We start from the raw sequence: 72,089 nt of genomic DNA, 5'->3' as shown, positions 1-72,089 counted from the left end.
TTCAGAAGGGCCATGGGGTTGTGAGTAAACAACACCTGCCTTCAAGAAATGTTCTCGGAGTGTTCATCGAAACACCAGGCAGATGTTCAAGAGTCAACTGCAAGATGTTTCACTCATATCCTTTAAAAAAAAAATCACAGGAAATAATGTCAACCTTGCCAAATATTAGAGAAATCCAAAACTACAATGAGGTATCACCTCACACCAGTCAGAATAGCCATTGTCAAACACTCTACAAAGAACCAAGACTGGAGAGGGTGTGGAGAAATGAGAACCCTCCTCCATCGATCACTAATGGTCAGTTTTCATTCCAATCCCAAAGAAAGGCAATGCCAAAGAATGCTTAAACTAAACTATTGCACAATTGCACTCATCTCACATGCTAGCAAAGTAATGCTCAAAATTCTCCAAGCCAGACTTCAACAGTACATGAACCGTGAACTTCCAGATGTTCAAGCTGGTTTTAGAAAAGGCAGAGGAACCAGAGATCAAATTGCCAACAACTGTTGGGTCATCGAAAAAGCAAGAGAGTTCCAGAAAAACATCTACTTCTGCTTTATTGACTATGCCAAAGCCTTTGACTGTGTGGATCACAACAAACTAAGGAAAATTCTTCAAGAGATGGAAATACCAGACCACCTGACGTGCCTCCTGAGAAATCTGTATGCAGGTCAAGAAGCAAGAGTTAGAACTGGACATGGAACTGAAGGAGGAAACAGACAGAACAGGCTCCATCTTGAAAGCAGGACTCCATCTTGGGCCGGACTGTGGACTTTGAGCTATATGCCCAGTATCTATGGAAATAACATACCAACTGGAAAACCAAAGCCCTCAGATGGAAGAGCCCCAGGGCTTGTACCTACTCTCCATTGCCTAAAAGAATACCCTAATTATCTGTGTAACCGAATAGAATCATAAATTCTATTATGCTTATTGGGGTATGACCACAGGCCTACTGATAATTGTCCACTGTTAACTATCTAGGCTTAAGGCATACAAATCACAGGTTTAAGGCATATGAATCACGGATTAACTTTGATTGTATCCTTCTTGTCCTTTGTTCAGACTAGTTTCAGAGAATCTGGGGAGATGGGTTTGAGCACGTACATTTAGGATATATACGGCTAAGTCACTTCAGTCGTGTCTGACTCTGTGTGACCCCATAGATGGCAGCCCACCAGGCCCCACCGTCCCTGGGATTCTCTAGGCAAGGACACTGGAGTGGGTTGCCATTTCCTCCTCCAATGCATGAAAGTAAAAAGTGAAAGTGAAAGTGAAGTCGTGTCCAACTCTTAGTGACCCCATGGACTGCAGCCTACCAGGCTCCTCCGTCCATGGGATTTTCCAGGCAAGAGTACTGGAGTGGGGTGCCATTGCCTTCTCCTAGGATATATAAGGTTTTCACAAAAACTGGTCGGGGTCCTTGGCTAAGAGGAGACTGCCTTGGGCCCACTGGTGTAATAAACTGCACTCCACTATCTGCATTGTCCTTCTGAGTGAGTTTTTTCCCGGAATGCATGGCTACAGTAGAAAAACAGACTGGTTCCAAATTAGGAAAGGAGTACATCAAGGCTGTATATTGTCACCCTGCTTATTTAACTTATACGCAGAGTACATCATGAGAAATGCCGGGCTGGATGAAGCACAAGCTGAATCAAGATTGCTGAGAGAAATATCAATAATCTCAGATATGCAGATGGTACCACTTTTATAGCAGAAAGCGAAGAAGAAATAAAGAGCCTCTTGATGAAAGTGAAAGAGGAGAGTGAAAAAGTTGGCTTAAAGCTCAACATTCAGAAAACGAAGATCATGGCATCTGGTCCCATCACTTCGTGGCAAACAGATGGGGAAACAGTGACAGACTTTATTTCTTTGAGCTCCAAAATCACTGCAGATGGTGACTGCAGCCATGAAATTAAAAGACACTTGCTCCTTGGAAGAAAAGTTCTGACCAACCTAGACAGCTTATTAAAAAGCAGAGACATTACTTTGTCAACAAAGGTCTGTCTAGTCAAAACTATGGTTTTTCCAGTAGTCATGTATTGATGTGAGAGTTGGACTGTGAAGAAAGCTGAGAGCTGAAGAATTGATGCTTTTGAACTGTGGTGTTGGAGAAGACTCTTAAGAGTCCCTAGGACTGCAAGGAGATCCAACCAGTCCATCCTAAAGGAGATCAGTCCTGACTGTTCATTGGAAGGACTGATGTTGAAGTTGAAACTCCAATACTTCGGCCTACCTGATGTGAAGAACTGACTCATTTCAAAAGACCCTGATGCTGGGAAAGGTTGAAGATGAGAGGAGAAAGGGATGACAGAGGATGAGATGGTTGGATGGCATCACTGACTCAATGGACATGAGTTTGAGTAAGGTCCAGAAGTTGTTGATGGACAGGGAGGCCTGGTGTGCTGCAGTCCATGGGATAGCAAAGAGTCGGACACAACTGAGCGACTGAACTGAACTGAACTGATCACTAATGGTTAGAGGAAGGCAAATCAAAAGTCCAATGAGCTGTCACCTCACACTAGTCAGAATGCCCATCTCAGAGAATCTCCAACAATACATGTTGCAGAGGATGCAGAGAGAAGGGAACTCCCCTGCACTCTTGGTGGGAATGTAAATCGGTCCATCCATTAGGCAAAGAGTATGAAGTTTGTTTTAAAAACTAAACATAAAAGTACCTTAAGATGCAGCAATTTCACACCTGGGTGTAGATATGGAGAAAACCAAAATTTGAAAAGACCCTACAGCCCTATGTTCACAGCTGCACTAGGACCATTAACAAGCTGTTGCTAAGTCACTTCAGTCGTGTCCGACTCTGTGCGACCCCAGAGACAGCAGCCCACCAGGCTTCCCCATCCCTGGGATTCTCCAGGCAAGAACACTGGAGTGGGTTGCCATTTCCTTCTCCAAAGCATGAAAGTGAAAAGTGAAAGTGAAGTCGCTCAGTCATATCCGACTCTTAGCGACCCCATGGACTGCAGCCCACTAGGCTCCTCCATCCAAGGGGTTTTCCAGATGGATTGGATTGCCTTTTCCGAGGACCATAAACAAGACACGGCAGCAATCAAAGTGCAAAACACAGATGAACAGATAAAGAAGATGGTGGACCTAGACATAATACAATATTCCATTCAGTTCAGTCGCTCAGTCTTGTTCAACCCTTTGCAACCCCATGAATCGCAGCACGCCAGGCCTCCCTGTACATCAACAACTCCCGGAGTTCACTCGAACTCATGTCCATCGAGTTGGTGATGCCATCCAGTTATCTCATCCTCTGTCATCCCCTTCTCCTCCTGCCCCTAACCCCTCCCAGCATCAGGGTCTTTTCCAATGAGTCAACTCTTCACATGAGGTTTATTGGAGCTTCAGCTTTAGCATCAGTCCTTCCAATGAACACCCAGGACTGATCTCCTTTAGGATGGACTGGTTGGACCTCCTTGCAATCCAAGGGACTCTCAAGAGTCTTCTCCAACACCACAGTTCAAAAGCATCAATTCTTCGGCGCTCAGATTTCTTCACAGTCCAACTCTCACATCCATACATGACCACAGGAAAAACCATAGCCTAGACTAGATGGACCTTTGTTGGCAAAGTAATGTCTCTGCTTTTGAATATGCTATATAGGTTGGTCATTACTGTCCTTCCAAGGAGTAAGCGTCTTTTAATTTCATGGCCGCAATCACCATCTGCAGTGATTTTGGAGCCCAAAAAAATAAAGTCTGACACTGTTTCCACTGTTTCCCCATCCATTTGCCATGAAGTGATGGGACCAGATGCCATGATCTTCGTTTTCTGAATGTTGAGCTTTAAGCCAACTTTTTCACTCTCCTCTTTCACTTTCATCAAGAGGCTCTTTAGTTCTTTTTCACTTTCTGCCATAAGGGTGGTGTCATCTGCATATCTGAGGTTATTGATATTTCTCCCGGCAATCTTGATTCCAGCTTGTGATTCTTCTAGCCCAGCATTTCTCATAATGTACTCTGCATATAAGTTAAATAAGCAGGGTGACAATATACAGCCTTGATGTACTCCTTTTCCTATTTGGAACCAGTCTGCTGTTTCATGTCCAGTTCTAATTGTTGCTTCTTGACCTGCATGTAGGTTTCTCAAGAGGCAAGTCAGGTGGTCTGGTATTCCTATCTCTTTCAGAATTTTCCACAGTTTATTGTGATCCACATAGTCAAAGGCTTTGGCATAGTCAATAAAGAAGAAGTAGATGTTTTTCTGGAACTCTCTTGCTTTTTCCATGATCCAGAGGATGTTGGCAATTTGATCTCGGGTTCCTCTGCCTTTTCTAAATCCAGCTTGAACATCTGAAAGTTCACAGTTCACGTATTGCTGAAGCCTGGCTTGGAGAATTTTGAGCATTACTTTACTAGCATGTGAGATGAGTGCAATTGTGCAGTAGTGTGAGCATTCTTTGGCATTGCCTTTCTTTGGGATTGGAATGAAAACTGACCTTTTCCAGTCCTGTGGCCACTGCTGAGTTTTCCAAATTTGTTGGCATACTGAGTGCAGCAGTTTCACAGCATCATCTTTCAGTATTTGAAATAGCTCAACTGGAATTCCATCACCCCCACTAGCTTTGCTCATAGTGATGCTTCCTAAGGCCCACTTGACTTCACATTCCAGGATGTCTGGCTGTAGGTGAGTGATCACACCATCGTGATTATCTCAGTCATGATGATCTTTTTTGTACAGTTCTTCTGTGTATTCTTGCCACCTCTTCTTAATATCTTCTGCTTCTGTTAGGCCCATACCATTTCTGTCCTTTATTTAGCCCATCTTTGCATGAAATTTTCCCTTGGTATCTCTAATTTTCATGAAGAGATCTCTGTCTTTCCCATTCTGTTGTTTTCCTCTATTTCTTTGCATTGATCGCTGAGGAAGGCTTTCTTATCCCTCCTTGCTATTCTTTGGAACTCTACATTCAGATGCTTATATCTTTCCTTTTGTCCTTTGCTTTTCACTTCTCTTCTTTTCACAGCTATTTGTAAGGCCTCCTCAGACAGCCATTTTGCTTTTGCGCATTTTTGTTTCATGGGGATGGTCTTGATCCCTGTCTCCTGTACAATGTCACAAACCTCCGTCCATAGTTCATCAGGTACTCTGTCTATCAGATCTAGTCCCTTAAATCTATTTCTCACTTCCATTGTATAATCAATCATAAAGGATTTGATTTAGGTCATACCTGCATGGTCTATTCAGCCATTGCTGCTGCTGCTAAGTCACTTCAGTTGTGTCTGACTCTGTGGGACCCCACAGACCGCAGCCCACCAGGCTCCCCCGTCCCTGGGATTCTCCAGGCAAGAACACTGGAGTGGGTTGCCATTTCCTTCTCCAATGCATGAAAGTGAAAAGTGAAAGGGAAGTCACTCAGTCGTGTCCAACCCTCAGCAACCCCGTGGACTGCAGCCTTCCAGGTTCCTCCATCCATGGGATTTTCCAGGCAAGAGTACTGGAGTGGGGTGCCATTGCCGTCTCTGATTCAGCCATTAAAAAGGATCAAATAATGACTGGAATCCCTTCCAGCCACAGGGAGGAAAGTAGAGGTGATCATTCTAAGTGAAGTAGGGGCGACAGGGCAAGACAAGAATCATATGGTATCACTTCTAGGTAGAATCGAAAAATGGAGACACATGAACTTCTTTACCAGAAGGAAACAGCCTCACAGACTTATGGTTGCCAAGAAGAAACTTATAGTTCCCAAGGAGGAAAAGATGAGGGCAGGGAGAAATGAGCTGGTTCAGATTAACATACACACACTACTCTTTATAAAATCATCCACAAGGACCCACTGCAAAGCCTAAGGAACCTCCTCAGCACTCTGTAATAACCTATATGGGAAGAAAACCTTTAAAAACCAAGTATAGGTCTGCTGCTGCTGCTGCTGCTGAGTCGCTTCAGTCGTGTCCGACTCTGTGCGACCCCATAGACGGCAGCCCACCAGGCTCCCCCGTCCCTGGGATTCTCCAGGCAAGGACACTGGAGTGGGTTGCCATTTCCTTCTCCAATGCATGAAAGTGAAAAGTGAAAGTGAAGTCACTCAGTCGTGTCCAGACTCTTAGTGACCCCATGGACTGCAGCCTACCAGGCTCCTCGTCCATGGGATTTTCCAGGCAAGAGTACTGGAGTGGGGTGCCATTGCCTTCTCCGAGTGTATGTCTAGGTATTCATGAATCAAGCACCTGGAAGGACATCCCCTTCCCTCATTACTGTGCTCAGTCACTCAGTTGTGTCGGACTCTTTGCAACTCCATGGACTCTAACCTGCCAGGCTCCTCTGTCCATGGGATTCTCCAGGCAAGAATACTGGAATGGGTTGCCATTTCCTTCTCCAGGGGATCTTCCCCACTCAAGGATCAAATCTAAATCTCTTGCATCTCCTGCACTGCAGGCAGATTCTTTAGTGCTGAGCCACACAAGGGAAGACACACTCATTATTAAATCGACGCAAATAAAATCTACACTGAGGAATCCCCTCCCACTGGTCAGAATGGCCATGACCAGAAAAATCTCCAAAGAGTAAATGCTGCAGAGGATGTGGGGAATATGGAGTCCTCCTACACCCTGAGTAGGGATGCACAGGGTGCAGCCACAATGGAAAACTGCATGGAGGTTCCTGAAAAAAGTAAACGCGGAGGAGCCATGGGATCCGGCAACCTCATTCTGGGCTCAGATCTGGAGAACACCACAATTTGAAATGACACATGCACCCCTGTTTACAGGGAAGCAGTGTTTATAATGGCCAGGACATAGAGTCCACCAAAATGTTCAGCAACAGGAACATGAAGACTGAGTGGTGCATCTATACACTGACTACTCCTCAGGCTCTGGGGGTGGAATCAGGATGGGGGAGCATGGGCCTCTAACCAGTAGCTGGTTGGAAGAAGAGAGACAAATCCTGGAGGCAGGGGTTCCCTGAAGTCTGTGGGCCCCAGTGCCCTGATGGGCTTCATCCCCAGTGGGGATGTGGGCAGGGCCTGAGCCCCTTTGATGAAGCCACAGCAGCACTGGACTGAGAAGTCTCCTGAGGGTGCCTCAAACTCTGACAGTGTTTTACAAAAGAGCAAGAGGATGAAGCTGAGCTTCTGTGGGTCAGTCCTTCCAGCTCTGAATTGCTTCCAACAGGACCACCATCACCTGCACGTAGGTGCTATAGCCCACCTGCCCCCTCCTGACCTTTCCTCTTCCTCTCAATGATTCCAGTGACATTTCTAGCCTGGATCCCTCCCCCAGCTCAGATACATCTGTTCATCCACTGCCTCCCCGTCACATCTTGGGGACTAACAGGCCCCTCAGAGGACTGTGATCCTGTTGCTCCCCACGCCCAGGAGGCAGCCCCACCTTCCTCGGCTGCTGAGCCCAGACACCTGGTGTAACCGAGCAGGAGCCTATGGGGCCTTCTCAGAAGAGACCCAGTCCCATATCCTCTGCTGTAGCTCCTCTCTGAAGTATGGAGATAACAGTATCTGAGGCACACTCCTTGAGTTGTTTTACAAATGCTAAAACCCCCACTGAGTGGAAGAAGTTAACTATTTGATGAGCATGAACACATAACCAGAGCTTCCAGTGCCTGAGAATTTGTGAGTTTAGCCACCTGTTACCTCAGCAATCAGAGAACCATGCACCAGAGGGTCACATACTCTATGACCCCCTCCCTCATGTGGCCTGTACAACTGCTTTGCTGAAACACTTCAGGGAGTTCAGGGTTTAGAGCACAAGCCACCTTTCCTCTTTGTATTGGTACTTTTAGAATTATCACTTCACTTTCCTTCACCACGGGCTTCCCTTGTGGCTCAGCTGGTAAAGAATCTGCCTGCAATATGGGAGACCTGGATTCAATCCCTGGGTTGGGAAGACCCCCTGGAAAAGGGAAAGGCTACCCACTCTAGTATTCTGGCCTGGAGAACTGCATGGACTGTATAGTCCATGGGGTCACAAAGAGTCGGACACGACTGAGTGACTTTCACTTCCCTTCACCACAACCTGACATCAGTAGACTGGCTCTATTGCACTCAGGAGTGTGGACCCAAGTCTGGTCAGTAACACTGGGGCCTCCCAGGCTCCCAATTCCTTGTGCCCCAGTGACTGTCAGCATCTCCTCCAGAGCCCATGGCCAGTCCCCACACTAATTCCTCCCTACCTCTAAGCCCGCAGTTACTGGTTATATGATGGTATTGATGATGACATTCAGAAAAGCCAGCTTTGCAAGGTAGACACTTCTGGGCTTGACACTGGGACCCTTTCCATGGGTAGGATGGAGTGACTGCTCTCACAGGCCCTATGGAGGAAGAGCTCACCTTCTGATGAAGCCAGGACTTGATCCTGTCCAGGGGATTCCATGGTCTTCGTTCTCCCCAGACCCCCACCCACATGGCTGCTGTCTGTGCCAGTCTATATGGGACCTTGGTAATCTCCTAAAATGAGGGTGATTTTGTACACAGCTAATGGGTTGAACAGTGGCGTCAAAAGATGTACAAGACCGCATCTGGGAAAAGAGCTTTTGTAGATGCATTTAAAGATGTCAAGGCGAGGTCATCTTGGGTGTGGGTGGCCCTCAATCCAATTGGCTTACAGGTTCCTTGTAAGAGACAAAAGAAGGGAGATACAGACACAGAGGACAAGCTGCAGGAAGACAGAGGCAGAGATGGGAGGGAGGAAGCCACAAGCCCAGGGACCCCTGGAGCCCCCGAAGCTGGAAAAAGCAGGAAGGACCCTATCCTGGAGCTTCTGGAAGGACCTCAGCCCTGCACCACCTTGATCTCAGGTGTCTGGTCTCCAAGACTGGGGGAGGATGAACTCCTGTTGTTTTAAATCACCCTGCTTGTGGTCATTTGTTAGAGAAGCCACAGGGCAGCCACACAGACCCTGCTCTGTAGGATCCTAGAAGTGTGGGTCTCACCAAAGGCAGATGGAGGCTGGATTACAGAACCCTTAGAGTCAGCATTGGTCCCCCCCCAAAAAAATCCTAAAGCAGTGGCTGGACACCAGAATGTTGAAGGGTCAAGTCTGAAGCCCGTCCCTTGGGGTACCAGCTGCACACGCTTCCCCAGGTTCTTACACTATACACATGGTGTAGTAAGTATTTAGTCCTGACTGAGGACATTTAATGTCACCGTTCACGTTGCTCATTAAGAAGTCACGAGTTACACAGGTGAAAACCCAATTAGGATGCTTGCTACACCAATGAACAATTCTTAAGATGGTCAGGGGTGGGGACTTAGGTGCAACCAGCAGTGCTTCCTCCCTCCCCACCCCTCCTCCACCCCTGTATCCCCTTCACCCCACCTACTCCCCTAAGAAGAGTCCTCAGTGGGAAGCTGGGATAACAAACAGAGGCATCTCTAAGAAAACCTTGGCTGACCCCCAGGCTAGCTGTTCCTGAACCTCACCCACCCTTCCCAGGTAAAACACCCGAATATGAGTAAAGACTTCACAGGCGGGAGCCACCCCAGCAAGAGCACACTTGCTGAGTGGGCTCGTGCAGGCCAGGCAGGATGGTCCTGGCCCCAGGGGCTCTTCTGGAAGCTTTCCATTTCCCTGCCTGAGTTATCCTTCCCATGCTGGTTCCCACTGCCTTTTCTCTTGTTTCCTCACCCCCACCTGGGGAGGTCCGACAGCAGGCACAGGTGACACATCCCTTTCTTATCTGGTCTACAAAAGACCTGATCACAAACAGCAATCCACACAGCCCTCTTGCCAGCCCAGCTCCACACATTCAACAGAGTATGGCATAGAGTATAGCTGCACTCTTACACCCGCTTACATAGACCTCAACCTAGGCACATCTGGGAAGGGCTGGCCAGCCAGGTCAGATTAGCCAAATCCTCACCCATCAGGGGCTCACAGTTGCAGAAAATGGGCCTTGTTGTGCCTGCCAGGCACACAGATGTGGGTCCTGAGGGTCAGGATAGACATTGGGCTGCAGCTCTGGCTTGTTTTCTGGTCATTTTATCTGGCCCACAAGTAGGAGGTAATTTCAAGAAGACCCTCTCCTAAAGAGAGGAACCCAGGACTCAGGGAGAGGAGGGGTGGTGGTGAAGACAGGGTCCCAGTGCCCGGGTGCAGTGGAAGCCTCCGGAAGACCCACTGGAGGGAGGCTGCTTAGTGAAGCCCAAGGCTACTGACCTGTCCAGGAGCAGCTGTTTGTTAGTTCAGGTCCTGCTCTGAGGGGCTCAGGGTCAGGCCTGACCAACAGGTAGGCTGGAAGTGCTCTGCAAAGAGGGCTCTGTGCATGGTTCCTGGGTCCTGAGCCTTGTGGGTACCTGCTCAGGTGAGCCCCATATCCTGGGAGGAGCCTGCCCACCAGAACCCTGTGTTCCTGGGAGGGGCGTATGAATGAGCATCCTATCTGTGCAGCCAGCACAGAGTAGCTTAGTGACTGACTCCTGTGTAGGCAGCGCTGGGATGAGATGAGAACCAGGACACGCAGTGAGGCCCCTGAACCCACCCTGGGCCCATCCAGAGTGACGCAGTCAGTCGGTGGGTGCTGGCCACTGTGCTGTGTATGGGAGGTCCCACAGGTACCTCTTGTTTCTTCCACTTGACACCACAGAGGCCTTCCCAGGACACAGCAGACAGCTTGCCCTGGGTGGTGGGAGCTCCTGGTGACCCTGAAGGGGATGTGAGAGAAGGACCAGGCACGAGGGGAGTGGGTGCCCCAGAGGAGCCACGGAGCTCAGGACCCAAGGGGGCCTTTCTGGTCTGAGCTGGGAGTGGATGAGCAGGTGGTGTGTGTGGGCCAAGAAAGCAACCCTGGTGACATAAGACTGACCCTGCTTCAGATTGACAAGCCTTCTGGATGATCCCAGAGACAGAATGTGAGACAAGAGTCCTGGTAAAAGAAGATGAGTCAACCCCCTAAGAGCAGGCTCTGTGAACTGCCCTGCAAGGGGTCAAGGGAACAGGTGTGAACCTGCTGTGAATAGGCAGTCACCCTGTGCGGGCAGCGGGCACAGACCCCACTCCATGGCCACACGTCTGTCCTTCTGGGTGGGTTACTTGGCTTCTCAGAGCCTCAGCCTCTCATCCTGCTTGTGGAATGATGGTAGCATGGACTGATGAGTCATTTGCTCAGGACAGGGCAGAGAAGGGTCTCATGGAAATTCCACAGAAAACCATCAATATGGGACTCACAGCCCACTTCCTGCAGGTCTGTCTTCGGAATCCAGAGAGCAAATGCGAGCAGACTTGTAGCAGAGCCTGAGATGGGCTTGGTTTTGGTGGTTGGTGGAGTGATGCTCTCATCTCCAGGCCCTGCCAGCATTGGCCCTTCAGGCTTTGGGTTGGGGAGCCCGTGGAGTGTGAGTCCAGCTGTGCCCACCAAGGAAGCTTGGAGGACTTGGCAAGGAAGCACTGGTGTGGTCATCACCTATACAGAAGCTTCCAAGCCAGGGTCTGGTGGGAACTCTTGTCTTGCACATGGGTTTCAAATCCAGAGCATACATCAACTTCTAGCAGCTGTTTGTTCTCTAGAAACAATGTCCTAATATCCAGTATTGCCACTGCCCGTGAAAAGACACATCCGATCTGGCTCCAAGTGCTGCTTCTGGATCCCTCCAGACTGGAGGCCCAGCAGTCAGTGTCAGCGAGTCAGACTGCCAGGTGGTGTCAGGGGTAGGGGGGCAGGAGCACACAGTCCAGGCCCATGGGGGCCATGCTGTCCACAGACCAGGTGCTGCGGTTGAAGGTGTGCCTCCCCCCACTCCACGGGGCAGACCACCGTCCCCTTATAGATTGTTACCAAGTTAAGTCCTGTGGACCCTGCTCGGGCCCTAGCCTGGCCGAGGCTCTCTGCCTCAAAAAGGAAGGTTTCCTTTTTCCAAGCGGGTTCAAGTAGGCGATTATGAAACCAAAGCCAAGACCAACACAGCACAGGCTTTACTCAGAGGTCAAAGAACAGAGAAGAAAGCAAGTTCACAGCTCAGCTTCTCGCCCTCTGCAGAGAGGGATTTAATTCTCCAGAGTAAAGAAAAGGAAGAGGACTGAGGCTAATGCTGGGGAGGCACGTGCATTGGGAAGGGGAGAGGAAGGCTACCTCCTTTTTACTGTTTAGGTTCTGCCTGTCTGGTCACCGGTAGATGTGTCACTGAATACGATAGATCAGTTCAGTTCAGTTCAGTCACTCAGTTGTGTCTGACTCTTTGCAACCCCATGGACTACAGCACGCCAGGCCTTCCTGTCCATCACCAACTCCCAAAATTTACTCAAACTCATGTCCATTGAGTTGGTGATGCCATCCAATCATCTCATCCTCTGTCATCCCCTTCTCCTCCCACCCTCAATCTTTCCCAGCATCAGGGTCCTTTCAAATGTATCAGTTCTTCGTACTAGGTGGCCAAACTATTGGAGTTTCAGCTTCAGCATCAGTCCTTCCAATGAATAGTCAGGACTGATTTCCTTTAGGATGGACTGATTGGATCTCCTTGCAGCCCAAGGAACTTTCAAGAGTCTTCTCCAACACCACAGTTTAAAAGCATCAGTTCTTCAGCGCTCAGATTTCTTTAAAGTCCAACTCTCACATCTGTACATGACCACTGGAAAAACCATAGCCTTGACTAGATGGACCTTTGTTGGCAAAGTAATGTTTCTGCTTTTTAATATACGATAGATAATATAGTAAAATCAACATACAATGAAACTCAGGGTCTGCTGGAGGTCAGAATAGGTTGCCATCTTGGTCCTAGCTGGCTCCATCTGGTTTTCTTTCTTTGTAGCTTCCTTTCTTCTCTCTGGACCCTATGATTTAAAGACTTCTGTTAACTCTTGCTAAAAGAGGTGCTTGGAGGGTTGTGAGCAAGGACACCCCTATTAAAGTGGGTTCACAGGTTTTGACCAAGGGCTGCAGCAGCTCTGACAACACAAGGGAGAGGCTGAGAGGGCAGTCAGTCTTACACCTGCCCTGGGCCCATGGCCAGATGTGGAGGCGGTTAGCACGGGGCGTGAGGTCAGGGGAAGTTCTATGTTTACAGGGAAGAGGTGAACGTGGGTCTGCAGCAGTTTTGCAATGAACAATTCTCACAAACACACAGCATTGTAAGAGACAATGCAGGGAAAGCTCTCAGAGAAGCAACTTCCTGAGAAAATGCTGAGCACATATTTATTGGTAACTTATCTTGTAATCTTTAACTAAGAGCAGTAAAGCAAGACAGACCAGAATGCAGGGATTAAGGAGGCTTCCTTCTGGAGGTCCAGAGGTAATCACACGAGAGTCGTCAAGAAAGGTCTTTGAAGATAAGGGGGCTTGTTCCGCACGCAGAACAGCATCTAACTAAGGCTGACAAGTCAGCCAGAACATCTAACTTAAGGGTGGGGGAAAGAGATCAGGAAGAGGGAATGAGTAAGATTAAATTCCAGGAGACATTTCTGAGAAAACAGTAAAACTTGGGGTTCCCACATGGGTCCAGACGCAGACTGCCTGAAGACCCTGCTACAGAATCCCTGACTTTTCCTGTGGATACTGGGTTGGGGGAGGAGGGATTCAGGCAGCGAAGCAGACATCCAGAGCTCTGGATGCTCGTATGGGGAAATGGGGGCACAGCAACAGGGGCTCAGCCTGCAAAACCCCAGAACCACTCCCATCAGCTCCAGAGCCGCTCCTGGAGTACCAGGGAGAAGCGGGTCTCCCACCTACCAGATGTGGAAGAAGAGGTGGAGTCTGTAGGGCCACCTCACCTAATGGGAGGGAGGCTTTAGATCAGGGCAGGCACTTCCCACCAGCTGTATGAGCTTCCTGGGGCTTGGAACAACAGAAGCCTGTCCTCTCTCAGTCTCGGACACCAGACATCTGAGATCAAGGTGTCCCAGTGCAGTGCTCTCTCCAGAAGCTCCAGTGGAGAGTCCTTCCTGCCTCTTCCAGCTTCTGGGGTCTCCAGGCATCCCTGGGCTTGTGGGCCCCTCCCTCCCATCTTTGCCTTCACCTGGTGTCTCCTCTGTGTCTCTGTCTTGGGGAGGAAAGGAGCCTTGCTCTCATGGTCCTGCCTCAGTGGACTTGGGGATGGTGGTGCAGGTTGGGGTGCAGCAGCCCCAGGATCTGTTCTGACAGATGCTCTCTTTCTGTGGACAAGTCTCCCCTCACTCCTCTATCCTCCCTAGAGACTCAGGAGCCCCAGCATGGGGTACCTCCGGCACCAGGACCCACCCCTAGGGAATTTCTCAGAAGCAGGGACTAGGCCTGGGGGCTGAGGGGAGGAGGGAGCTGGTCTCTTTATGATGCACCAAGGGGGCTAGGATGCCTTGTACCCAGGAGGGTCTTGGACTCAGCTAACTACCACCTGGGATCTCCTGCCCCTCCCTGGTAGAGGGCCCCATGACGCTCCCCCCGACCTGCTTCTGACCCCAGCTACAGAGTCAGGGATCCAGAGACCCCCTCCTCGGCTTCTTTTTACTTGGAGGCTCCCAGAAGTCCCTGAAGCTGTTATACTCAAGGTGAGTTATGGTGAAGGATGAAGATTAAACTCAGTGAGGACAGAGGTGAGCACGGGCTCAGCAGTTGTGGCTCGTGGGCTCCAGAACACGGGCTTCTCTAGTTGTGGCACACGGGCTTAGTTGCCCCAAGGCATGTGGGATCCTACTTCCCCGACCAAGGTGGGAAACCTCATCCCCTGCCTTGGAAGGCAGGTTCTTAACCACTGGGCTACGAGGAAAGTCCCTAAACTGTCATTTTAAAAATTTCTTTCTGTTCAGCTTGAGTGACTCCCACTATGTTCTTCCAGTTCACCATCCATTTTGCTGTGTGATCTGCTACTGTTTTCTTTAAGTGCATTAGTGATTTCATTCTTCAGCTCCATTGGGTTCTTAATATCGTCTCTGTTAAACTTCTGTGTTCACCCAGTCTTCTCCAAAGATCACTGAGCATCTTTATGATCAGGACTTTGAGATCCACTGGGTAGACTGTCATCTCCACTTCACTTAGGTCTTATTTTATCTTGTTCCATTGTTTGGAAGACATTTCTTTGTTGCCTCATCTTGCCTAGATCTCTGTGCTTCTTTGTATGTTATGTAGGTTGCTTATGCCTCCCTGTTATGGAGAAGTGGCCTCATACAGGAGACACTCTATGGGACCCAACAACACTCCCGTCAGGTCACCTGTAATGGAGCTGTATGGTCTATGGGAACTCTATGTGGGCAGACTATTGTGGACACCCCAGCAGGCAGGACTTGGCCTTGGCCTGGGTGGCTACTGGGGATTGAACCCATGCCCTTCACCCTGTGGAGTTCCAACCACTGGATCACCAGTGAATTCCTCACAATACTACTTTTAAGGAAAAAACACAGGGACAAAGATACTGGGTGTATGTGCTGAAGAAGTCTGGGGCGGCAGACAGCAGGGGTACATAGGGATGAAATAACAACAGACCTCAAACCCTCAAAACAAGATCACAGCAAAGTTCACATACGGTCAGGCATCAGGTATCACTGTGAACCTTGATTTTTGGACAAATGGATATATGGATGAGTAAGGGGGCACTTTGGAGAAGAAACAAAATAGCATAGAAATCAGCTACTTCCAGAGACTCAAGTCAATTGATTCCTTGTCTTCTCCTTCAATCCAGGACATTAAAAATGATCTACTAGTACCCTTCCTCTTTAACTTGGAGTCTACATGTAACTTCTCCCTTCAGTCTCTTTGATCCATAATTTCACTCCTCAGTACCTACAGAAATATTTACTCATGTACAAAAACACATCTAAAGGTACTCATTCACTCTGCACTTTAAATAGTGAAAAAATGGAAATGCCCTAATATTTACCAATATGGGAATGGAAAAAATATAGTATATCTATTTATGGAGTAAATGTAACAATTCAAAAGAATGTTTTCCATTTACATACAGACTTGGAAACTTTCCTAAGACACTATTATGAGAAAAAACAATGAGCAGAATAATGTTTCCAGTAGAATTAATGATGTAAAAATTATTCATATCTGTGAATATGCATGCCAATGCCCAGAATAAGGCCTAGAGGGATCAATACATTTTACTACTCTGAATAGGGTCCCCCTAAAATTCCCACCCACCTGGAACCTCACAATGATGAAATAAGCCATGTGAAGGTGAGGTCATGCTACACTGGGATGGCCCCTAACCCATGGCTGGTGTCCTCGACTAACACACGTAGGGAAGACAGCGCGTGAAGATGGAGGTGGAGGCCAGAGGGACTCAGGTCCACGCAGGGGATGAGAGCAGGGCTGGCACGACCAGGCGCCAGAAGAAAGGCAGGACAGACTCTCCTTCACAGCCTCCTGGAGAAACCAACCTTGTGACACCTTGATTTCAGACTCCAGCCTCCAGACTGCAAGAAAGAAACACAGCTTCTGTGGCTTTCAGCCAAGTGCTTTATGACAGCTTGTGACGGTAGAGATAAGAATATACACACACCTGCTTAGCAACGGTTAGCACTGAGGAAGAGGATCTGTCCATGACGACATTGTTTGGCTATTATACAGTGAGAATTTACTCTCACATGGCTAAATTCTTGCCAATAGAAAGAATAAATCACCCTCATTTCAGGTTGGAGGTTTCAGCTCTGCCACTTACAAAATATGAAATCTCGAACAAGTCGTTAAACACGTGAATGACTGAGTCACTTCCTTTGTTGGTGGGGGGTGTCCACACACTTCTTCCCAGGTTGGTGCAGGGTTTCCCTTCCCTGGACACCCCACGATTCACATTCTTCCTCTGACACGGCTCCAGGGACTGTGCACACCTGCCCACCCATACTGCCAACCTGTCTCTAACCCATGTCACCCGCAAATCCATTTTACTGCAACACCACTAAGTGTTCCTTTCCTTTTTGAACACTTTCCAAAAAAAAAAAATCCTCATTACTTATTAAGCTAGACCCAAACTTCTGAGCCTGGATCAAGATCAACGTGCTGAGCCCCACCTCCCTTCCCTCCGGGTGTGTGGAGGGTCCTTGAACCCTGAGCCATGCCACTGGGTGTGCTTCTCCCTGTAAACAAACTGTCCTCATTCTCAGCCCCCTTCCAGCCTTCAGGCTGCTCCTGTGGGTGCACAGCAGAAGCATTTTCATTTATTTTCCTTTGAATTCCTGTAGCACAAACCCTCAGTATCGTGTATTTTAATCAACCCCCATTAAATTAAAAAGTTCTTTTTGAGAGAAAGAATTGTATTCATTACTGTCTGGCATACCATTTCACAAAGTAGGTGATCAATACATATTTATCAAATAAACGAATCACAATTACAAAGCACTTGAGTTTCATGTAATTGATACGCATTTAAAATTTTTAATTTTTGGCTGTGCAGGGTCTTTGTTGCTGCTAGAGCTTTTTCTTGTTGCGGCGAGCAGGGGTTACTATCTAGCTCTGGTGCACAGGCTTCTCATTGCAGTGGCTTCTGTTTCGGAGCACAGGCTCTAGGGCACGTGAGCTCCGTCCTTGTGGCTCCTGGGCTCTAGAGCATAGGATCAGCAGTTGTGGTGCACAGGCTTAGTTGCTCCACAGCATGTGGGATCTTCCCAGATCAGGGATCAAACCCATGTTTCCTGCATTGGCAGGTGGATTCTTTACCACTGAGCCACTAGAGAAGCCCTGAAAGTTTTTAAAATTATAAACAGAAATGATATACAATCAGTACCTATCAGTATAGTCACATTAGCTGTAGAATATTGAAATAATTCCTGACCACAGCCCTTTGTTACCCGACTGCCTCTTGCTACCAGCACTGGCCTGGTCTCTCCTCCCCTGGGAGCACCCGGACTCTGCAGCTCCCAGCTAACAGATCACTGCCTTGTGCAGCAGGAGCAATCCAGACCATGAGTCCACCAGTGGCTCCCATTCTGACCGATCCAGACCTGTGTAGTGTCACTGCTAAATATTTTAAGAATCACCACTTATTATAAATAAAATGTAAACAGCTTGAAAATGGTGCCTCTCCTCACTGCAGAATCTCTTACAATCTGCAGAGACAGGAACAGAAAAGGAAGATGACACTCTGTAGGTCTCTGAAGGTTTAGGGAGCATCCATTAGGACTCAGTCTTCACGTAAAACAGGAGATAGGCAGTCTCCCGCCTAGAAAGAAAAAAAGTGCAAGGGCATCACTGAGACGAAACATTCAGAGTTCATTACTACATCATTACTTCTTGATAGAACACCCATCAGAAAACTTCCCGGTTTACTGGATCAGGTCTTCATCAATCTATCAGCTCAGGGCAGACAAAACTGGGGACCCGGGTAAATAACTATTAGCTAACATCTCAAGCAAGGGTTGACAAACTATGAGCCCATGAACTTAAGTAAATGTAACCGGAACAAAGCCACATATGCTCACTCATGTACCACCAGTGGCTGCTTTTGTGTTGCAGAAGCAGAACCAAGGAGCCGAGACACAGACTGTGTATCCCAGAAACTGAAACATTCACTCTCTGGCCTTTGACAGAAAGTCTGCCAAACCCTGATCTAAATAACGGGGGGTCACTGACAACCAAAAGATGACCAAGTGTATATCTAAGAGTGTATCTAAGGGAGATGCTTAGAAGAAAAGGAGAAGCAGGAGGTAGCAGGGGGCGGTGGGGGGGCAGGATTTCAAGCACAAATTTCACCCAATTTATCAGTTTCCAAGTGAAGACCTACTCGTGCGGCTGGGTCCACGTCCCACACCACGCTTAGTGTGCAATGTCACCTCTAACCCAGAAGCTCTGCAGAAAAAACCTGCAAAGTCTCTGCTTTATCTCTGCCAAGCTTTTTCCTCTCCAGCCTCCCCTCTATGTAGTTACTGATTTTCAACAATATATTTACTGTTATTATTGACTAAATTCAAGCCTCCATACCAGACAACAGAGAAGGACAAGAGTGATCCTTGCTTCCGAAGAGTTCATGGTTAACGTGAAAGAATGTTATGCAGGTGAACAATGACCAAGCAGCGTGGTCCTGGCTGTGAAGAGGTGAGCACATGATGGAAAACACCTGAGAGGCTCCTGCACACCTGCCTGAATGGTGCTGGGAAGGCAGTACAAGGCAGGTGGGCATGAGCAGAAGCACGGAAGCATGAAGGTGGTTTGCCTCAGGGACAAACTAGGAGAAGGGACAGCACGTGCAAAGCCAGGGATGGTGTGATTGTTTGGGAGCCTCAGACACTTTAGCACTGCTGGGTCTAAACTGCAAGAGGAGGACTTCCCTGGCAGTGCAGTGGTTAAGACTCCACCTGCCAGTGCAGGGGACACGGGTTCCATCTCTGGTCTGGGAAGGCTCCGCGTGCCATGGAGCAGCTAAGCCTGTGCACTACAACTGCTGAGTCTGCAAGCTCTGGAGCCTGTCCTCTGCAACAAAAGAAGCCACCACAGTGAGAAGCTTGCACACCTGCAACAAAGAGCCCCCGCTCACCACAACCAGAGAAAGCAACGAAGACACAGCATTGACAAAAATTTTTCTTAATTAACTTAAAAATACATATGTAATTTCAAACCTTTATCTATGAAAAAATTTAAAAAATAAACTAGGAGAGGAGCAGTGCAGTGGATGGGGCTGAAAAACGAGGCTGAGCATATTCTCTGGGCCTCCAAAGGTGAGTGGCAGCCCTTTCCTACAGCAACAGATGCCCTGAGTGAGTTCATGGGACCCACGACCCAGCCTTCCTCACCAGCGGTAGCTGTGATTCCCATAGGTACACTGGACGTCTTCCCAGGACACCTGCAAGGACAGAGACAAACCAGGTTAAGTGGCCAGAGAGTGATGGTGCTGCCAGCTGCCCTCCCTCCCCTAGACAGACCAGTCTGACTACTCCCAGGCCTGGTCACCCAGTGACAGGTGCTCGGCACACCAAGTCCCTCAGGTGCATTGTCTACACTTGGTTATGCTGGGCCCAGATTTTGTAACTCTTTCTAGAGCTTCTTGCCTTCATAGGTTAGTCCAGAGCACAAGGTTGCAGGGCCCTGAGCTGAGAATTCCAGAAATTGGGACGCTAAGCTAAGCAGACCGTAGCAGAGCTGTGAACCAGATGGGGCTCCATGCAGTAAAGGGCTTCAAATTTCACAAAGGCCCCCCTGCCACAGAAAACAGGATCTTAGTGTGTCTGGGTCACAATGGCCTTCCAGTCCTGGCTCAGAACCCATTAGAGATGGAGAACCCACGGCAAGAGGCAGTTTGGGAGGACGCTTCTCACCCAAGAAACATTGGAGTCGTTGAAGCAGAACCATTCTCCATCTTCAGAACTCCGGATGTAGGCACAGTAGTGACCATAGTCAGCGTTCCCCACGTGGGCGATCACAGCAAAGAGCTCATAGTGCCCTCCACACTGAAGGACACAAGGATAAAGGGACCCCCATCACACCTCCTCTTCCGACCCTCTGCTTCTCAGTGCCTCTCTGCCAGGCACTGGTGCGCCCAGGGCCCCAGAAGACCATCTCTGACCACAAGATGCTCATACCTAATTACAGCACAGCTGTGAAGCGAGGTTTCACACCAGGTTTACAGATAAATCTGGGAAGCAGTCTCTACCCCAAAACAAGAAGGAATGGGCAGTTGAGAAAAGCTCCCCAGAGACAATGTGCTTAAACTACCCTGAAGGATCTGTGGAGGGCATGGTGGTGGGGGATGGGGTTGAGGGATGGGGCAGGGGTGCAGGGACCCACTGAGGCCAAGTCAGGAGTCAAAACATCCCAGCAGCGGCAGCCTTGGAAGGCTCTGTGCAGAGGAGCAGCAGCATCAGATTTGTGTTTGAGAACACCAGAGTGAAGGCATATGAAAATGGCTTGAGAGTCCAAGTGAGGCAGAGTCACAGCTGAGAGCGGAAGAAGTGGGGAGAGACTGACCACCAGCAAGAAGCACCACGAAATGACAACAAGCATTATAAACATGATAATTACTAGCTAGCTTCCAGCATTTGACTAAGTCTTCACATACATTACTTTTTTTATCCTAAAAGTGAACTAATATTTTATTTTTCCATGATTTACATACAATATTTCCTGGGAGCTCAGCTGGTAAAGAATCTACCTGCAATGCAGGAGACCCCAGTTTCTGGGTCAGGAAGATCTCCTGGAGAAGGGAACAGCTACCCACTCCAGTATTCTTGCCAGGGTTGCAAAGAGTCAGACATGACTGAGTGACTTTCACTTTCAAATACAATATTCTTCTACATATTACATCATAAAGCACCCTCAAAGAAAAAAATTACTTTGCGTTGTGAATTAAATGTTTCTTATTCCTCCTGACCAATTAAAGAGTCATATCTAGATGCTGAGTCTATAATTTTTTTCTTTAGAAACCTAAGGTTCATATGCTGTAAGAAAAATAATGAGCATAAATATATAATTTATGTGCTACAATATTAACAGCATACTTGAATTGTTATATGATAGGTGATAGACAAATGTATATATAATGTAAAATTTGAAAAGTGATATTTCCATTAGCAACACACTCAAATATTTTATGACATACTTGCTCAAGTGAACTACTTCAAAACAAGCTTAAACATTATTATTCTGGTTCTTTGTTAGATTTGTATTATTTATTGCTTTGCTAAAAGTTACAGCTTTTTATGATTTTACAGTGCTTTTAGCAGTCTTGTGATGACAATTTTATTAACTGCAGACATATTCACACACCTATGCTGTATATAAAAAATATGCCTAAATATGTTTAGCCACTGAGAGAAAACTGTCTTCACATCTTTCATGAGAAGTGTAAGAATTAGAAGCAGGAAATACTTTGCACTTCACTTAATAATACACCTTCAGGGACTTCCCTGGTGGCACAGTGGATAAGAATCCAACTGCCGATGCAAGGGACACAGGTTCGATCCCTGGTCTGGGAAGATTCCACATGCTGCAGATCTAACCTGCGAGCCACAACTGCTGAGCCCGGGTGCTGTAATTACTGAAGCCCACGCATCTAGAGCCTGTGCTCCACAACGAGAGAAGCCACCACAATGAGAAGCCCACTCACCACAATAAAGAGTAGCCCCTGACCTCCACAACTAGAGAGAGCCAGTACAAAGCAACAAAGACCCAGTAAAGCCAAAATAAATAAAATTAAAAAAAAAAATAAGATGCTATGGGAACTTCCCTGGAGGTCCACTGTTTAAAATAATAATAATACATCTTCAGAACAAGACATTCAAGGCTCATAAGACAATATGGTACGTCTTCATATAACATGATGCATTCTGAAATGGATTTTGCATCTGATGAGAGCTAATGACTAAACAGGATTCTATGTTTAGAGATAAATGTGATTCATATGCACTATTTCATTTAATATCCACAACGAACCTGTACACAGGGTGTTGGCATCAATCCCATTTTGCAGACATGGAATCTGAGCTCAAGGAGTAGAGTAACTCACATCAGATTCAGAGCTTATCAAGAGGTGGGACCTCCACCCTAGCCTGCCTGGCTCTGAGGCGCCAGCTTTTGACTCCAGTACTGAGGAAGTGGGGGACAGATTTGTGCAAAGTCAAGGAAAAACAGTAAGTCACTCGGCAACTGATGGATACAGTGGGGAGGAGTAAGTAGGGGGCACTGCAAGGATGAACCCCAGATTCTTGGCTTGGAAATTAGGAAGATGTTGGTGCTATAAAGTTACGCATGGAACAGAGGTGTCTGGGGATGAAGACAGCGAGTTTCTCAGGACTCAGCTGGAGGTGGACACCCTGGTTTGGGGATCAAGAGTGAGACCTGGGTAGGGGACAGCGACTCGAAAGTCCTCAGTTTCAGATGATCGAAACCATAAGAATTAATGAGAAGACATTTGAACAATGGGAAGAAAAAGGAATGCGATGAAAATTAAATACCAATAAAAATGGGCAGGAAAGGACCCAGAAGCAGAGAAAGAAGCCCCAGGAGAGAGGCCTGGAGGAGACAGATTTGAAGCAGAGCAGAATCAGTAAGAGAGCATCATGGTAAGGGAAAGACCAGCATAGTCACCAGGTTTGGGGTAATTAACCCTGCTCCCTTTGGTCTCAGAAAAGCTAGATAAGAGATGATTCTCTGTGAAAAGGGAACAGTGGTGAGAGTCTTCATTTTGAGCAAGATCTCCACAAGAGTCAGGAAAATTGTACTTTTCTTCTCAATACAGTCAAATAATGTCCCTTACCTGAGACTCTGAAATGGGATTATGAAGGGGAGAGGATGAGGGTGGTACAAACTGTGAAATGAAAATATCTTCTGCCTATTAATAAACAAGGAATGTCACAGCCACCAGCGATTTCTGGCCTCCAAATGTGAATGAGGGCTCCCCAAAACTGAGGTCCAGCAGATGCTGCCACCCCACAGTGACTGCTGTGGGGGGGAGGTGATGCAAGAAGCCAGGCAAACGAGGAAACAGGATTGGCTGAGGTGCTCAGGTCGCTGAGCTGCACATGAAAGGAGTGAATCCAAGCCTAGAGGCTTGCACCCATACACAGAATGCCAAACTCCTTAGCTTCATACCTGATCTGTGATGTTCAGACTGCCTGCTCCCTCCATTGCAAACTTGTATGTAGACTGACTCCCTGGTGGCTCAGATGGTAAAGCATCTGCCTGCATTGTAGGAGACCCGGGTTTGATCCCTGGGTTACAAAGATCCCCTGGAGAAGGAAATGGCAACCCACTCCAGTACTCTTGCCTGGAAAATTCCAGGGATGGAGGAGCCTGGTAAGCTACAGTTCATGGGGTTGCAAAGAGGCGGATATGACTGAGCAACCTCACTGGTTCACTGCCCTCCTGCCTCCTTGGAGCAGTTTTCTCAGAGCTACTGAGATACTGTCTCTGGGACTCTGAGTCCTAAACATTCCCACCAAATAAAAAACTCTCTACTTTCAGGTTGTGACTGTATTTTTTAGTCAACAAAACAAAGCTTTGTCCCTAAAAGGGAGGGCTCAAATCATTCTCTGTTCTCACGTGAGGACATTACGCTGGGTTTTTAATATTACTCTGGGGCAAACTCTGGATGGAACTATCAGTTTACAGGAAATACAAGGAGAGAGGAAAGCGCCAAACAAGACCACCAGCCAATTCTGGATGTACATAAAACCCTTCAAACAAATGCATCTCAAGGAAAAGAAAAGGAGAGAGAACAACAAAGAAACAGAACCTATGGAAGAAAGAAAGGCCAAGGGAGGGAGGGAGCAAACCGAGGCAAATGCAAGTGTAGACTTTATGTGGATCTAGATTCAAACACAGCAAACAACTTACAGGACAGTCAGGAGATCCACATACCGACTGGATATTAGAGGATATTACATAATCATGAGATGAAACTGGTCATGTTTGGAAAAAGTGTGCTTCTTCTTTAGAGAGACATGTGCTGTGTGCTTAGGTGCTCAGTCATGTCGAACTCTTAGAGACCTCATGGACTGTAGCCTGCCAGGCTCCTCGGTCCATGGGGATTCTCCAGGCAAGAATACTGCAGTGGGTGGCCATGCCCTCCTCCAGGGGACCTTCCTGACCCAGGGATTGAACCCAGATCTCCAGCATTGAAAGCATTTACCGTCTGAGCCACCAAGGAAGCCCTAGAGAGACATAATGAAATACTGGCAAATGACATGCATGGCATCTGAGATTTGCTTCAAAATAACCCAGTAGAGGTTTGGAGAAGGAAGAGGATGGGGTGCAAATAAAGAAAGACTGGTTGTGAGTCTGCACAACTGTTTAGGCTGTTGGTAGATAGGGAGACATTATATGTCTCACATGTCTTTTCAAGGTAAAAGAATTTTAAGATACTTCATTAGGTAGGCTGTGCAAGTGGAAATAAGGAAACTAGAAGGAAAGAACAGAATCCTATGCCCCAAACAGGGAAGGAAACCCTATTATAATAGGAGCCACTCAAACACATGGTCAGGCCTCAATTTTTCAAAAAAAAAACACAAACCCATAGTTCTAGACCATGGATAGTAAACAGCCCAGGGGAACAAAACAGACAGTCCAAAAACTGACCCATGTATATATGGCAATAAATGTAGGATTTTAAACCTATGGAGAAAAGATATTTATGTCACTTTTCTCAGAATCTCCCGACAACTTACTAGCTCGAGACAACTGGATTCAACTTTACTCTAAATCAATTTGGCCCCAAGTGCTGGCTCCTTTCTTATCCCCAAGGCAAGTGTAATCTGTCGGGAGAAGGAAGCAAGGCTGGTGCTGCTTAGCACCCAGGATGTGGGTCACCTGTGGCACACCCTATGTAAAAGGAAGGTTCTGAAGTATGGTTTCTTCTGTCAGTGCTGGGAGATAGCTGTCCAGTCATTAGAAATAAAGTCTTCTGAGTCTTAACAGAAATGCAGCTGCCAACAGCAACGCTGGTGGGAATGTGAAGCTAACAGCCCCATGGCTGTTATTCGAGAAGAGTCTAAACTCCTTATTGAAAGATCAGTGTTTCTTAAATGTGTGACTATGTTTCCACGAATCACACTAAGCGTTGGTGAGTGTTCCTCCCTGTGCGTCCTGAGCTCGGCCACAGAGGAGAGGATGACGCCCCAAACCCAAAACGCATCTCTGGTGTGTGTGATGCTGGGCAGCTCAGGGGAAGGAGACAGACAAAGGATGTGGTGTCTGATAGGGGTGGGGAGGAAGACAGACAAAAGACATGGGCTCTGATGAGGCCAGGGTGTGTGTGTGTGGGGTGTGTATATGTGTGTGTGTGCGTGTTTGTGTGTAAGGAGCACGAGGGCCCTCACCTGCTCCTCAGCACTGCAGGGCTCTCCCTTTGTCTCAAGGAGCTTGGTTAGATCCAGATTCTGGGGGAAATACAATGAGTGGCAGACTTTTTCTGCCCGCAGGTTTCTGATGGAGAATCTCATGAGGTGGATGGTCAGTGTCTGGGGCAGATGGGTCAGTGTCAAGACCTGGAAAAAACACAGTCACCGTGGAGATGAGTCCCAGGCACTTCAAACAGGTCAATTCCAAGAAGCACCAGGGCCAACAGGATGTTCTTCCTCCCCAAAAAGAAGGGAGTGAAACAGCACCCCTCCTGGAATCTGCTGGGTCTCCCACAGAAGGCTTGAGCAGCCCAGGGTTCCACAGGTGTCTGTAGGGGACTGTGGAGTCTGCTCCCTGAGCCCAGGCGAGGGTGGGCCTGAGTGTGGCTCTTGTGCCCTCCCTACCCCTACAGTGATGGGGCCCCAGGAGCGCATCCACAGCTCTGGGCATCAGAAGCCCCCAGGATCCTGGACCCAGCCTGGCGGATTCCCTCCCTCAGCATGCCCCCTCCCCAAGGGCCCGCCCCCCCCACCCCACAGTCCAGGGAAGCCTCTGATCAGCAGCGAGTACCTGCTTCCAGAGAGTCTTCCTGCCACAGCTCTCACAGAAGCACTTGTCTTTGCTGGACAGCTCCTGGGGCTGGAAGAAACAGTGGAGAGCGTCCTCCTGCCCCAGAGAGCAGGGAAAGCCAGGGTTACTCCACCTGGAGTCACCCTTTTCCCCACAGACAAGGGTTCTCCTCAGGTTCCCCTAACATCAGCCCGCGTGGTGCACCTGCCAGGATCTCAGAGAGGATCTACTTGTTGAGGAGCAGGAAGGACAAGGGGAGCGGGAGGAGAGACTTATTTTTCCTGCAAATCAAAGGAGAACTAAGCAGACCCATGCTTAGGAAATGGACATCAGTTTTTAAAAGCCAAGGGTGCATTAAAGAAGCAAGGGAGCGCTGACAACATTGGGCTGCAGGGAATAGCAAACTCCCCAGGAGGAACCTCACCAGCGTTTTCAGGGGCTTCCAGTGCATATCAAAGACAGACAGGGGGAGAGCCAGCATGCTGCTGTTTCTGCTCATCTCCGAAGTACATTCAAGACAGACAAAGGACTCCTTCAACCGGATGGTGTAGAGGGCTTGCAGCCTTGCCACCTGCAACGTGGGGCGGGGGGTAGGAGGAAGAGGGGCAAAGAGAGCCCGAGTGAACAGGTTAGCCACGTCCAGAGCTGGAGACACCACACAGAGCTCCAGAAATAGCGGCTGCCCCTGCCCCTGCTCACTAAGGTGCAGAGAAGTCACAGCGGCCACACTGCACGACTGTGGTGAGCATTCTACACGTTTCCTCTTGGTTTCCATGTGCACAAGGACAGCATCCTCCCTTTCTGAGCTCTCTGTTCTAGGACTTACCAAGTCCACGTCTGTGATCTGGTTCTTGATCAGGTTCCAGACTGTGAGGTAGAGCTGGGCAGCATCATGCTGGACAAACACTGGCCAAAGAGAAAAGCAACTCCCAGGGTAAGGGCCCATGATGCGGGTCATGCCCTCCTGCCCCAGCTGCCAGACTCAGAATTCATACCTGTTAACACCATTTCCTTCATACCTGTTAACACCATTTCCTTTGTGATACTTATCACAATTTGTACTCAATGTTTGGGGGTTTTATTTTGTTTTGGCCTGTCTCTTCTCTCAATTGTCAGCTCCATGGAGGCAAAGACTCTGTCAGTCTAATTCCCTTACCAACTCAATAACCAGCACATAATCAGTGAGCATTACTTATTAGATCTTCCACCTAGGGATCGAACCCGGGTTCTCCTCCGTTGCAGGCAGATTCTTTACCATCTGAGTCACCCAGAAAGCCCAGATGAATGGTTAATCAATCCAAATTCCAAGCTAATAATCCCAAAACAGGGATTAACAGGCTAGTAGCAGGTTGAACTGATGCTGTCTCCAGAGAATTACTTTCAGCAGGCTGCCTTCCCCAGAGCCAACACAGAACATGAAGAGGGTCAAGTCACTTTGCCAGGCAGAGACGTCCTGCCTCATCTGCCCATTCCAGAACCAGGAGTCCCAATTCATCTGAGAAATACCGGGGCCCTGCCCAACCTATAATTTCCTTCACTCCTGCTACATGCAGGTACTGCACAAGCCTGTTCCCAGGAAACCTACATTCTAGCAGAAGGTGAGTATCCATGTATGGACTCACAATTTAGAGAAGACTTCCCCAGGCATATAAACTGTTAGGAAAACTAGAGAAACATGAGCTATACCTGGGGCAGCAGAGAGAGGGTCTCTCTAAACCCACTCCTCCACACAAGCAACAAAACCAAGAGTTTACAAAAATCTTAGGAATTCAGGAAAAACTGCAGAGCAGGGACTGCAGCTTCCTCAACTTGGCTGGTTCCCACACACTCTTCAATGCTCTGCAGAAGGCTTGAAAACGAGAAGCCTTGCAGTTGCCACAGGCGACAGGCTGGGGCTGGACTGGGCACCTAGGAAAGCCCCTGGCCAGGAGCATTCCCACGATCTGACCTGTTTGCAGCAGCTCCAGGGAAAAGCCCATTTAAAGGAGGTTGCTGTTATTTAACCTGACTCAAAGCTGAAAGCCTGTAATATTCCCAGGGTGTCTGTGGAAAATGCTCAGCGACAATAAACAACTCAGTTACCTAAGGCAACCATGCCAGCCGAGGCAAGAAAAGCCTGGCCAGAAACTCAAAGGAAAGATCTTACAGTAAAAACAACAGCAAGAAGAGACCCCACTGTGGGGCTTTCTGATGTTCAGTGTTGTCACATTATCTAAAATGTCTAGTTTCTAACAAAAAATTCCAAGACACACAAGGAAACAGGAAAATATGGTGCACACACAGGAAGAAGAGCAATCACTAGAAACTCACTGAGATGCCCCATATGTACTAGACAAAGACTTCAGATTAGTTATTACTGTATGTTCAAAGAACTAAAGCATCCAAAAACCCAAAATAACTAAAGAATGAAAACAATGTCTCACCAAATAAAAAGTATCAGTAGAGAAAAGAAACACGTAAAAGACCAAATCGAAATTCCTGACTGGAAGAGTAGAAGGACAGAAGTGCTCACCAGAAGTAGTCAAGAGCAGATCTGAGTTGGCAAAGGAATCATCAAACCTGAAAATAGGTCAACGGAGGTTATCCAGTCTGAGGAATGAAAGGAAAAATGAATGATGAAAAATGAACAGAGCATCCACTGGGTTCACTGATGAATTCAACCAAACATTTATGGGAGGAATTCTTCCAATTCCCCAAAATCTCCTAAGATAGAAGCAGAGGGAATACTTTCCAACTCATTCTATAAGATCACCTTCGCCCTAATACCAAGCCAGACAAAAACATTCCAATAAAAGAAAACTATAGATCAATATCTCACATGAACACAGATTCAAAATCTGTAAGATAATATTAGCAAATAGAATCCAAACAATGTAAAAAGAATTATACACCACAACCAAGACTTATCCCAGGCATGCAAGACTAGTTCAACTGGAAATCAATTTATGAACCTATGACATCAACAGGCTCTAAAGAATATTCACATGAGTACATTAATAGATACAGAAAGTCATCTGCCAAAATCCAAAACCCATTCATGATAAAAACTCTCAGCCAACTAAGAACGGACAGAACCTTCCTAAGATTGATAAGGAACATCTTCAAAAAACCTACAGCTAATATCACATTTAATCGTGAGAAACTAGCAGCGTTTCTTCCAAGATCAGGAAAATAAACAAGAAAGTTCCCTCTCACCACTCCTTTTCAATGTTGTATTGGAAGCCCTAGCTAGTTAGATAAGAAAAGGAAATAAAGGGTATACTGACTGGAAAGGAAGATTTCAGAATGTCCTTCTTTGCAGATGACATGATCATTCACATAGAAAATGCAAAATAACCAAAAACTGCTGGAACTAATAAGTGATTATGGTTAGATTGCAGGCTACAAGGCAAATATATAGAAGTCAATCACTTTCTTATATATCAGCAATGAACAAGTGAGATTTTAAATTTAAAACACAATATAATTTATATTAGAGCACATAAAATGAAATGCTTAGATATAAATCTCACCAAATATGTACAAGATCGATATGAGAAGAGCTACAAACACTGATGAATAAAATCAAAAGACCTACCTAATGGAGAGATATTCCATGTTCATGGATACAAAGACTAAAAATTGTCAACATGCCAGTTCTTCCTCCTAACCTGATCTCTAGACTCAATGCAACTCCATCAAAGTTAAAAAAAATAAAATAAAATAAAATAATTTTTAAAAAAAGATACCAGAAAGTTACTTCATGAATATTGATAAACTTATTCCAAAGTTTACCTGGAGAAGCAGAAGACTCAGAATAGCCAACATAGTACTGAAGGAAAAAATCAAATAAAATCAGACGACTAATATCAAACTACAGAGCCTCAGTTATCAAGACAAAGTGGTATTACAAAAGAATAGAAAAATAGATCAATGGGACAGAAGAGAGAGCCCAAAATACATCAAAATAAACAATGTCAAAAGATTGAAAGGTCTTGGGAAAGACTGAAGACAGGAGGAAAAGGGAAAGACAGAGGATAGGATGGTTGGATGGCATCATCGACTTGATGGACGTGAGCTTAAGCAAGCTCCGAGGGTTGGTGATGGACAGGGAAGCCTGGCATGCTGCAGTCCATGGGGTCACAAAGAGTCAGATGTGACTGAACGACTGAATTGACTGAAACAATTGTCCACTGCTCTTTCACGATGGAAACCAGCGTTTTCACCAAAGGTTGCTCAAATACCTGAACATTCACATGAAAAAAACCAACCTGGACACAGACCTTATATCCTAAAAAAGAAGAAAATGAACAAAATAGATAACAGACCTAAATTTAAAATGCAAAACTGTAAATAAAACTCCTTAAGACAATATAAGACTAAATCTACACGGCCTTGGGTTTGGTGATTATTTTTTAGATATGACAGCAAGGTATAATCAATAAAATAAAGAACTGATAAGCTGGACTTCATTAAAATTAACAATTTCTGCTCTGTCAGGAGCATGAGAAAGCAAACTACAGACTGACAGAAAATATTTACAAAAGAGATATTTTAAGAAGATACAAAATATACAAAAAACTCTTCAAAATCAACACTAAGAAAACAAACAACCTAATTGGAAGGGCTGATGCTGAAGCTGAAGCTCCAATAATGGAGCCACCTGATGCAAAGAGCTGACTCATTGGAAAAGACCCTGATGCTGGGAAAGATTGAGAGGAGGAGAAGGGGGCCACAGAGGATGAGATGGTTGGATGGCATCATCAACTCAATGGACATGAGTTTGAGCAAACTCTGGGAGATACTGAAGGACAGGGAAGCCTGGTATGCTACACTCCATGGGGTCTCAAAAGAATCAGATATGACTGAGTGACTGAATAACAACGAAAAAGGAACCTGAGCAGTCTCCAGTGTGAATCGGAGAGAGGACAGAAATATGTGAGGGAGATTAAGAGGCACAAACTTCCAGTTGCAAAATAAGTGAAGCACAGGTATTAAATGTACAGTGTGGGGAACCGAGTTAATAGTTATGTAATATCTTTGCATGGTAACCCATGGTAATTAGACCTATGGTGTTCATTTTGAAATGTGTAGAAATACTTAATCACTGTGTTGTGTAACAGAAAAAAATGAGAATATTGAGAGACAAATGAAAATAAAAACACAACATACCAAAATTTATGGGCTGCAGTGAAAGCAAAGCTGGAGGAAAAATTCAGACTACAAATGCTTATGTTAAAAAAACAAGAAAGATCTCAAATCCACGACCTAACTTACAATGCATGGAAACAACCTACACTTTGATGGAGTCCCAGAAGATGAGAAGGGAAAGGGTAGAAAACTTATCTCAAGAAACAGTGGCTGGGACATCCCAAATCCGGGGAGACATTCAGACATTGAAGTTCAGGAAGCTTGTTGGTTCCCAAACATATTCCTCTCAACTAACTGTTCTCTAAGAAACATCATAATACTGTCAAAAGTCAGAGACAAGAACTCCTGATGGTGCAGTGGATAGGACTCAGGTTCAATCGCTGGTCTGGGAAGATCTCACAAGTCACAGAGCAACTAAGCCCATGGGCTACAGCATTGAGCCTGTGCGACAGAGCCTGGGAGCTGCAGTTGCCGAGCCCACGTGCCCCAGAGCCAGTGCTCCGCAACAAGAGAAGCCACCACAATGAGAAGCCCACACGCTGCAAGGAAAAGTAGCCTCCACTCCCCCAAACTAGAAAAAAGGCCCACGCAAAGCAACAAAGACCCAGAGCAACCAAAAATAATTTTTTTTTAATCAAAGAGATCTTAAAAGCCATATGAGAAAAGAAGCCTATCACCCCAAGGGAACCCGCTTCATAAGGTATCAGTACATTCTCAGCACAAACCTTACAGACCATGAGAAAGTAGGAAGGTATATACAAAGGGATGAAAGGAGAAACTGCTGATAAACAGAACGTTATCCGGGAACGCTGTCCTTCAGAAATGAAGGAGAGACACAGGCTTTCCCAGACAGAGAAAAGCTAAGAGATCATCACCACCAGGCCTGCCTCACAAGGATGGCTGAGAGGAGTTTGCCAGGCTGAAGTGAGAGGATGCTCACTGGAATAAGGAAAGAAACTAGACCAACTGAGCAAGAGAGGAGTACCTTCAACACGTGGCGCTGAAACAACTGGATACCACGTACAAAAGAACGAAGCTGGACCCCTACCTCACACCATTCACAAAATTTAACTCTAAGAGAAACACAGGTCTAGATCTAAAAGCTAGATGTGGGAAACCTGGAAGAAGACAAAGGAGGATGGTGAGCAATTATTAACAGGTAGAGGATTTCTTTGGGGAGATGATAAAAATTTGCTAAATTTAGACTGTGATGATAATTCCACAGCTTTGTGAAATCCTAAAAACCTCTGAATTGTATACTTTTAAATGACTAAATTTATAGTATGTGATGTATATTTCATTTGAGTCTGTTTAAAAAAAAAAAACTAAGCTATTTAAGAGTTTCCTTTCGTAGAACATGGTTTCTCCTTACGAATCCTGTATTCTATTTCTTTAGGATGCTTTACCTGCAGCTGAACCAGCTTTGAGGAGACTCCTAGGCTGACTTACTCCACTGAGAGGCAGGAAAAGAGTGAGTACGAAAGTAAAACATGAATAACGAAATAAATGCTGTCCCTGCGAGATGAGGGTTGTTTAAGGTATTTCAGATACACACACAGGCGTCCAACACAAGGAGGGTTTCCTTCCTGTGCACTCAAGGGCCATGAGGCCCCTCCTTTCCTCCACTCTCCTCTCTTCTGCTCCCTCCCCCTCACCCCTCCAAGAGCTCCCCTTCCCCTCAGAGCACCAGGCCGGGAGCCAGAGCAGGAGGACCGTCTTACTCGGAATGTTGTACTTCTGCAGACAGTAGGCCAGCTCCGTGGGCTGCACCGCCTTCTTCCGGCTGTCCTGCATCTTCTCCAGCAGCAAGAGCAGCTGGAAGGGGACACTCCTCCTCTGCTCCTCAGCTCTGCCTGGCACCGTTATCCTGCCGGGTGAGAAGAGCCACAAACCTCCCTGTCCCCACTGTTCTCAACGCCAGGGCCACACTAGAGTCACCTGGGAGAACTTTCAAAAATCTCCATGTCCGGGCCACTCCGCAGATGGACCACATCAGGATTTCTGGGGGCGGGGCCCATTTATCAAAATTTTTATTTCCCGGATGACTAAAATGTACAGACAAGGCTGAGGACGGCCATGTCAGCAAATCAGCTATAGAGCATCCTCTCGAGACGGGGCACCCTCTCCCCACCCTGCACGAGAATCACACCAAGATGAAGGGCAAGAGCAGTAGGTCCTCGGTCCTCAGCACACACCCAGCCTGAAGTCCTTCAAAGGGAAACAGCAAGTAACGTCTAGTCCTGGGAAGGACACGGGAAGGAACGTCAGTGTATTCTGGCAATGATTTAATTACAGGCAACCTCCCGTGTCCATGAAACGGGAAAAGGAGAAAGCTCAAGGCAGAAAAGAATGAGCGATAAGGTGTATTATGTGAATATGCACACATTGGCATGGTGTTCCACTCAGTCACTGCTGGCTGAGCCTCAACACTTCTTGGCAGAACCCACTGAAAAGAAGGGTTTTCACAGTGTGTGTACTGTGTGTATATATACTCTGTGTGTGTATGTGTGTGTGTGTGTGTGCTGTTTGAGAAAAGTCAACAGACTCATGGACCCGCCTACTGATACTATCCCAACTTCCTTTTAACCAAATCAGTGGTTCTCAGTCTGGCTGCATTTTAGAATCATCTGGGGAGTTTTCTGGAAAGTACCCATCTTGGGCCCCACCCTAGAAACCCATGCAGATCCCAAGTGAAACCAAATATCTGGAGTGGGATCAGCATTTCACATTTTTTTAAACTTCCTAGATGATTACAATGTATAGTTCAGATTGTACAAAACAAGATCTCTTCTCTGGCAGCTTTTGAAAGAAGACTTCTCAAAGTCCAAATAACTGAATAACAGAATAAACAAAAACAAAAAACAATACACACATTCATCTGCCTTAACAATGGTCTTACCTCTTCAGTATCTTGGCAAATCCCACATTTCTAACAAGCACCTGGATCAGGGAGTTAAGACAGCATGTCTGTCCAATGTTGTGTAAACCGACCGGGCCTGCAAGGAGCAGAGGGAAGACACTGAGAGAAAGGCCCTCCATGGAACTCAACAAACACCAAACATTCTTCTCGGCCCTCATGAGGACGTGAAATCCTACAAAGGACTCCCAGGGGCACAAAGAATTCACTAAGGAGGTTGCAAACAAATTGGAAACGAAAGAGAAACACCAGCCTCTGAAAAGTGAAACAGCAGCCAAAGTCTCCACCGTCCAGGAAAGAGACACGCCACAACGAGGGGCATCATTCGCTGTCAAACTGGTAACAGTGCAGCAGTAAGAGCAGAGGAAGAGAAGACTACAGACAGCATCTGGGGGAGCTCGGAGCCCTGCCCGGCAGCTGCCCCACAGCGCTGGGCCACAGTGGGCATCCACGGGGTCAGGGCCAAGAACACCCTCCCAGACAACCTATTCCAGACCCTGGTGCAAACACCCTACCCAGGCCCTACCACACGGTGGGAGGAAATCAAGAGACAGCTTGGGGGACCCACCTCATCTGAACTTACCTCAAGAGGCTGCAAGCTACAGGGAACTTCCGTGGATGTGGGAAAACCAAGAGAGCATTTCTCTGACCCACTAACCACCAACCTCCCCTCTCCCACCCACCCTGTGCTCAGCAGGCCCTACAAGGTGTGTCATTTAAGAGGAAGGGAGTCCACTTTCTCAGAGTTCCTGGGGAAAGGGCTCTGGTATATATGCTAGGGCAACAAGAACCAGGAATCTGGTCCAGCAGGGCCACAGATGTCCACTCCCCACTCAGCAGAAGCCCCAGGTGTGCGGGATTAAAGTGGTCCCCATTTTTCCCAACAAGCCTATGTGCTCAGGAGCTCAATAGTCCCCACTGCACAGCTGCCAAAGTGGAGGCACAAGAGAGCAGGCCTCATGGACCACACGGCTCCACGGCTTCAGGGTCCAGTGGACAAGCAAAGCGTTTCTATGCAGACAAAAGAGCAGAAGCGGGGTCTTGGCTGGTGGGCTGGGCTTCCTCTGCCTCGTCCTTCTCAATGGGCTCTGCAGAGAAACGTGCAGACAGCCAGGACTGGCAGGGGTCCCGGCACGTACCCATCAGTGGTTGCTCCAAGGTCCCTGGACTGACAGCTGCTGCAGGCGTCTTCAGGACAGCTAGACCTCACTTCCCAGAAGAGCGTTCATGAGCTGGCCTTGGGAGGCCCTCTGTGAAGAGGAAGAACATCTGTGTGACCAGTTTTGACTTCCAACAGTCAGTCTTAGACGGTCAGTGTCTGGGGAGACCAGCCACAAAGCTATAGGGCGAAAATCGACAACTCGGCGAGCACCATCCCTGTGGTCCCTCATCCCCACTGTCTCCTCATCAGGACCCATGGCCACAACCTCTCCCCCTACCTCTGGGCTCTCTATTCAGGCAAACGGCTCCACATTCACCAAGGGTCCAGGCCATACACCTGGGTCTCCCTGTTGCTCAATCCCAGGCCCAAACCATCGCTGGAGGCCATCAGTGCCACTGCCCAAAGGCTGTCTGCATGCTGGACCGGAGGAAGCCTGTCCTGGTTCCTCAGCGGGGAAGCCAGGGTGCTGTTGACGCCCCATGGGTGCGGTACAAGGACCATCCGGATACCTGGCTCATTGTACCCTGATGTGGGAACAGCTATATTGCCTGTGGTGGGAGGTGGCGACACCCAGACTCTGGAAGGGCAGAAGCCCTTCCCCAGGCTGACAGGTGTTGGTGGTCAACAGCCCCCCACTGAGGCCCTGGAGGAATTCATCCCAGTGAAGACAGCTGGCCCAGTCCCTCTCCAGGGGTTCGACAATGAGGGGCATGACGGCCTTACCACCTGCCTGAAGGTGTGATAGCTCTGAAGGGTCACCCAGTCCCGAGTTCCCCTTAGGATCAGCTGAGGCTTCTGTTGCAGAGTCTGGCAGTTCGAGTCCCCTCTTTGCCCACCCTGCTGTGTTCACTTCTCCCTGCCCCCCGCCCTGGTGTCTTCCCAAGGGTGCTCCCCAGCACACCTCTCCCACGATCATCTCAGCTGGGATGACACCATCAACGGAGGAGCAAGTCAATAGCAGGTCCTCAGTCTATTGAGTTTTCTTAGACAACACACACACACACACACACACACACACACACACACACAGTATATACTCTTCTTCTCAACAGGCTCCACCAAGAAATGCCGACACTCAGCCAGCACTGACTGGTAAATGTCCTTGGGAACCCAAACACCACGCCCATGTGTGCACAGTCACATAATAAACTTTATCACACATTCTTTTCTGCCCTGGGCTTTCTCCTTTTCCCCTTCTGTGGTCACGGGTCACTGACAGAGGCCTGTAATTTTGTTGCTATATCAGCACACAAGAAAATTTATAAAGTGCTTAAAATGACTTGGGAAAATTCTTGTAACATGAGATAGAAAAAGCAGTACATTATCAACCATTTCACAATGATTCCTAATATAGCAACAAACACTGTGGAATAATCTGGTTGTTTTCAATTATTTACCATTACTTAAAAAAAAAAAAAATACAGGGAATATCTTTAGGTATAAAACCTTTCTCTACCTATCTGATTTTTCCTCAGTCAAACCAAAGGTCACAGATACAACAAAACCACAGCTGTAAACAAGGTCATGTGAACCACAACCCACTTCCTCCAGACAGCACAGACTTCAGCTACCTGTGCATCCTCTCCAGGTATACTTGGAATCTCAGGAGTCTCAGAACAGGTCCCAAGCACCGTACCCTGTCTGTACCTTCCCAGAGTGCACACAGGTGTCTGCAGGGCACTGTCCAACACAGCGATCCATGCACAAAGGTTCCCTTGTGTCTACAAGCAGACTTGATACGGAAGTGGGATCTACGCCCGGGCCTCCCACTGCCTCCTTCCTTTTCATCTCATGGAGTTCTGCTGATAGGGCTTCAGCTTTGCCGGCAGCTCAGGGCTCAGGCCTGCCCAGAGTCTAAGCTGAGGCCACAACCCATACTGTTTGCTCAATTATTCCCCTTGTTGTCGTTCAGTCACTCAGTCGTGTCCAACTCTTTGTGACACTATGGACTGCAGCACACCAGACTTCCCTGTTCTGTATCTTGCAGAGCTTGCGCAAACTCATGACCATCATTTCCCTATCCTGATGCAAATAAGTCTGTGGCTTTCTAACTTACCTGACCATCAGATACAACCAGTCGCTAAATCAGTATTTGGGAGAGATTCTTAGAAATATAATTACAAGGTCACAGTGTACAAAGTTAAGGGTTTGCTTTTAAACATTTATTTGGCTGTGCTGGATCTTAGCTGTAGCACGAGGGATCTCTTAGTTGCAGTGGACAGGATCTAGTTCCCCGGCCAGGATTGAACCCAGGCCCCTTCATGGGGAACACAGAGTCTTAACCACTGGACCACCATGGAACTCCCCCTAAGGTTATTAATAAACGTAGCTAAACGCCTTGTACCCATCTGCACTTTAGCCACTGGCTGAGAGGCCTATTAGGACTCAGTGTTTAAATGAAGTGACCTAAATTCCCTGATGTTCACAAGGGCAAGTTTTGTGGGAAAAGTGGGTCTGGATCTGAGTTTATTATGAAGGAAAGGGTATGGTTTAAAATAAAGGACACCTTGGGACAAGGCAGGTGATGTGCAAAGAAGCCCAATGGTTGGGGGAGGAGCATGTGGGAAGAGTGTGCAAAGGACTCTGAGCAAATCTGCATAGCTGAATCTAAGTCAGGACTGGAAAAAATGTAGAGTTTCAGAATTTGAAGTTTTATAAAAAGTTAAGTGGTCACTAGTGGTCAGGGAACTGCAAACCTTGACCATAATGAGATACCATTTTACACTGTTAAACTGGCATCGGTTAAGAATTCTGGGGACTTCCCTGGTGGTCCAGTGGTTAAGAATATACCTTCCAATGCAGGGGACACAGGTTCAATCTCTGGTCAGGGAAGACCCCCACGCCACAGGACAACTAAGCCCATATGACACAACTACTGAGCCTGTGCTCTAGAGCCAGCACTCCACAACTAGAGAAAGCCTGTGCACCACAACAAGGGCTCAGTTCAGGCGCTCAGTTGTGTCCGACTCTTTGCGACCCCATGAACCACAGCATGCCTGGCCTCCCTGTCCATCACCAACTCCCGGAGTCCACCCAAACCCACGTCCATCGAGTCGATGATGCCATCCAACCATCTCATCCTCTGTGGGTTCCCTTCTCCTCCTGCCCTCAGTCTTTCCCAGCATCAGGGTCTTTTCAAATGAGTCAGCTTTTCACATTAGGTGGCCAAAGTATTGGAGTTTCAGCTTCAACATCAGTCCTTCCAATGAACACTCAGGACTGACCTCCTTTAGGATGGACTGGTTGGATCTCCTTGCAGTCCAAGGGACTCTCAAGAGTCTTCTCCAACACCACAGTTCAAAAGCATCAATTCTTCGGTGCTCAGCTTTCTTTATAGTCCAACTCTTACATCCATACATGACAAATGGAAAAACCATAGCCTTGACTAGATGGACCTTAGTTGGCAAAGTAATGTCTCTGCTTTTTAATATGCTGTCTAAGTTGGTCATAACTTTTCTTCCAAGGAGTAAGCATCTTTTATTTTACGGCTGTAATCACCATCTGCAATGATTTTGGAGCCCAGAATAATAAAGTCAGCCACTACTTCCACTGTTTCCCCGTCTATTTGCCAAGAAGTGATGAGACTGGATGCCATAATCTTAGTTTTCTGAATGTCGAGCTTTAAGCCAACCTTTTCACTTTCCTCTTTCACTTTCATCAAGAGGCTCTTTAGTTCTTCTTCACTTTCTGCCATAAGGGTGGTGTCATCTGCGTATCTGAGGTTATTGATATTTTTCCTGGCAGTCTTGATTCCAGCTTGTGCTTCCTCCAGCCCAGAGTTTCTCATGATGTACTCTGCATATAAGTTAAATAAGCAGGGTGACAATAGACAGCCTTGACGTACTCCTTTTCCTATTTGGAACCAGTCTGTTGTTCCATGTCCAGATCTAACTGTTGCTTCCTGACCTGCATACAGGTTTCTCAAGAGGCAGGTCAGGTGGTCTGGTATTCCCATCTCTTTCAGAATTTTCCACAGTTTATTGTGATCCACACAGTCAAAGGCTTTGGCAGAGTCAATAAAGCAGAAATAGATGTTTTTCTGGAACTCTCTTGCTTTTTTAATGATCCAGTGGATGTTGGCAATTTGATCTCTGGGTCCTCTCCCTTTTCTAAAATCAGTTTGAACATCTGGAAGTTCACGGTTCAAGTAACAAGGGCTCAGTGCAGCCAAAAAAATTTGTGATTGAACCAAGTGTTGGAAAGAATGTAGATAAATACAATCTCTTACACACCACTTGGGGGGTGTGTAAAATGGTACAATCACTTGGGAAAACAATTTGCCATCATCTAGTTTCACTTAACTTCGACCCAAAAATTTTTAAGAGAAATTCTTACGTGCGTCCCTGGAGACATATACAAGAAAGTTCACATCAGTCCTGTTTGTACAGCAAAAACATGGAAACAATCCAAGCACTTGACCCAAAGGCAGAAGAATGAGTACATGGGCTGTAATAGATGTACACAGTGAAATTATACTCCTTAGCTGCACCTGAGTGAACATGTCCGGAAAGGGTAAATCTTAGAAACAGTGTTGAGTCAAAAGACAATTCTTAGAAGATAATATATAATATTTCTTTTGTAATTCAAACTCAAGGAAAATGAGATATTACATTGTTCAGGCATCAATGGGCACAGGAGATAAAGCTTCTTAAACGGATAACTATGATCAAAAAGGCCATTACCTCTGACAGGGAAGCAGAGGGAAGAGACAAGCAGAAAGCATGTACTTGCCAGTAATGTTCCAGCTAGGGGAAAGGGGTTCATAAACATTTATTTATAATTCACTAGCTAATGAATCGGAGAAGGCAATGGCAACCGACTCCAGTACTCTTGCCTGGAAAATCCCATGGACAGAGGAGCCTGGTAGGCTACAGTCCATGGGGTCGCAAAGAGTAGGAACGGCTGAGCGACTTCATTTTCACTTTTCACTTTCATGCATTGGCGAAGGAAATGGCAACCCACTCCAGTGTTCTTGCCTGGAGAATCCCAGGGACGACGGAGCCTAGTGGGCTGCCGTCTATGGGGTCGCATAGAGTCGGACACGACTGAAGCGACTTAGCAGCAGCAGCAGCAGCAGCTAATGAATTAATTGGAACTTGGAGTCAAGGGCAGTAGTCTGAGGAGACAAGACACAGGCATGAAGACACAGGTCTGACATGGGCATGAAGGAGTCATTCACATTGCATAGCCCAGCAGGGAACATAGAGCTGACCTACTGCTGACAAATCTGAATCACAGATCACTCCCAGGATTTTTCCCAAAGACACTCAGTTTAATTAATTTAATTAAGAAGAACCCTAACCTTAAAGGCAGATTCCCTCAGAGCTCTGTCTCCAGCGAGAAAAGCAGAAGCCGAATCATGTGGGTGTGTCAGCCTTGCCACCTAGTGGGATGCAGGGGAATGACCGTGTAGACAAAGGCTGAAGACAGACTGCAGAGCAGAGTACCAAGTAGGCAGACCAGAGCACACACTGAAGAACAGATAGTAAAAGACAAAATACCAAACCCTAGATCTGACAGAAAGACCAGTCATTCCCATCTACAGACAGAGCTCTGGACGAAAGTGGCACCGTACCCAAACGCACGCTAAACACTGTATGAAGACTTCCATTTTTCAGATGGAGTAGGAAGTACCAGAGCATGGCTTCACTTTATTATTATTCAGCTAAGATCCATCCACTCTTTGGCCTCAGCCTTTGAGAGCCCAACCACCAAACGCCCACCTCAGTGTCCCTCCTGGTGTCCCTGCACTGGCACATGATTGAATGGTCATTGTGGTCACCCCCCAGGTGACCAGTGTAACAAAAAAGGGGGGTCACCTGGATTAACTGTTAATATCTGAAGATCCAGTTGCAAATGATCCACACAGCTTAGGGTAGAGAATCTCATATACTTTCTATGTTGAGACATTAAAGCATAACTTTCACTGCAAAAGAAAGATGCTGCAACAGTGAATGGTTTGGACCACTAATTATATGCATAAAATTATCTTAAAATATTAAAAAAGGAAAAGAAATTGAAAATACATGTAGTAAAGAGAGTGAATAAGTTTGCTAAATAGCTTACAGAGAATATTTTATCTTTTTTGGCTTACAACTTTATGAAAATTTTTTATTGGAATATAGCTGATTTACAAAGCTATGTTAGGCAATTTTATTAAATTTTAAAGTAATTTAGAATAACAGAGTTAGATTGTAACAATTCTACACTTTGCAAAATTGTTCAGTATGTCAGACTTCTCATATTAAAATAATCTCTAAGAATTGTATTTAAATTTTAATTACGTAATTCCAATTAAGTCATGAGTCTTTCAAGAAAAAAAAACATATCTGCAAATTATTTTTTTTGCAAATACTTCAAATCTTGTGTAGATGAATTTAAACCAGAACATCAGTTTTACCAGTTATCATCAGGAGGAAAAACTCCAAAAATATCTACAAAAAAATCAAGAATAAATCATTTTTCAATCCAGGTATAAGAAACAATATTAAAAAATCTGAAAAGAAACCAAATGCCAAAAACACAATTTGTTCACACTTGTCAAACTTCAAAAATCAGACTATACACATGAATCAAGCACTCTTTTTAAGATCTGTTCTACTTGTGGAGGTTAAAAACGCTTGTCTGAATGATGACTTTATATGGTTACTCAATTCAATGGTTGGAAATAAAACGCTTGACTTTTGACAGTTACCTAAACTATGAATCCTAAGGACAACCTGCTCTGGAAAATATGTTTCTAGAAATAAATTTTCTGAATTACATTCTGCTGTACACATCAAATAAACAGTGATCATTTTAAATGTGCTACTTCTGTATCATATACACCAAGCATGTGAACAGGCAGAAACAACCAGAGCCTATTTTAAACAGCATGATGGGTTAATGGTGAGTCCAGTCAGATTCTCTCCTAAAAAGTTTGATTGAAGAATATTTATAGACTGGAAAACCAGTTTTTTAAATGTCAATGTCATACAGTTGTCATCAACAGTGGAGCAAACAAGGTGAAGGCTATGAATGGTTTGGCAGTCACAGACATAGTCAGGGCTGGCTTGATGAGTACACAACCTGTGTAGCTGCAAAGACACACACAGAAGTGCCCGGTTTGGTTTAATGCTCCCTTGTTGCAGTCTTGAAATTCTTCACAACTGTTTAATAAGGAGCCCCATGTTCTTACTTTACTAGGGGACCCACAAATTATATGGCAGGTCTGGCATACAGTGTTTTGTTCACACCCTTCAGTATGTGTCCAGGAGGTAACTATAGCACAGAAGAATGTAACAAGAAATCCTAGTCAGAGAAAGACAGCGAGACAGTTTCACCATCCTTCATCAGAGATTTTGGAATGGTTTTGTCACAAACTTACTGTAAGATGTTCAAACACTACTGAATAGCAGACACTATGTGATTAAAAGGCTACTCAAACAATAACACACACACTCACACAAATACGCCCTAATGCTGTAGTTTGCAGAACTTAGCACCTGCAGTTTGTTCACTGGAAAGCACTGAAGAAGTAGTCACACTAAAAGCCTTGTTGAGAATCCAAACGCTTCTCAGGGGACACCAGCTATAAGATCCTCCCGTTCTTCAACTCCAGCAATGTACTGAAATTGGAGTGCATTTCAGCACAGGCGAGAGGCAGATGGCCTCACCTGTAATCAAACACTGAGTTTAACATTCAGTCCTTTAGTGTTCTGCCAAAAGGTGTAAAAGCTTTTCTGAATATGTAGTAATTTCCAATGTGTTTTCTCAATTAATGGATATTGAGAGTATGATTCTTATCTGAAGGGGAGGTTTTCTTTTGTTTTGCTAAAATACTGGCAACCACTTGTCTAACATCTTGTCACTAGAAAGGCAGGTCTCTGGACCAGTGGCGTAAGTACCACCTGAAGTCTGTTAAAGAGGCAGGACTGGAATCTGCATTTTGACAAGATTCCCGAGTGAATGCACCTAGGGGCGCATTAAGGCTGAGAGGCTATTCTGGACAAGCACTGACCAAGTTCAGGCTTCAGGGGGCTGACCACCGGCACAGAGGTGTGCGTGCAGACCAGCTACCTTCAAGTCATTTCATGAAGACTGTTTTCAGTTCAGTTCCAGTATTGCTCTCCCTAAAGGGGCATGATTTCCCGGCTGCTTTATTTCCATTTAAGGCGTCAGCAGTGAAGATCTCATAGTGTCACCTGGGCAGACACAGACGAGGTGCAGAGCAGCAGCTCCTCATCCACACATGGCCACGGGGAGTGGACAACCACAGTCAGCCTGGGCGCACACTTGGCAATGCGCACCACACCTCAAAAACGACTCCAGTGGACAGCTGTCATTTCTGCAGCCCAGTACCCCACTTTTTGGTAGCAGACTCACTTTTTCTTTACAAAAACTCTCTCAACTTTCAGACTATGAAGACTGGGTGGAGCCCACACCCACTGCCTGGCTCAGAGGCCTGGCCTCACAGGGCTCACGGTGGCTGTTTCTGCAGTGGTCACACAACCCAGTCAGGACTGATAATAATCAGCCTTTAGACTTCTTAGATGAGATTTTAGGCCAGAAGATTGTAAATCAGACCATCTTTCCCACTACAGGAAGAAAAAACCCCAGCCAAGGAAAAGGGCCAATGACAGGTAACAGAACTAAGAGATGGAGAAGAAGACAGAGTCCCAAGACAGCCAGCTGATGCCCTAGACCAACCCAGCCTCCAGATGCCTGCCCCCAGAGGTCTCCACTCAGAATCCCCTCTGCTCTTTTTAAAATTAGCCTGAAATGGGTTCCTGATACTTTTAGCTGAAAGACTACTGGTTAACATGACTCTGCTCCAGGACTCTGGCTTCAAGAAATAGAGATCCATACAAAGATCTATGTGAAGACTGTTCACCAAAATTCATTTTTACAGCCTATTTTCTTTATTTTACAAATTACATAGTATGAACTCAATTTTATAAAACATAACTACACACATAGAGAAAAAAAGACTGAGACAAAATATATCAAAAATGTCATTAAAGGGTAATTCCAATTGGTTACAAACAATTTTTGTCTTTCCCTGGATTATTTCTCTTAATTTCTTACAATTAATATGATTTTAAACAAGCAATAAATCATATAAGGCATAGATTTAAAATCTTTTAAGGGAGTCCTTCTTAGCAATAGTGTTTCTATTCTAAGATCCAAAAAATTAGTGAATTAGGAATGAGAAGTTTTACAATTTTTTCTCAATCCTTTTATAAAAGGTGAAGGGAGGAGAACATAATAAACTCAGAAAATGCTAAATATAAGTGGCATAATTAACAGGCTCATGTTAAATGGCTCAGATAACACTCTCTCTTTTCTTAGTAAATATTTTCAATAGTCATAAACAGTTGTTCCCCTTATGAGGATCAGCCTAGGAAAGTTAAACTGACAGAGAAATGATGGCGGTTGACAATTCCATGAGCAAAACCTAGGACTTTGAGACCACATCGAAGGAAATCTGATGAAACAGTAGGAAGGGATCAGCCTGTTTTCCAGAGACATTACTCTGCAGTCTGCCAGACCTTGAAAATAAGACAGTAAAACCCAGTGGAGGTATCATCTGGAGAGGTGAGAGGCCAGATCCCAAAGAGCAAGAGAGAGAGAAGGGAAACTTCAGACCTAGTCACAGAGGAGACAGGTAGGTGGGGCAAAAGAAAGCGAAACTTAAAGATCTGAGAAGGATGGGGAAAGTGAGCTAAGCAAGTGGTGACGGGGGAAAGGAGAATGGATATATTTTGAGGAATATTTTAACGATGCTGAATTTTCAAACTCAATGCCTGACTAAAAAATGGGCTCCAACACAGGATTCTTAGGGCAGTGAGACTATTCCTATTCTGTCTGACACATGGTGGATACACGCCATTATACATTTGTCAAAATTCATAGAATGCACAGAACAATGAACCCTAATGTAAAGCACAGACTTTGGATGATAACGACCTATGTTCATAAATTGTAACAAACTGTTTACAGTGGAGGAGGCTGGAGGGGCAGGAGGTATATAGGAACTCTGTGTACTCAATTTTGCTGTGAACCTAAAATTGCTCTGAAAAATAGTCTCCTATTTAATAAAATTTTAGGTTCCAAAGAACAAAACTAACTTAACCCACTCTTCCTAAAAGTTTCACGCTTATAAATGGGAGATGTGGAGGACAGAAACAGCTGGCTTAGACTAGGCACCATTGTTGCCACAGAAACAACCGGAGACTTCAGAGAAACAGCGTAAGACCCAATGTAGGAAACCTGGGCTGGCCTGGGGCTCTAACTGGGCTCTTCACTCACTACTAGACTCTCTGCAAGGAAAACCAAATCCGTCCTTAAATGCCCAAAGAGGAACAAAACCTACATGCCTGGAATGTGATGCAAGCCTCACAGTCCAAATCAAACCCATCATGGCAACAGATTCAGATCTCATATTTCATGTTTGTGTGTGCTTCTCCAGTAATGGTAATGCGCTGGGCACACAGACTGAAGCACTCCACATGAAACCTCTTTGCAAGCTCATCACCATATTTAATATAAAAGCATCTATACTGTGCAATGAATTTTTATTGGTTAAAAAAAAAAATTTAAGTTTCTTTTTTTTCCAGTTCCTTGATAGAGATCCAAAAACCAGGATGGAGCTGTGTACCTGTTAGCTGATGGCCTGTCTGGTTCCCATGAGCACAGCAGACCTCCTAAATGTCCAGGCTGAAGCCCCCACCTCACCCTCACAGTGTGACACCAAATGCAAAGTATGTGTCAGTCGCTCAGTCATATCTGACTCTTTTGTGACCCAGTCATGTCTGACTCTTTTGTGATACTATGGACTGTAGCCCACCAGGTTCCTAGGTCCATGGAATTCTCCAGGTGAGAATACTGGAGTGGGTTGCCATTTCCTTCTCCAGGGGATCTTCCCAACCCAGGGATCAAACCCAGGTCTCCCGCATTGCAGGAAGATTCTTCACTGTCTGAGCCACCAAAAAGAAATAATTTAAATATGTGCCCCTATTTCAACGATTTCAAAGTATAGCTACCTCAATGCCGTAAAGCATGAAAGTGAAGGCTCTGCTTTAATTTTCAAAACGCTTTAAGTCCAGATTTTCAGGGGTCATAGAATAGAGTTTTAGGTTTAAAGGTCTAACTTCAGACTAAAATATTCTGATTTGCACAATTTAACAAAATCTTTAAAATTTCTCAGTCTGTATGCCACTGACCCAGCAATTCTACTTATAGGAACTCTCCACAAATATGCTCATATATTTGCACAACTATGACTATAAATGATACTGTTGTATCATCCATACCAGTAAAAACGGGAAAGAACCTAAACGTCCATGGAATGTTTAAATAGAAAGACGTACCTCTCATATTTTTCACCAGTTTTTAAAATGAAGTGGACCTACCCTATCTCTTGCCATAGAAACATGTCTATAATATACTGTTAGCTGGGGGGAAAGCAAACTTACAGAGCAATTTTGGAGTTGTACATATAAAAATTTCTGGTAAGGTACCCAATAAAATGATAGCGAGTTAACGATTAAAAGAAACCTTATTTCTATCTCACAGATTTGTCTGTATTTTTTGGAATTTTTCTTACAAGCTTCGACAGTTTTGCCATTTCTTCTTTAATTAAAGTCATGCAAAATGTCTAAATCAGTACATCAGAGTGGGAAAACTGCATCGATCCAATACACCTATTAATGAATACAGACCATTATTATAATCCGCGGAACCCAAATAAATCCTGTCAGTATCCACGAGGCAATGAGCAGAGCCCCGCCTTACCTTCCGCAGAGAGCAAGTTTCCAGTAAGTACCACCAAACTTGCCTTAAGAGCCGCGAAGCGTCAGACCCGCGCTGCCAAGTCGAATGTGGGGGAAGTACAGCCACAGTGTGGGGCCCTCCAGGAGGCTGCGGGGCTGGCGCAGCGGGCGACGCCCGGTCCGTCCACTTCGGTCCCCGCGTCTGTCCCCGCGCCTCCCTACTCACCTCGGTCCCCTACTTCTGGCCCTCTGGGTCCCCGTTCACCGGGCGCCCTTTCACCAGCACCTCTGTCCCCGCCCACACCCTCGTCCCCGCCCCGTCCCCGCCCCATCCCCGCCCCCACCCTGGCCCTAGGCTTTCGTTTCCTGCGAACTGAAAGCGAAACTCAGCGGAGGAAGCGCTCCTGAGCTCGAAGTCCGTGCCTCCGCAGTTGGTTTCGTGTTTAAACGTGCGCGCGGTTTGCAGAACAAGGCCTAAACTGGTTCCTAGAATAAGCTCTTGTTTGGACATTTTAAGATCTCCATAGTCATTTGGAGGTGTTTTACAGCTTGGCCAGGCTGTTTTACAGCCTTTGTTCAGGGCTCAGAGCTTGGAGTATTAACTCCTCTGGGCCCTCTGGCATAATAAACCTGAGTTTTCCAACTCTCTGAGTGTGGTGCTTGGTTTCTCAAGTACTGGTTTCTGCAACAGTATCACAATCAGGATATTGACACCGATGCATGCAGAACATGCAGGACATGCAGAACATGTCCATGGACTCAAGCATCTCATAGGTCACCTTCATAGACACACCTACTTCTACCCCCCCACCCCCGACCTCAACCTCTGCCAAACACTAATGTGTTCATCATTTGTATAACTTAGTCATTCCAGAAACTTTATGTAGGGTAATTCCCTACCAGTCCAGGGCTTAGGACTCTGTGCTTCCAATGCAGGGGGCACAGGTTCAATCCCTGGTGGGTGAAAACTGAGATCCTGTGATCCTCGGGTGTGGCCAAAAAAACACATTTGGATTTCATTTGGATCCAAATGAAATCACACAGCACGTAATCTTTGGAGATTGGCCTTTTCACTTAGCTTAACGCTCTAGAAAATCATCCAGGTTGTTGAATGTATCAGTAGTTTGCATCTTTTTATTTTAGTGGACTACAGTTGGTTTATCCATTCATCTGTTGTAGAATATCTGGGTTATTTTCAGTTTCTATTACAAACAAAGGTACTATTAACAACTTTATGGGAGTTTTGTGTGGACCTAAGTTTTAATTTTCCTGGCATTATGTCCAGAAGAACAATTTCTAGTATAATGATACATGCTTAATTTTTAAAGAAATTGTCAAAATCTTTTACAGAGTGACTATACCATTTTACATCCCCACCAGCAGTATGTAAGTGATCCAGTTTTCATGCAAATCTGCCAACACTTAGTGTTATCACTATTTTTCGTTTCAGCCATTCTGATAGGTTTATAGTAATATCAATCACTGGTTTTTCATCTAGTTTTAATGTCTCTTTAGATTCCTTTTCTCTGGAGTTGACTTTTTATTGTCCTATATGATATTGGCCTTTTTAAAAAAGTATATCCTTCTTGTTTCCCAAAATGTTCTTTAATTTGGGTTTATCTGCTTGTTTCCTACTGATAGGATTTGGGTTCCACGTGATTGACAGCCATGCTATGTACATGATGTATCCTCTGTGCCTTTAGTCAGAGGCCATCCAGTGACCATTGGTCTTGCTCTTGGTGATGATAACATCCATCCCAGGTTAAGAGGATGCCCACCAGATTTCTCCACTGTAAAGGTAATCCCCTTTTAATGAGTAATCTGAAGAGAGATGCTTTGAGAATATGTAAATATTCTTTAACTCATGAGAATTATAAAAACTGCACACAAACACTCCATCTAAACCCCTGAACAAAGAAGCTTGCTTTAAAAAAAGAGTAGAGGTAGGGGTGGGGGCTGGGGTGGGGGGTAGGAGGCAGAGCAGAGAGAGGAGATCAAACCTCAGCCTCTGGCAGCAAAGCCACATCCTTGGGACACCCAGCCTTCTTTTGAGTTCTTGCCTGAAAAAGCCTCAAGGCTGTCAAAATAATTTACTGTCTGTTCTAACTGATACCAGGTGGTATGCCCCAGTTTCTCAGAGCATTTATTTAAAAAGGCTTACAACTGAGAATCCTTTCTGTCCCTTGGAGATGTATCCATACCTCCTTCAACTCAGGAGTGTCTTTCTCAAGGACCTGAGAGGTCTCAAGGACCTCTGAGATGTGGACCTCTATCCCCAGTCTCTGTGGGGACAGAACCCTCTCTGGGAGCCCTGCCAGCAGCAGACGCAGCTGATTACATTTACAGACCACTGTCTGTGACTTTTCAGTTGAGCCTCCTCCCCACTCCACCCCCATTCTCTTCTTGAAAGACCCAGTCCCCTCTGTACCAGTCAGAATGGAGTTCAGCTCTTTGTGGTTACCAAATAAAATCTGTTTTCACTGTTTAAAGTAATAGCTGCCTTTATCTTCGAATCCCTAATGATTCTGCTGTGGTTCTTCTACATTTGTTAGTTGGCATTCTGCTAAAAACGAGGGCTTTCCCTTCCCCTCCTTCTCTTTGCTTTTCAGTTTCTTTGGATGCAAAAACTCGTTTATATTCAATGTGTACTTTCTTTGTCAATTTTGGTGCTCAATTGGCCACTAGGAGCTCTGTCAAACTGACTCCTCTGTCTTTATGACATATTTCCCATCATTTTTTGAGCACTTCTTTACCTTCTGGCCCAAGATATTCCAGGATCATCTTGTAGTAATACTTTTCTGACTCAGCCCTGAAATCAGCCAGTTCTCCAGTGAATCATAATTTCTTTTAGAGGGGAATGGCATTTAGAAACCAAGATACAAGCACTAGATGTTCTCAATGCTATGGTATGCCATTGGTTCTAAGTTCTTTCAATGGCAGAGCTAAGAAAACAAAATCGAGGACTTTTCCTGTGGTTCAGGGGTTAAGCCTTTGCCTTCCAGGGCAGGGGGTACAGGCTCAATCCCTGGTCAGGGAGCTAGGATCCCACATGCCTCTCAGACAAAAAAAAACAAACCATAAAAACAGAAACAATATTGTAACAAATTCAATAAGCACTTTAAAAATGGCCCATATCAAGAAAAAAAAAATCCAAAGGAGCAAACATGAGTTCATATTGAAGACTCCAAAGTTGAAATATGATCCACTGTTACAGAGTTGTTCTGTGCTCTATCCTATTTCATAATTGTGTATTCCATCTTCTACTGAGAACTTTGGCTCCCATTAGTGTCAATCTATTTATTTCTTTGCTTAATCTGAGAGCACACAGTGGGAGTTTCAGAATAGCTACACTGTCTATCAACGACAAACTTAATAAGTTCAAGGTATTTTTTTCTATTTGTTATATCTTTACACAGAAGATATATAATCAAAATACTGTGTTCAGTGCCATGGATTATATTTTTTTCTTCTATGTGGTTGTGGTATTCATTTGATACACAGTTTAATGTATTTATTTCCAGTGAAGTAGTTTCAGGATTCTATCTATATCCCAGGTGACTCTGCTATGCATGAGAGTACAGGAAAATAAAAGAAGATTACCATTAAGGGAACATTTCATGTAAAGATGGGCTCAATAAAGGACAGAAATGGTAGGGACCTAACAGAAGCAGAAGATATTAAGAAGAGGTGGCAAGAATACACAGAAGAACTGTACAAAAAAGATCTTCACGACCCAGATAATCACGATGGTGTGATCACTCACCTACAGCCAGACACCCGGGAATGTGAAGTCAAGTGGGCCTTAGGAAGCATCACTATAAGCAAAGATAGTGGAGGTGATGGAATTCCAGTTGAGCTATTTTAAACCCTAAAAGATGATGCTGTGAAAGTGCTGCACTCAATATGCCAGCAAATTTGGAAAACTCAGCAGTGGCCATAGGACTGGAAAAGGTCAGTTTTCATTCCAATCGCAAAGAAAGGCAATGCAAAGAATGCTCACACTACTGCACAATTGCACTCATCTCACACGCTAGTAAAATGATGCTTAAAATTCTACAAGCCAGCTTTAGCAATACGTGAACCGTGAACTTCCAGATGTTCAAGCTGGTTTTAGAAAAGGCAGAGGAACCAGAGATCAAATTGCCAACATCCACTGGATCATGGAAAAAGCAAGAGAGTTCCAGAAAAACATCTATTTCTTCTTTATTGACTATGCCAAAGCCTTTGACTGTGTGGATCACCACAAACTGTGGAAAATTCTGAAAGAGATGGGAATACCAGACTACCTGACATGCCTCTTGAGAAACCTATATGCAGGTCAGGAAGCAACAGTTAGAACTGGACATGGAACAACAGACTGGTTCCAAATAGGAAAAGGAGTATGTCAAGGCTGTATATTGTCACCCTGCTTATTTAACTTATATGCAGAGTACATCATGAGAAACACTGGGCTGGAAAAAGCACAAGCTGGAATCAAGACTGCCGGGAGAAATATTAATACCTCAGATATGCAGATGATACCACCCTTATGGCAGAAAGTGAAGAACTGAAGAGCCTCTTGATGAGAGTGAAAAAGTTGGCTTAAAGCTCAACATTCAGAAAACTAAGATCATGGCATCTGGTCCCATCACTTCATGGCAAATGGATGGGGAAACAGTGGCTGACTTTATTGTTCTGGGCTCCAAAATCACTGCAGATGGTGACTGTAGCCATGAAATAAAAGATGCTTACTCCTTGGAAGGAAAGTTGTGACCAACCTAGACAGCATATTGAAAAGCAGAGACATTACTTTGCCAACAAAGGTCCATCTAGTCAAGGTTATGGTTTTTCCATTGGTCGTGTATGGATGTGAGAGTTGGACTAAGAAAGCTGAGTGCAGAAGAACTGATGCTTTTGAACTGTGGTGTTGGAGAACTCTTGAGAGTTCCTTGGACTGCAAGCAGATCCAACCAGTCCATCCTAAAGGAGATCAGTCCTGGATGTTCATTGGAAGGACTGATGTTGAAGCTGAAACTCCAATACTTTGGCCACCTGATGCGAAGAACCGAGTCATTTGAAAAGACCCTGATGCTGGGAAAGATTGAAGGCAAGAGGAGAAGGGGACGACAGAGGATGAGATGGTTGGATGGCATCACCGACTCAATGAACATGGGTTTGGGTGGACTCCGGGAGTTGGTGATGGACAGGGAGGCCTGGCATGCTGTGATTCATGGGGTTGCAAAGATTTGGACATGACTGAGCAACTGAACTGAACTGAACCATCAAAAATGACAAGGGGTCTTTGAGCAAAGGAGAGGCTGAGCATATGGTCCAAGGGGCTTAGAAGGACAAAGCTGCATATGAGAAGAAGAGGAAACAAGATGTATTACAGAAATTCACTTGAATTCTGAGCATTCTATGTGAAAGCAAGGACTGAAGATGACAGACTTGAAGGCAAGATCAAAGATGAGGACAAGTAAAAGATTCTGGACAAGTATAATGAAATCATCAACTAGCTCAATAAGAATCCAGCTGCAGAAAAGGAGGAATTTAAACACTAGCAGAAAGAACTGGAGAAACTCTGCCACCTCATCATTATCAAGTGGTACCAGGTGTAAGAGGCATGCCAGGAGGAATGCCTGGGGCTTCCATGGTGATGGAGTGCCTCCACTGGGCCCACCTTTGAAAGTGAGAGGCCAACCTGAGCATAAACACGTTAGCATTGTTCCACAGTAAAAGAACACATTTAAGGAGCCACATTTACAGCAAATTCAGTGACAATCATTAAGGCTGAGTTACTATACTGAATTACTGGCTTTCTTATTACTTAGGGAATATGTGTACAGGGAAAGGAAATAACATTGCACACAATTAACACTGTTTTGTAAAATGCAGTGTATTAAAATCTGTATTTAAAGTTAATGCACAAAAAAAAAGCTTATTAAAAAAGAAAAAATTGTTTGGTCTTGTCAAAGTTTTAAAAGGAAAAGAAAAAATCGCTGCATGAGCTCAACAGAAGATGACAGAAGGAAGAATGGGTGAATTTGAAGATTGAGCAATATAAATTATCTAATATTAGCAGCAGAGAGACTATAGACTGAAAAACACTAACAGAGTCTCAATGGCTTGTGGTTGTTCAGTCACTAAGTCATGTCCAACTCTTTGCAACCCTGTGGACTACAGCATGCCAGGCTTCCCTGTCCTTCACTATCTTTCAGACTTTGCTCAAACTTGTGTCTATTGAGTTGGTGATATCTAATTATCTCATCCTCTGCCATCCCCTTCTCTTCCTGCCCTCAGTCTTTCCCAGTATCAGGGTCTTTTCCAATGAGTTGGCTCTTCAAATCAGTTGGCCAAAGTATTGGAGCTTCAGCTTCAGCATCAGTCCTTCTAATGAATATTCAGGACTGATTTCCTTTAGGATTGACTGGTTTGATCTCCTTGCAGTCCGAGGGACTCTGAAGAGTCCTCTTCAGCACCACAGTTCCTCGGTGCTCAGGCTTCCTTGGGGTCCAACTCTCACAGTATGTACATGACTAGTGGGAAAGCCATAGTTTTGCTTCTAGGGAACTTTGATGGCAAAGGTGGTACTATTAATATAATGAAAGATCTAACATTTCTGTTATTGAGTTATAAAAAAGAGAAGAAAGTGTGAGAGTGAAAACTATTCAAAGGTATGACAAGTTAAAAATTTCCCAAATTTGGCAAAAGACATAAACCTGCAGATTCAAGTAACTGAGTGGACTCCCAAGATAAGCCAAAGAAATCTACATTAATATACATTGTAATCAAACTTCTAAAAACAAAAGAAGAAAATAATCTTGAAAGCAGCAAGATAGAAATCACACCATATCTAAGGGACTTCCTTGGTGGTCCAGTGGCTAAGACTCCAGGTTCCCAATGCAGGGGGTCCGGGTTCCATCCCTTGTAAGAGAACTAGATCCCACATGCGGAAACTAAAAGTTCAAATGCCACAACTGAAAGATTCCAAATGCCGCAACTCAGACCCAGAATACGCAAACAAAATAATAAATAAAAAAAATATTTTAAAAAGTAATATTAGAGATAATTACATTATATATGAGGGAGAGTAAAAAAGACTTAAAAGAAAGTTTTCTACATTTCATTTAAACTAGTAAAATGTCAACACCAGCAGACTGTGATACCAGTTTAATGTAATATCTAGGGCAACTGCTACAGAATATACACAAGGAGATACACTCTAAATCACTACAAATAAATCAAAATGGAATTCTAAAAAGGGTACAAATGACCCATAGGAAGGCAAGAGAAAGAAAACAAAAACAAAGAGCATTTAAAAAAGGGGGGGATAGCAAAAATTAAATGGTAGATATAAGCCCTAACATAGTAATAATTATATTAAATGTTTGTGATCTAAATACAATATTAATTTATGTATTTGGTAATTAAAAACAGATTGAGTGTGCTAAAAAAAATGAACCAATAATATACTGCGTTTAAGAAACTCGCTTTAGGAAATTCCCTGGTGATCCAGTTGTTAGGAATCACCACTTTCACTTCAGGGCCCCAGGTTCAATCCCTGATCAGGCAACTAACCCATGGTCATGCATCCCTGGCCAAGCTGCAAGCATGGCCAAAAAAACAAAGAAGAAACTGACTTCAAATATAATGATATAGTGTATAATACTGCCTTCATGTGGAATCTAGGAAAATAGTAGAGAGGAACTTATTTGGAAAGCAGAAAAAGAGTCACAAATGTAGAAAACAAAATTATGGTTACCAAGGAGGGAAGTGGGGGCAGGGGTGGGATGAATTGGGAGATTGGAATCGACACACATATATACACTACTGTGTATAAAACAAATAACTAATGAGAACCTACTGTATAGCACAGAGAACTCTACTCAGTGCTCTGTGGTGTCCTAAATGGGAAGGAAATCCAAAACAGAGGGGATATGTGCGTATGTATAGCTGATTCACTTTGCTATACAGTAGAAACTGACACAGCAGTGCAAAGCAAATATACTCCAATAAAAATTAATTTTAAAAATATAATGGAAGATGGTGGAGGAATAGGACAGGAAGACCACTTTCTCCCCCACAAATTCATCAAAAGAACATTTGATGCTGAGTAAATTCCACAAAACAACTTCTGCATGCTGACAGAGGACATCAGGCACCCAAAAAAGCAGCCCATTGTCTTTGAAAAGAGGTAGGAAAAAACATAAAAGATAAAAAGAGAGACAAAAGAGGTAGGGGTGGAGATCTATCTCAGGAAGGGAGGCTTAAAAAAGAGAGAAGTTTCCAAACACCAGGAAACACTCTCACTGGCAAGTCTGTGGCGAGCCTTGGAACCTCAGAGGGCAACATAACCGGGAGGAAAAATAAATAAATGATTAAAACCCACAGATTACATGCCCAACAGTAACTCCCAGCAGGAAAGCAGTACAGACGCCTGCATCCCCCACTAGCAAGCAGAGGCTGGGCAGGGAGGTGCAGGCTGCATTGCTCAGAGTAAGGACCAGGCCTGAATGCCCCAAGGGCAATCTGAGGAAACTAACGTGAGATAGCAAAGCAGACTGTGGGATAGCTACCCAACGAAAAGGCGAAAAGCCCTAACCTAAGACACTGCCAGACCCTCTCACAGAACAAAGGACTGACTAGAGCTAGCCGGCTGTGGACCGGCCCATCCCCCGCCGGAGACAGGCAGGCGAGGGCAGCCAGAGCCAGAAGGGTGCAATCACGGCCCCAGAGAGGCATCATCTACCAAACTGCAAGCAGACTTCATTGCTAACCAAGACTTCTTGGGATACTGGACAGTCGACATCTGCCCGAGAAGGTGCACTGGTTGTACACCCAGAAAACCGAGCGGCAGGGACGGGGGAGGCAATAAGTCATAGCAACCGTGCTCACCAAACACCTGGTCACCTGAGCTACTCAGACCTAGGAAGGGCACCAAACGCAGGCCCAACCGAGTCTGCGCCTTTGAGGAGTACCCAAGTACCTGAACCTGAGCAGCTTAGACCTGGGAAGTGCATGCAGCCCAGGGCTGGCCTCCGACTGTTCCCAGCGGAGCAACCTAGAGCCTAAGCTGTGTAGACAGGGAAAGCACACATGCCGTGAGTGGGGGCACACCCAGTGTGGCCGAGACACTGCGAGCACTCCCCACACACGCCAGTCTTATTTGTTTGCAGCATTCCTCCCTCAACACATCACGACTGAATAAGTGAGCCTAAAGAAGTGTCCACCACCGCCCCCTTGTGTTAGTGTGGAAATCAAACACTGAAGAGGCCAGGAAACACAAGAAGCTAAAACAAACAGAGGGAACCGCCTTGGAAGTGACAGATGGAGAAGTCTTGAGGCTACTGTAAGAATAAGACTGAAAACCAGAGGCAGGAGGCTTAAATCCAAATCCTGAGAACACCAGAGAACTCCTGACTCCAGGGAACATTAATCGATAGGAGGCCATCAAATGCCTCCGTACCTACACTGAAACCAAGCACCACCCAAGGGCCAACAAGTTTCAGAGCAAGACATACCATACAAATTCTGCAGCAACACAGGAGCACAGCCCTGAGCTTCAATATACAGGCTGCCCAAAGTCACTCCAAACCCATTGACATCTCATAACTCATTACTGGACACTTCATTGCACTCCAGAGAGAAGAAATCCAGTTACATCCACCAGAACACCGACACAAACTCCCCTAACCAGGAAACCTTGACAAGCCACACGTCCAACCCCATCCACAGTGAGGAAACTCCACAATAAAGAGAACTCCACAAACTGCCAGAATATGGAAAGGCCACCCTAACACAGCAATATAAGCAAGATGAAGAGGCAGAAAAATACCCAGCAGGTAAAAGAACAGGATAAATGTCCACCAATCCAAACAAAAGAGGAAGAGATAGGGAATCTACCTGATAAAGAATTCTGAATAATGATAGTGAAAATGATCCAAAATCTTGAAAACAAAATGGAGTTACAGATAAATAGCCTGGAGACAAGGATTGAGAAGATGCAAGAAAGGTTTAACAAGGATCTAGAAGAAATAAAAAAGAGTCAATATATAATGAATAATGCAATAAATGAGATTAAAAAACACTCTGGAGGGAACCAACAGTAGAATAACGGAGGCAGAAGATAGGATAAGTGAGGTAAAAGATAGAATGGTAGAAATAAATGAAACAGAGAGGAAAAAAGAAAAATGAATTAAAAGAAATGAGGACAATCTCGGAGACCTCTGGGACAATGCTAAACGCCCCAACATTCGAATCATAGGAGTCCCAGAAGAAGAAGACAAAAAATAAAAGACCATGAGAAAATACTTGAGGAGATAATAGTTGAAATTTTCCCTAAAATGGGGAAGGAAATAATCACCCAAGTCCAAGAAACCCAGAAGTCCCAAACAGGATAAACCCAAGGTGAAATACCCCAAGACACGTATTAATCAAATTAACACAGATCAAACACAAAGAACAAATATTAAAAGCAGCAAGGGAAAAACAACAAATAACACACAAGGGGATTCCCATAAGGATAACAGCTGATCTTTCAATAGAAACTCTTCAGGCCAGGAGGGAATGGCAGGGCATATTTAAAGTGATGAAAGAAAATAACTACAGCCCAGATTACTGTACCCAGCAAGGATCTCATTCAAATATGAAGGAGAAATCAAAAGGTTTCCAGACAAGCAAAAGCTGAGAGAATTCAGCACCACCAAACCAGCTCTCCAGCAAATGCTAAAGGATCTTCTCTAGACAAGAAACATAGAAAGGGTGTATAAACTCGAACCCAAAACAATAAAATAAATGGCAATGGGATCATACTTATCAATAATTACCTTAAATGTAAATGGGTTGAAAGACTGGCTGAATGGATACAAAAACAAGACCCCTATATATGTTGTCTACAAGAGACCTGCCTTGAAACAAGGGATACATACAGACTGAAAGTGAAGGGCTAGAAAAAGATATTCCACGCAAATATAGACCAAAAGAAAGCAGGAGTAGCAATACTCATATCAGATAAAATAGACTTTAAAACAAAGGCTGTGAAAAGAGACAAAGAAGGACACTACATAATGATCAAAGGATCAATCCAAGAAGAAGATATAACAATTATACATGCACCCAACATAGGAGCACCACAATATGTAAGACAGATGCTAACAAGTATGAAAGGGGAAATTAACAGTAACACAATAATAGTGGGAGACTTTAATACCCCACTCACACCTATGGATAGCTCAACTAAACAGAAAATTAACAAGGAAACACAAACTTTAAATGATACCATAGACCATCTAGACCTAATTGATATCTATAGGACATTTCACCCCAAAACAATGAATTTTCACCTTTTTCTCAAGTGCACACGGAACCTTCTCCAGGACAGATCACATCCTGGGCCATAAATCTAGCCTTGGTAAATTCAAAAAAAATTAAATCATTCCAAGCATCTTTTCTGACCACAATGCAGTAAGATTAGATCTCAATTACAGGAGAAAAACTATTAAAAATTCCAACATATGGAGGCTGAACAACACGCTGCTGAATAACCAGCAAATCATAGAAGAAATAAAAAAGAAATCAAAATATGCATAGAAACGAATGAAAATGAAAACACAACAACCCAAAACCTGTGGGACACTGTAAAAGCAGTGCTAAGGGGAAGGTTCATAGCAATACAGGCACACCTCAAGAAACAAGAAAAAAGTCAAATAAATAACCTAAAGTGAAAGTGAAGTTGCTCAGTCGTGTCCAACTCTTTGCAAGGCTGTGGACTGTAATCCACCAAGCTCCTCCATCCATGGGATTCTCTAGGCAAGAGTACTGGAGTGGGTTGCCATTTCCTTCTCCAAGGGAATCTTCCCGACCCAGGGATCGAACCCAGGTCTCCCGCATTGCAGGCAGACGCTTTAACCTCTGAGCCACCAGGGAAGCCCTACACCTAAAACAACTAGAAAAGGAAGAAATGAAGAACCCCAGGGTTAGTAGAAGGAAAGAAATCTTAAAAATTAGGGAAGAAGTAAATGCAAAAGAAACAAAAGAGACCATAGCAAAAATCAACAAAGCCAAAAGCTGGTTCTTTGAGAGGATAAATAAAATTGACAAACCATTAGCCAGATTCATCAAGAAACAAAGGGAGAAAAATCAAATCAATAAAATTAGAAATGAAAATGGAGAGATCACAACAGACAACACAGAAATACAAAGGATCATAAGAGACTACTATCAGCAATTATATGCCAATAAAATGGACAACGTGGAAGAAATGGACAAATTCTTAGAAAAGTACAACTTTCCAAAACTGAACCAGGAGAAAATAGAAAATCTTAACAGACCCATCACAAGCAAGGAAATTGAAACTGTAATCAGAAACCTTCAAACCAGCAAACCTTCAAACCAGAAACCTTCAAAATCAGCAAACAAAAGCCCAGGTCCAGATGGCTTCACAGCTGAATTCTACCAAAAATTTAGAGAAGAGCTAATACCTACACTACTCAAACTCTTCCAGAAAATTGCAGAGGAAGGTAAACTTCCAAACTCATTCTATGAGGCCACCATCACCCTAATACCAAAACCTGACAAAGATCCCACAAAAAAAAAAAAAAAGAAAACTACAGGCCAATATCACTGATAAACATAGATGCAAAAATCCTTAACAAAATACTAGCAATCAGAATCCAACAACACAGTAAAAAGATCATACATCATGACCAGGTGGGCTTTATCCCAGGGATGCAAGGATTCTTCAGTATCCGCAAATCAATCAATGTAATACACATTAACAAATTGGAAAATAAAAGCCATATGATTATCTCAATAGATGCAGAGAAAGCCTTTGACAAAATTCAAAATCCGTTTATGATAAAAAACCCTCCAGAAAGCAGGAATAGAAGGAACATACCTCAACATAATAAAAACTATGTATGACAAACCCACAGCAAACATTATCCTCAGTGGTGAAAAATTGAAAGCATTTCCCCTAAAGTCAGGAACAAGACAAGGGTGCCCACTCTCAGCACTACTATTCAGCATAGTTTTGTAAGTTTTGGCCACAGCAATCAGAGCAGAAAAAGAAATAAAAGGAATTGGAAAAGAAGAAGTAAAACTCTCACTGTTTGCAGATGACATGATCCTCTACATAGAAAACCCTAAAGACTCCACCAGGAGATTACTAGAGCTAATCAATGAATATAGTAAAGTTGCAGGATATAAATTCAACACAAAGAAATCCCTTGCATTCTTATACACTAATAATGAGAAAATAGAAAGAGAAATTAAGGAAACAATTCCATTCACCCTTGCGACGAAAGGAATACTTAGGAATATATCTACCTAAAGAAACAAAAGACCTATATATAGAAAACTATAAAACACTGGTGAAAGAAATCAAAGAGCACACTAATAGTTGGAGAAATATACCGTGTTCATGGATCAGAAGAATCAGAATAGTGCAAATGAGTATACTCCTCAAAGCAATCTATAGATTCAATGCAATCCCTATCAAGCTACCAACGGTATTTTTCACAGAGCTAGAACAAATAATTTCACAATTTGTATGGAAATACAAAAAACCTCGAATAGCCAAAGCAATCTTGAGAAAGAAGAATGGAACTGGAGGAATCAACCTGCCTGACTTCAGACTCTACTACAAAGCCACAGTCATCAAGACAGTATGGTACTGGCACAAAGACAGAAATATAGATCAATGGAGCAAAATAGAAAGCTCAGAGATAAATCCACATGCCTATGGACACCTTATCTTTGACAAAGGAGGCAAGAATATACAACGGAGAAAAGACAATCTCCTTAACAAGTGGTGCTGGGAAAACCGGTCAACCACTTGTAAAAGAATGAAACTAGAACACTTTCTAACACCATACACCAAAATAAACTCAAAATGGATTAAAGATCTAAACGTAAGACCAGAAACTATAAAACTCCTAGAGGAGAACATAGGCAAAACACTCTCTGACATAAATCACAGCATGATCCTCTATGACCCACGTCCCAGAATATTGGAAATAAAAGCAAAAATAAACAAATGGGACCTAATTAAAATTAAAAGTGTCTGCATAAGAAAGGAAAGTATAAGCAAGGTGAAAAGACAGCCTTCAGAATGGGAGAAAATAATAGCAAATCAAGCAACTGACAAATAATTAATTTCAAAAATATACAAGAACCTCCTGTAGCTCAATTCCAGAAAAATAAACGACCCAATCAAAAAATGGGCCAGTGAACTAAACAGACATTTCTCCAAAGAAGACATACAGATGGCTAACAAACACATGAAAAGATGCTCAACATCACTCATTATCAGAGAAATGCAAATCAAAACCACAATGAGGTACCATTTCACGCCAGTCAGAATGGCTGTTATCCAAAAGTCTACAAGCAATAAATGCTGGAGAGGGTACAGAGAAAAGGGAACCCTCTTGCACTGTTGGTGGGAATGTAAACTAGTACAGCCACTATGGAGAACAGTGTGGAGATTCCTTAAAAAACTGGAAATAGAACTGCCATACGACCCAGCAATGCCACTTCTGGGCATACACACTGAGGAAACCAGAAGGGAAAGAGACACGTGTATCCCAATGTTCATCACAGCACTGTTTATAATAGCCAGGACATGGAAGCAACCTAGATGTCCATCAGCAGACAAATGGATAAGAAAGCTGTGGTTCATATACATAATGGAGTATTACTCAGCCATTAAAAATAATACATTTGAATCCATTCTAATGAGGTGGATGAAACTGGAGCCTATTATACTGAGTGAATTAAGCCAGAAAGAAAAACACCAATACAGTATACTAATGCATATATATATATGGAATTTAGAAAGATGGTAACGATAACCTTGTATACAAGACAGCAAAAGAGACACAGATGTATAGAACAGTCTTTTGGACTCTGCGGGAGAGGGCGAGGGTGGGATGATTTGGGAGAATGGCATTGAAACATGTATATTATCATATGTGAAACGAATCTCCAGTCCAGGTTTGATGCATGATACAGGGTGCTCGGGGCTGGTGCACTGGGATGACCCAGAGGGATGGTACAGGGAGGGAGGTGGGAGGGGGGTTCAGGATGGGGAACACGTGTACACCCATGGCAGATTCATGTAAATGTATGGCAAAACCAGTACAATATTGTAAAGTAATTAGCATCCACTTAAAATAAGTGAATTAAAAAAATAAAAATATAATGATACAGATAGGTTGATAGTAAAACTACAAAATATATGCCATGCAAACAATAATCAAAAGTAAGCAGCAGGGGCTATATTAATATCAGATAGATTTTAGAGCAAAGAAAATTATGAGGAACAGAAAGGAATATTATATAATGATAAAAGGATCATTGATTGTGTTAAAGCCTTTAACTGTGTGGATCCCAACAAACTGGAAAATTCTTAAAGAGATGGGAATACCACCTTACCTACCTTCTGAGAACCCCGTATACAGGTCAAGAAGCAAGGGTTGGAACCAGACATGAAACAACAGACATGAAACTCCAAATTGGGAAAGGAGTAGACAAAAGCTGTATATTGTCACCCTGCTTATTTAACTTATATGCAGAGTACATCATGCGAAATGCCGGGCTGGATGAAGCACAAACTGGAATCAAGATTTCTGGGAGAAATATCAATAACCACAGTTATGCAGATAGCACCACCCTAATGGAAGAAAGCAAAGAGGAACTAAAAAGCCTCTTGATGAAGGTGAAAGAGGAGAGTGAAAAATCTGGCTTAAAACGCAACATTCAAAAAATTAAGATCATGGCATCTGGTCCCATTATTTCATGGCAAATAGATGGGTGGGGGAGGGGGGGAATGGAAACAGTAACAGACTTTATTTTGGGGTTTCCAAAATAACTGCAGATGGTGACTGCAGCCATGAAATTAAAAGATGCTTGCTCCTTGGAAGAGAAGCTATGACAAACCTAGACAGCATATTAGAAAGCAGAGACATCACTGCTGACAAAAGTCTCTATAGTCAAAGTTATGGTTTTTCCAGTAGTCTTGTGAGAGGGATGACCATAAGGAAGTCTGGGTGCTGAAGAATTGATGTTTCCAAATTGTGGCGCTGGACAAGACTCTTGAGAGTCCCCTGCACAGCAAGGAGGTCAAACTAGTTAATCTTAAAGGAAATCAACCCTGAATATTCATTGGAAGGATTGATGCTGAAGCTGAAGCTCCAATATTTGGCCACCTGATGTGAAGAGCTGACTCATTGGAAAAGACCCTAATGCTGGGAAAGAGTAAGGGCAGGAGGAGAAGAGGGAAAGAGGATGAGATGGTTGGATGACATCATTGATTCAATGGATGTGAGTTTGTGCAAATTCCAGGAGATAGTGAAGGACAGGGAAGCCTGGCATGCTGCAGTTCGTGGGGTCGAAGAGTTGGACACGACTGAGTGACTGAACAATAACAACAAAAAGGATCATTCTATCAAGACCTAGAAATACTAAATGTATGTGCACCCAAAAGTACGGATGCCAAATTTCTAAAGCAAAAACTGATAGAATTAAAAGGAGAAATAGACAAATCCATGTTTATAGTTTGAGATTTCTCTCAGTAATTGATAAAACAACTAAACAGGAAATCAGCAAGTATAACAGATACACTCTATAATGACAGCAACCAATAGGATCTAATCAATATTCATAGAACACTTTATCCATCAACAGCAGAGTACTATTTCATATGCACAAGACAGACCACATCAGGCCACTGGCACAACATACCAAGGTTGTTGGACATACTGGCAGTACTGAGAAAGAAATGTATTGTACTAAATGCCCACATTAGAAAAGAAGAAAACTCTCAGATCAGTAAGCAAACCTCACACCACAAGAAACTGTAAAAAAAAGAGAGAAAAAAAGACTTCCCTGGTGGTCCAGTGGTTAAGACTCTGACTGCCAGTGCAGGACACATGGGGTTAGATCCCTGGTCCAGTAAGATTCCACATGCCGAGGGACAACCAAGCCCATTGTCCTAGAGCTCATACTCCACAACATAAGAAGCCCCCAGAATGAAGAGCCCAGGCACTGCAACTAGAGAAAGCTCATGCACAGCAGTGAAGGCCCAGCGCAGCCATTAATTAAATAATTTAAAAAACCAAAGCAAGCAGAAGGAAGGAAATGATAAAGGGCATAGATCAATGAGATTAGAAACAGATACCCAAGGCGGGGTTGAGGGGGAGGGTGGTGGGGGAAGCAGTGAAATGGAAAGTTTATTCTTTGAAAAGATCAATAAAATTGACAAACTTCGAGCAAGACTGAAGAGAAAAAGAAGACCAAACTGCCAATATCAGAAATTAAGGGATTCAACTACAGGTCCAGCAGATATAAAAGCATAAGAAATATGAACAACTCAATATACATAAATTTGAAAATTTATTTGAACAGGACCAATTCTTTAAACTGCATAAACTACCTCATTTCACCAATATGAAGGAGATAATTTGAATAATCCTATAACTTATAAAGAAATTCAACTTATAATTTTTAAAACTTCTAAAAAAGAAATATCCAAGCTCAGTTGGTTTCACAGAATTACACTAAATGTTTTAAAAATTAATGTCAATTGAACATGTATATTATCATATGTGAAATAGATTGCCAGTCCTGGTTCAATGCGTGAGACAGAGTGCTCAGGGCTGGTGCACTGGGATGACCCTGAGGGATGTGATGGGGAGGGAAATGGGAGGGGGCTTCCGAATGGGGAACACATGTACACCCATGGCTGATTCATGTCAGTGTATGGGAAAAACCACTACAATATTGTAAAATAATTAGCCTCCAGTTAAAATAAATTAATTAAAAAAAAACATCAATTGTACACTTCCAAAAAATAGAAGAGGAGGAAACTTTTCCCAACTCATTTTATGAGATCAGTATTACTCTGATACCAAAATAAAAAACAGCACAAAAAGGAGAAAACTGCAGACCAATATCCGTCATGAATAGAGAGGGGAAAATATGTCACAAAATATTAACAAATAGAATTCAGCAATATATAAGAATTCTACACCTTGACCAAGCAGGATTTTATTCCAAGGATGCAAAGCTAGTTTAATATTCAAAAATCAAGCTAAGCCACCATATTAGCAGGCCAAAGAAGAAAATCACGTGATCATATCAACTGATGCAGAAGAAGCATTTAACAAAACTCAATTCCTACTCATGATTTAAAACTCTTAGAAAGTAAGAACAGAGGAGAATTTACATGCTATATGATTCCATTTACATAACATTTTCAATGTTAAAAAATTATAGAGATGTATACAAAATTAACAGATTAGGAGGTGCCAGTTGGAGAAGCCAATGGCACCCCACTCCAGTACTCCTGCCTGGAAAATCCCATGGACGGAGGAGCCTGGTAGGCTGCAATCCATGGGATCGCGAAGAGTCAGACACGACTGAGCGACTTCACTTTCACTTTGCACTTTCATGCATTGGAGAAGGAAATGGCAACCCACTCCAGTATTCTTGCCTGGAGAATCCCAGGGACAGGGGAGCCTGGTGGGCTGCTGTCTACGGGGTCACACAGAGTTGGACACTACTGAAGCGACTTAGCAGCAGCAGTAGTTAAGGGTGCTTAGGAGAAGGGCGAAAGATCTTTGTGGCAAGAGAACAGTTTTTGGTCTTGGTGGTGTATAGTTATACAAACCCACACGTTATGCAATAACTTAGACATTCACACTCGTCGTACCAGAGTCACTTTCCTGGTTGTGATGTTATGTAAACTGTGGTCATTAGAGGAAACTGGGTTAGGTGTACACTGAACCTCTCCGGGGGTTTGCCTGGTGGCTCAGCTGGTAAAGGATCTGCCTGCAATGCGGGAGACCTGGGTTCAATCCCTGGGTTGGGAAGATCCCCTAGAGAAGGGAAAGGCTACCCACTCCTGTATTCTGGTCTGGAGAATTCCATGGATTGTATGGTCCATGGAGTTGCAAAGAGTCAGACATGACTGAGCTATGTTCACAACCTCTCTGTACTAACTTTGCAACTCTCCAGAATCTACAACTATTTCACAATAAAGCATTTGGTTTGCTTTTAATTCATGGGCCTTTTTATTCAGTTCAGTTCAGCTTGGTCACTCAGCCGGGTCCAACTCTTTGCAACCCTGTGGACTTCAACATGTCAGGCTTCCCTGTCCACCACCAAGTCCCAGAGCTTGCTCAAACTCAGGTCCATCGAGTCGGTGATGCCATCCAACCATCTCATCCTCTGTCGTCTCCTTCTCTTCCTGCCTTCAATCTTTCCCAGCATCAGGGTCTTTTCAAATGATTGAGTTCTTGTGCTCGCTTCGGCAGCACATATACTAAAATTGGAACGATACAGAGAAGATTAGCATAGCCCCTGCACAAAGATGACACGCAAATTCGTGAAGTGTTCCATATTAAAAAAAAAAACAAAAACAAAAAACTCAGTTCTTCACATCAGGTGGCCAAAGTATTGGAGTTTCAGCTTCAGCATCAGTCGTTCCAATGAATATTCAGGACTGATTTCCTTTAGGATTGACTGGTTTGATCTCCTTGCAGTCCAAGGGATTCTCAAGAGTCTTCTCCAACACCACAGTTCAAAAGCATCAATTCTCCCGCATTCAGCTTTCTTTATAGTCCAATTCTCACATCCATATATGACTACTGGAAAAACCATCGCTTTAACTAGACAGACCTTTGTTGGCAAAGTAATGTCTCTGCTTTTAATATGCTGTCTAGGTTGGTCATAGCTTTTCTTCCAAGGAGCAAAGGTCTTTTAATTTCATGGCTGCAGTCACCATCCGCAGTGATTTTACAGCCCCCAAAAATTAAGTCTGTCACTGTTTCCATTGTTTCACCATCTGTTTGCCATGGAATGATGGGACTGGATGCCATGACCTTAGTTTTTGAATGCTGAGTTTTAAGTCAGCTTTTTCACTCTCCTCTTTCACTTTCATCAAGAGGCTCTTCAGTTCCTCTTCAATTTCTGCCATAAAGTTGGTGTCATCTGCGTATCTGAGGTTATTGATATTTCTTCTGGCAATCTTGATTCCAGCTTGTGCTTTTTCCAGCCCAGCGTTTCTCATGATGTACTCTGCATAGAAGTTAAATAAGCAGGGTGACAATATAGCCTTGGTGTACTCCTTTCCCAATTTGGAGCCAGTCTGTTGTTCCACATTCAGTTCTAACTGTTGCTTCTTGACCTGCATACAGATTTCTCAGGAGGCAGATCATGTGGTCTGGTATTCCCATCTATTTAAGAATGTTCCAGTTTGTTGTAATCTACACAGTCAATGTCAAAGACCCTTGTTACAATTATACAGTGGAAGTGACAAATAGATTCAAGGGATTAGATCTGATAGACAGAGTGCCTGAAGAACTATGGATGGAGGTTCATGACATTGTACGGGAGGCAGTGATCAAAACCATCTCCAAGAAAAAGAAATGAAAAAAAGCAAAAGGGTTTCTGAGGAGGACTTACATATAGCTGAGAAAAGGAGAGAAGTGAAAGACAGAGGAGAAAAGGAAAGATATAAGCATCTGAATGCAGAGTTCCAAAGACTAGAAAGGAGAGATAAGAAAGCCTTGCTCAGTGATCAATGCAAAGAAATAGAGGAAAACAACAGAATGATAACAACTAGAGATCTCTTCAAGGAAATTAGAGATACCAAGGGAACATTTCATGCAAAGATGGGCATAATAATGGACAGAAATGGTATGGACCTAACAGAAGCAGAAGATAGTAAGAAGAGGTGGCAAGAATACACAGAAGAACTATACAAAAAAATATCTTCATGACCCAGATAATCACGATGGTGTGATCACTCACCTAGAGCCAGACATCCTGGAATGTGAAGTCAAGTGGGCCTTAGGAAGCATCACTATGAATGAAGCTAGTGGAGGTGATAGAATTCCAGTTGAGCTATTTCAAATCCTGAAAGATGATGCTGTGAAAGTGCTGCACTCAATATGCCAGCAAATTTGGAAAACTCAGCAGTGGCCACAGGACTGAAAAAGATCAGTTTTCATTCCAATCCCAAAGAAGGGCAATACCAAGGAATGTTCAAACTATAGCACAATTGCACTTATCTCACATGTTAGCAAAGTAATGCTCAAAATTCTCCAGGCCAGGCTTCAACAGTACATGAACCGTGAACTTCCAGATGTTCAAGCTGGATTTAGAAAAAGCAGAGGAACCAGAGATCAAATTGTCAACAACCACTGGATCATAGAAAAAGCAAAAGAATTCCAGAAAAACATCTACTTCTGCTTTATTGATTATGCCTTTTTATTGGGTTGCCTTAAATTTACCAATTAACAGGGAAAGTGATATGTCCATTTTGTTGAGATACTATCCAGTACTAAGGAATGAGTTTGCATTTGCTCAAGTCCATTCTTGGTTCTGAGTTTTAAGTTTTTTTTCTTAAAGACTTCTAAATATTTCTTGTTATTTCTAAGAATTTCTACTTCTGCTGTTGTTTTAAATGGAGATTTTCTCTTCTGCTATATCCTTAGCTGGTTGCTGCTTTTGTAAAATGAAGGCTGTTAATTCTTGGAAGTTAACTCAATATCCAGCTCCCTTACAGATATCCTAACCAGTCTTCTTTCATAGGATTTTCCAAATGTACCATCAAATTATCTACAAATAGAGATAGTTTTACTTCTTCATTTCTGATTCTTCTTCTAATTACTGTTCCGGATCTAATTTCTTTAGCTAACACTTCAGTACCATTTAAATCGTCATGGAAGGGGACTTCCCTGGTAGTCCAGTGGTTAAGAGTCCACCTTCCAATGCCAGGGATGCAGGTTCAACCCCTGGGCAGGGAACCAAGATCCCACATTCCAAGGAGCAGCTAAGCCAGAGTACCACAACCAGAGAAAGCCCACACCCCAAAACGAAGAGCCCTTGTGGCTCAGTGAAGACCCAGTGCAGTGAAAAATTGTTTTAAATTTAAAAACAAATACACAAATCATAGTGGAGATACTTGGTATTCTTCACCAGTGCCTCTTCTTAATCTTGGTGGAAGGCCTTCAGTGTTTCCCTGTTAAAATGCTGGCCTTTAGACTGATAGAATTCCTAATATTGAACCACGATTGAATTCCTCTATTAAATCCCTCTTGGTTGTGCTATATTTTTTAATGTGGTATGGACTCCGTTTGCTGATATTTTACTCCTGATTTTTGTACTGACATCACGCGCTTTTATCCCCATTGTCAGATCACGGAAGCTGCTTGGAGAGACTATGTCCTGTCTCAGTAACCTTGAGCCAAACAAACAGCCTTACCTTTTAGACTTGAGTGTCTAAGCCCCCACTACAATAGTTAGACGGTCACCTATCTGGAGTTCCATTCTGCATATTCACAAAAAAATGTAGATAAGTGAGGACTCACCTTTAGCTCTTGAGGACACTGTGTGCGTGGTAATTGTGAAATGAAAACATCTCCTTCCATATTAATAACAAGAAATGTCACAGTCATCAGTGATTTTGAAGAAGGAATTCATAGGGCCTGGACTCCATCTTAGGCCTGTTCACGCTGATAGTGCTCGGCCACCTTTCCAATCGACTTTGAACTCTGTGTTTAGTGCCTATGAAAACGACAACAGAAGGCTAAGACCCCCTCCAGACAGGGGAACCTTGAAGATCGTATCTAGGTTACTCATCGCCTAAGAAAAAACATACACTAATCACCCCTTCCTCTAGACAGGCCATAAATTTTTCTGTATCTATCAGAGTGTAACCTCGGGTTTATTGATTATTGGCTAATTGCTTGACTGTTTAAGCACATGAGCACATAGCACGTGAATGATGGGGTTTTTGGGATTGTATTTTCCTTGGTTTATGTAAGTCTCAAGGACTTTGGAGTGGTGGGTTCAGACACGTACACATGGGGTATAAAAGATTTTCACAAATGCTGGTCGGGGTCCTTGGCTAAGAGGAGACTCTGCCTTGGGCCCGCCAGTGTAATAAACTGCACTGCACTACCTGAATTGTCCTTCTGGGTGAGTTTGTTTCCCAGAACATGTGGCTACAACAATTTCTGGCCTCCAGTGGCAATGAAGGCTCCCAAAACTGCAATCCAGCAGATGCTGCCACTCCCCGCAGTGATTGCTGAGGAGCTCCGAGCCCAGACCGCAGGCAAATCTGTGGCTGGCAATGCTCCTTAGGTCTGGGGTGAGAACCCCATGGGGATTTTAAAAATAAAAGGCCTTGAGACAGTGGCCTGGCCCAGCCCGCCAGAGGGCGGGGTGGGGGCCAGGCAGGGACACTGGGATGTCGATTCTCGATTCTCTGGGGCTGTCCACCCACAGGGAGCAACCAGGCCAGGAGAGGCCCCTATTCCCTGCCTCCCAGCAGTGCTGCCCTCCCAAGGACACTCCCTCCTCGCCTATCCTAAACGTCATCTCAGATATTTATTCAGCACTTACTATGTGCCAGGACTCAGAGACCCTGGGCTGGGAACCTCCAGCCTCTCTTTCTCCCAGCTATGCCGCTCTCCCCAGAGCAGCCCTTTCCTCCATCTCTGACCTCAAGCCGGATGATTTATTGAGCACCTACTATGTTTCAGGCCTGTTCTGGCCATCTTCCTTTCAGCCTCTCTGGGCTTTTCTCCTCTTGTGCTCACACTCTCCCAGGCCTCTCCCTCATCTCAGGCCATTTCCTTCTGCCTCTCTCCCTTCTGGCCACGTTAACAGGAAGCAGCCTGAGAGGTCAAGGGCTGCTGGGCCTCCAGAGTCTAGTGTCTGCATACACAGGGGCCGGTTGACAGAGAGGGGAAGTGGGGGTGAGAGGGTAACAGGCAGGAAGACCAGGGGTCTCCAAATGGAGGAAACAGGCTGCAAGTGTCACAGTTTTTATCTCTCTCTTAAGTGGCAGGAGGAAACAAACTAGTGTTGTATTTTTTCCCCTTATCTATACAAATTTAAAAAGAGTTTTCTCTTAAAATTCTGTGTTGCCATAATAACACCTGGTTCCACACGAACTTAACTTTCTCAAAGCTTGAGCTTAACTTTTCTCAAACCTTGAGCTAACCAATACATTTTTCTCATGGAAATGTTTGTCTTAAGCTAATGTATTATGTTAATGTATTATGCTTTTAATTAATGTTAAAGTATTACGTTTTTACTCTAGACTCTGTCTTCAAGTCAGTTCACCTAAAGGCTCAGAACCGACTTGACAAACCAGTATGCTATACTCATACATCGTTCTCCTAATCTATGTTAATGAAACTATATCTTTGTTTGGAAATCTGCCTTTCTTCAAGATTCATGTCAATGGTTTTATGGTCCAGGATGACTCACCTGTTACCAGTGTTATCTCAATGTATGCTGTGCGTGAGGGGCCTAGTGCCATTCTCTGAGTTTTGAGACATTTCCTTTCTCTAATTAGCAGACTGCTAGTAGCTATGTAACATCCGGCTAAAGACTAGCAGGGGGGGCACTCCTTCTGCCCCCTTCTGATGTCTATGTCAGAAGCTTTCTCTCCTTTATACTTTAATAAAACTTTATTACACAAAAGCTCTGAACGATCAAGCCTTTTCTCTGGCCCTGGATGGAATTCTTCTCCTCTGGAGGCCAAGAATCCCGGTGTCTTTTGTGGTTCAGCAACAACCTTTCAGGGGGGTGGACTTCCTGTTTATGAGAATAAGAAGGACTCCCCAGGGAGGTGCCTTGGACAGGTGTCTTGGGCACCCCCTGTAGTCTAGTCTAGACCTCAGTCTCTCCCTGCAGGGGCCCCCAGGCAGCCAGCTCAGGCCAGGTACTGCCCTCTCCCCACTGCTGGGGAAGGCCAGAAGGAAGGAGGACTGAGTCTTTTCGGAATAGCCAGGAATGTGAGAGTTGAGTGTCCAGTGTCCACAGGAACCATCCCTGACTCCAGTAACCCAGCCCTTCTCCCTGTCTGCGTGCCCTACCCCATTCTCCTCCCCATCTCCAAAGCCCTCCCCTGCTT

At 44.5% G+C, this 72,089-nt stretch overlaps 1 protein-coding gene and 1 non-coding gene across 4 annotated transcripts; one reads left to right on the top strand and one right to left on the bottom strand.

The window, feature by feature from the left end:
* Positions 1–17,226: 17,226 nt before the first annotated feature.
* Positions 17,227–47,467, bottom strand: USP18 (ubiquitin specific peptidase 18). 3 transcript variants are annotated; one of them, XM_061417416.1, is made up of 11 exons: positions 47,406–47,467; positions 35,404–35,514; positions 34,247–34,343; positions 33,069–33,214; positions 27,044–27,123; positions 26,642–26,788; positions 26,218–26,313; positions 25,626–25,793; positions 20,130–20,261; positions 19,608–19,657; positions 17,227–18,040 (listed from the first exon to the last, which is right to left on the bottom strand). In XM_061417416.1, the coding sequence occupies exons 2-11, from the start codon at positions 35,405–35,407 to the stop codon at positions 17,995–17,997; spliced, it is 966 nt and encodes a 321-aa protein (XP_061273400.1). In that variant the 5' UTR covers positions 35,408–35,514; positions 47,406–47,467; the 3' UTR covers positions 17,227–17,994. The 3 variants fall into 3 exon arrangements, with proteins under 3 accessions (XP_061273400.1, XP_061273399.1, XP_061273401.1); XM_061417415.1 differs by lacking the exon at positions 47,406–47,467 and adding an exon at positions 47,245–47,335; XM_061417417.1 differs by lacking the exon at positions 47,406–47,467 and adding an exon at positions 47,202–47,285.
* Positions 47,468–66,455: 18,988 nt separating this feature from the next.
* Positions 66,456–66,562, top strand: LOC133249042 (U6 spliceosomal RNA). The gene has a single exon (XR_009736849.1). It is a non-coding gene; the product is annotated as a U6 spliceosomal RNA (small nuclear RNA).
* Positions 66,563–72,089: the final 5,527 nt, after the last annotated feature.

This window comes from Bos javanicus, chromosome 5 (genome assembly GCF_032452875.1).
Source record: "Bos javanicus breed banteng chromosome 5, ARS-OSU_banteng_1.0, whole genome shotgun sequence".
Lineage (NCBI taxonomy): Eukaryota > Metazoa > Chordata > Mammalia > Artiodactyla > Bovidae > Bos > Bos javanicus.
The sequence above is the reverse complement of the archived record's forward strand: the minus strand, read 5'-3'. Positions and strand labels throughout refer to the sequence as shown.

What these genes read in the sequence shown, in the direction of transcription:
- USP18 (XM_061417416.1), bottom strand. An exon ending in AGATCACAGACGTGGACTTG is followed by an intron (nt 26,789 to 27,043) that starts GTAAGTCCTAGA and finishes CCCACGTTGCAG; the next exon opens with GTGGCAAGGCTGCAAGCCCT. An exon ending in CCTGCAGTGCTGAGGAGCAG is followed by an intron (nt 20,262 to 25,625) that starts GTGAGGGCCCTC and finishes TGTGTCCTTCAG; the next exon opens with TGTGGAGGGCACTATGAGCT.